The 64586-nt window shown below is 49.2% G+C and overlaps 3 protein-coding genes across 4 annotated transcripts; 1 reads left to right on the top strand and 2 right to left on the bottom strand.

The window, feature by feature from the left end:
- Nucleotides 1-5898: 5898 nt before the first annotated feature.
- LOC112114686 (mediator of RNA polymerase II transcription subunit 20) lies at nt 5899-17157 on the bottom strand. Its single transcript, XM_024211511.2, has 4 exons — nt 16951-17157; nt 11453-11607; nt 7885-8138; nt 5899-6222 (listed from the first exon to the last, which is right to left on the bottom strand). Exons 1-4 carry the CDS (start codon nt 16962-16964, stop codon nt 6007-6009), a joined length of 639 nt encoding a protein of 212 aa, XP_024067279.1. The 5' UTR covers nt 16965-17157; the 3' UTR covers nt 5899-6006.
- A 1969-nt stretch (nt 17158-19126) lies between these two features.
- LOC112114685 (bystin) lies at nt 19127-27407 on the top strand. Its single transcript, XM_024211509.2, has 7 exons — nt 19127-19478; nt 21151-21316; nt 21972-22110; nt 23481-23614; nt 24633-24793; nt 25604-25706; nt 26654-27407. The coding sequence occupies exons 1-7, from the start codon at nt 19190-19192 to the stop codon at nt 27000-27002; spliced, it is 1341 nt and encodes a 446-aa protein (XP_024067277.1). The 5' UTR covers nt 19127-19189; the 3' UTR covers nt 27003-27407.
- An 11499-nt stretch (nt 27408-38906) lies between these two features.
- Nucleotides 38907-58476, bottom strand: LOC112114684 (G1/S-specific cyclin-D3-like). Of its 2 annotated transcripts, XM_026655272.1 has the most exons (5): nt 58174-58476; nt 55745-55960; nt 45937-46096; nt 44617-44759; nt 38907-39331 (listed from the first exon to the last, which is right to left on the bottom strand). In XM_026655272.1, the coding sequence occupies exons 1-5, from the start codon at nt 58369-58371 to the stop codon at nt 39161-39163; spliced, it is 888 nt and encodes a 295-aa protein (XP_026511057.1). In that variant the 5' UTR covers nt 58372-58476; the 3' UTR covers nt 38907-39160. The 2 variants fall into 2 exon arrangements, with proteins under 2 accessions (XP_026511057.1, XP_029768175.1); XM_029912315.1 differs by lacking the exon at nt 55745-55960.
- Between the last annotated feature and the right edge of the window lie 6110 nt (nt 58477-64586).

Here is a 64586-nt window from a genome sequence, read left to right as displayed (position 1 = left end):
TAAACCCCCCAAACCCCTCCTGTACCCAGCCCTCCACAGGGGGATGAAGCCCCTTCACACCCCACCCCGGGGGGTTAGACGCCCCGTACCCAGCCCCTGCGGGGAGGTGAAGCCCTCCAGACCTCCACCTATATGGGGGGCTCACCCCCAGTTTGGGGTTGAACCCCTTATTTCCAGCCCCCCTCGGGGGGGTGAAGCCCCCTCCCCCGGGGGGGTCAGAGCCCCCCTCCCCCACCAACCCCTTTATTTACCGCCATCATCAGCACGCGCGAGCTGTCACCGAGCGCGAGACACCCCAACCGGGGCCGGCCCCGCCCCCTCCCCGCCCATTGGCCGCCGGCCCCGCCCCGCCCCCCGAAGCCATTGGCCGGAAAGCACGCCACACACTCCATGCTCCCCGCCTTTCGCTAGCGCTGTACGCCCCATTCACCGACACCACTTACGCCATCTCCGCAAGGCTCTTGTGAGCGGCCCTGCGGGGTTCTTCGGCGCTTTACGCCCATGACCGAGCACAGCGGAAACTTTCCTTTATTTTACGCCATTTACGCTGCCCAGACGGCGAACTTTTTACTAGTGTACGTGAATTGCGCAGGCTTTGCCGATGAATTCTCCGCGGCTTTACGTTGCTTGCGTTGCTCGAGATTTCGAACGCGGGACTAGCTTACGGCGCTTGCGTAGCCGGCCAGGGGCAGGCTCTTCAGTGGCTTAGGGCAATTGCGCTGCAGAATGGGAGGGGGAGAAGGGGGGAGGGGCGGGGACTCCATAGCCCCACCCCGGGACGGTGACGTTGCCGGGCTTTGTGAATCGCAGGCTGAAGTTTGGTTGAGTCACACGAGGGTAAATAAGGATGTTTCAGAGACAAAGAGACTCTTAAAGGGGCAGGAGCGCCTTGTGCGGCGCCCCCCGTGCTCAGAGGGGCCCAGGCTGCAGGGAGCTGAGCTCCCCTCCCCCTCACTGCAGCAGCACAGGGTCCAAGCTGGGGCCATGGCCACCTCAGGCATGCCACCATGCATGGGCCACGTCCCACACCACCATTGCACGGGGACACATCACATCCAACACCACCAGTGCACGGGGACACATCACATCCAACACCACCAGTGCACGGGGCCACAGCCATGGGGCCGGCTCAGGTGGTGCCGATTGCACGGGGCCACAGCAGGCACCACCATTGCATGGGGACATGGCCATGTCAGGCAGGGCCACTGCTACAGGGCCACATCTGGCCCCATCATTGCACAGGAACATTGCCATGGGGCCACATAATCCGCTGCCACACCACACAGGCCACCACCGCTGCCCCGGTCACTGCCGTGGGGCATGGGAGCTGTGTGGTACAGTGCAGTGGCGAGTGAGACAGGGACATTTTCTATCAGTAGCACCTACCTAGGTAGCCTCAGCCTTGAAGAAGGCAGAACCATTCCAACAGAAATCCAGACTCTCCTGGCACTGTGGATCCCAAACAATCACAGAGCACTTCACAAACACACACAAAAACCGAAGGAGAGGTCATCTAAATTGCCTTTGGAAATTAACGGCCAAGGAGCACTGAGCCTCTTTGTCTACTAACAACCTCCCTTTACTCATTAAAATCTCCCCTTAACACTCACTTCTTCCAGGAATCTTTCAAACTTTCTTCATACCATCACCTTTGGCTCATCTCTGGTCTATTTTAGGCCCTGGTCCTAAACAGAGAACCACCCTGGTACTTGGACTTCAATTGGATTTTCCCCATAGAGTGCACCCTTAGACTGTGAACTCCTGCAGCCAAATTCAGCCTTGGTGTAATTCCTTTAACATCAAAAGAAGTTAAACCAAGGGTTATTTTGGCCCTTTATATACTTACTCACTTTGTAAAGCGCCGCATCAACATGCAGGCACTGTATAAGTATGGAGAATAATGGTACGTGGTAAGAATATAAGAATGGCCATACTGGGTCAGACCAAAGGTCCATCTAGCTCAGGTTTCAGAGTATCTCAGTATCTTGTCTTCTGACAGTGGCCAATGTCAGGTGCCCCAGAGGGAATGAACAGAACAGGGAATCATCAAGTGATCCATTCCCTGTCGCCCATTCCCAGATTCTGGCAAAGAGAGGCTAGGGATACCATCCCTGCCCATCCTGGCTAATAGCCATTGATAGACCTGTCCTCCATGAATGTATCTAGTTCTTTTTTGAACTCTGTTAGTGTCTTGGCCTTCACAATATCCTCTGGCAGAGTTCCACAGGTTGGCTGTGAGTTGTGTGAAGAAATACTTCCTTTTGTTTTAAGCCTGCTGCTGATTAATTGCATTTGGTGATGCTTAGATCATGTGTTATGAGGAGTAAATAAAACTTCCTTATTTACTTTTTCCACACCAGTCATGATTTTGTAGACCTCTATCATATCCCCCCTTAGTCGTCTCTTTTCCAAGCTAAAAAGTTCCAGACTTGTTAATCTCTCCTCATACGGAAGCCATTCCATACCCCTAATCATTTTTGTTGCCCTTTTCTAAACCTTTTCCAATTCCAATATATCTTTTTTGAGATGGGGCAACCTCATCTGCATGCAGTATTCCACATGTGGGCATACCATGGATTTATATATATTTTCTGTTTTATTATCTATCCCTTTCTTAAGGATTCACAACATTCAGTTTGCTTTTTTGACTGCCGCTGCACAGTGAGTGGATGTTTTCAGAGAACTATCTACAATGACTCCAAGATCTCTTTCTTGAGTGGTAACAGCTAATTTAGACCCCATCATTTTATATGTATAATTGGGATTATATTTCCCAATGTGCATTATTTTACATTTATCCACATTGAATTTCATCTGCCATTTTATTGTGCAGTCACCCAGCTTTGAGAGATCCTTGTGTAGCTCTTTGCAGTCTGCCTGGGATTTAACTATCTTGAGTAGTTTTGTATCAGTAGGAATAGGCTCAGTGTGCTTTTGGCTCCCTACCTGAAGCCACAATTGAGTCAGGAGACAGATTCTGTTCCTGTCTCTGCCACTGAATTACAGTATGACCCTACGTAAAGTCATTTAACCTCTTTATGTTTCAGTTTCCTCAGTGGTAAAAGCAGGATAATAATACATATCTCCATTCAAAAAGCACTGAAATCTGCAGCTGATCATTGTTATGTAGAGCCCAATCCTGCTCCCCTTGAAATCAGTGGCAAAGACTCCCAATGACTTCCAGAGGAGCCGAGGCAAGCCCCAAGTTGGTGCACAGGAGAGCCTCCGTCTCAAAATTGTATGTGCACTCTGAAAATGCTGCAAAGTCGCAGGGAAATCTAACCTCCCAGGCCCTGTACTGACAGGCAAAAATGGTGCAATTTTCAACTGTGTTGGCTCAATAAAGTTAACATGACATGACCAAAAACTTAACACTCAGTCAGAGGCAGACTACTGCTGTTTGAAGCCAAGTCAGCTGGCCCTAGTATAGCCTTGGTGGGAGGGGAGAAGGGATAATAATTTTGCCCATCAAAACAGGGGTCCCAGAGAGCAAAAGAAATGCCTTTTGCATGAAGCAGTCAGTCAATCCCCTACTTTAGAGAAGGCAGTCACATCAATGGATGCCTTTACTAAGAGATAATGGGCCTAGATCCTATCCTCACACCCATGCAACCCCACTGACGTCACTGGAGTGGTACAGATGTGATTGAGAACAGAATTTAGCCCAAGGGGTCCAGGGCTGTGACTGCAGAACAGTAACCGGCCTTCAGAAGAGAACAAACACCAATGAGATCCAGCACACACATTATACTCTTTAAAGACATGTGACTTTGGTTACAAAAGGCATCTGAGATACCAAAACCTTTTTTGGATTAAGAGAGACATTTGCAACATTTGATGTGCCTAATCTTCCAGTCACAATTCCACAGCACTTAAAAAAAAAAAAAAAAAAAAGCAGGATGGAGAAGATGATCTGTCCAAAGAGCAGAATTTTTTGGTTAAAGATCCTAGCCACACTTAATTACACAGAGTAATAATGAGCTAAGGGCCACACTCTGAAAGCTTTACTCACAAGACTCTCCCCAGAAGTCAGTGTGAGAGTCAGGATTTAGTGAGTAACATGCCTTTGAGTTGCAAGACTGGACCCCAAACTAGTTCCGCGGGCTTCCAATATGTTCAAATTGCAAGTTTATTTAAATACTGGTTGTTGCAAATCATTTAACCAGGGCTTATGAGACCTACTGCCATGTTATTTAATGTATTCAGAGTTAAATAATAATAAAAAATGCCCATACAACAAGCTCTAGGTGCCGTAACAATTAATTACACTTACAGGCATAAATGATGGCCCCCCTTCAGCAGGAAAAAACAAACAAACAAAACCATCATATATAAATAATAAATTAATCAACTCAGTCAACCAGTAAATCAAAGCAACAAAACAGCTCGTCTCTCTCCAATCCTCCAGAAACATCTCTTCAACCTTCTTCCCCAGACCCTGTCCGATTGCAGCTTGCCTGGAAGATCAGGTTTATTTAGGTCCAAGACTTCTGTTTTGCCCAGTTTACTTTTTAGACACAGGGCTGCAGTGCAAGTTCCGTCTATGGGCTGGGGATGCAGAACATGTTTTTTAAGGAAGCCATGCACTGGTCCCTCAGGTTACTTGCTCAAACTGATGTGACATAAGGCATGAGTTAAGGACTGACAACCCTGCAAAGCCTCTGGGCATGGAACTCCCACTGACTTCAATGGGAGTTCAGCAGGAGGTGTGGCTGCAGGGCCAGGATAGTTCTGCTCATTTGAAAGATGCAGAACTCTGAAATTAAGCAGAGAAGATCCTTGCCTAGCAGCTATTTACTTGTGAAGTTCCTTGGGAAGGCGTTTCAGGGGAAGCGACACAAAGGTCTTGCAGCTGCAGAACCAAGGTAAACAGCCAGGCTGCTATCTATTTAGCAAACAACACAAAACCACAGAAAAATATAAAGAGGAGAGAGGAAATTTACATTCCCCAGCCAGGCAGCTCCTCAGTGTTTAGAGCCAAGGGCACAGATGGCTTAAAGGGAGGGAATTTCTCTAGCTTTCCATCCAGATAAGTAAATCATTGCTGTATGATATTCAAGCCCTGCAGTAAATCTACAGTCTCCCGCTTGCAAACCCTTACTCACCTTAATAGTCCCACTGAAATCAATGGGACTTCGCAGGTGAGTAGAGATTTAAAGCAAAGAGACCTCTATCAGTTTTATCAGTTCCCTTTCTAACCATGAGATAGGGTGGCAGATACTTTGTTTCAACAGATGAGAAGAATCCTTCAGGAAGACCAGACTCCATTTGTATCATTGGAGAGCCAGAAGGTTTTAACCCGCTCATCAGCTATCAAAGATGATGGCAAGTTAAGAACATAACCACAAGGGGACAGCAAAGAATTGAGAGAGAGATTTTTGGTCACAAAAGGAAATTATTTTCCATCGAGGGTGTAAAGCCCCTCAACAAAATCAAAGATAAACGTGACTAAGAAATAACTTCTGCACCAGAGAAAAATTAAAGAAATTTGTTACAAAACACACACACACACGCCCCTTGCTGGATAAAAAGACTCCACATCTTTATATGAAAATAAGCCTTTTTTTAATTATTATTAAAGTGGTACCAAAATGCTTCCATATGAATATCCCCAAAACCCACATTCACCAGCCTGCCACTAAGGAAAATGAGGGACAATAAAACCCTGCCTGTGTGCGCACACAGCTGCATTTTCTACTTTATCCTTCTGCAGAAGAACATTTATCACCAGAATCAAGCACTGATGTTGCATTGAGACACATCAGCGCCAATGGGCTAACCACTGAATAAGGGATGAAACACACACTATATTTGAGACCAAGCTTGGAGGTAGGAAAAACTGATTTTACCCCTGCTATATGGAGATGAATGATGTTTTTCTTTAGGGGGAAAGACATCTTCAGGACATTACTGAGGAAAGGGCTGGTATTCCTGATCCATGAGGACAATCAGAAAAAAGAGGATATTGTCACTTTAAAAAGAAAAAAAAGTCTCCTGGAGTCTTCTTCATCTGATCCCAGCTACAGGCACCTGCTGCTGTTTGCGGATCTTGTTGAACAGTTCCATGTACTGAGCCATTGTGTCACCTGGGCTGTAGATGTTGTCGTGCTTGTTGCCAAACACGGATGGGTTTCCAGGAGTGTGATTCCCCATGAAGCTTTGCATGAACTCCATGAGCAGGTTCCAGCAGTCGTTGGCTACCACACATGGGCAGTATTCCACCTGGCAACAGAAACAGGAGCACTGAAGCACGGAGCAGGGGACGGTAACCACACAGGAGACAATTAACTTTGAACCCTGATACAGAACACGTCAATCCTTTGGAGACAAAGGAATATACAATCCTCCTCATATATGCAAACTAAAAGGAGGTGTTTAATTTTTTTCCTCCTTCATTATTTGATAAACAATGAGCCAACAGCCTGGAAAACATTCAAGGAACTCACCTGAATTTTACTTACAAAAGCAATGGGGACCTGGGAAGTAAAAAGTTATCAGAAAACTGCAGATGCATCATTATTATTAAGTGACCTAAGTACTCCAGGGGCTAGATGGCACAGCGGAGGTTAATGCACTAGCCTTTCACCTCTGCAGACCTTGGTTCAAATACCACTTTGCCCAGGAGGGACTTGGGTCTGGAACAACTAGGATGTTGCGTGTCAGAAATGAGGTGGATTGTTAGATTGTGTGCGTGTGTAAGAAAGAATCAGACAGGTAGCTGTGGAAATGTGCTCAGAACCTGCTATCAACTTCTTCACTGTCACAGGCGTTAAATTTGCTTATTTAAGAAAAAGCAAAACCATCCCTGCAAGCTGACAAGAATGATGAACCACAAATGGGGATCTGATCATTATATCCTCTTATGCATGCTGCTGAACCTCAGGATTCACCAAACCCAGCTTGCCTTACTCGACAGGGGTGAGGGTGAGGGTGTTTATAAGCAGGATTAAGATCAGACATGTTTTTAATTAAACCAGTTTTCCAAAGTACAAGACAGGCAGCTCAAATTGGGTTCCAAACTCAAGTTTGGTATAAAACAAGCTTCTGCTAAACCCAAGATCAATAGAAATAAATAAATTAAATTTAAATAAATAAATAAATTTAATGAAGATATCCTATCTCCTAGAACTGGAAGGGACCTTGAAAGATCATTGAGTCCAGCCCCCTGCCTTCACTAGCAGGACCAAGTACTGATTTTTGCCCCAGATCCCTAAGTGGCCCCCTCAAGGATTGAACTGCTGCTATCATTATGGCAACTGTGTTTATTCTACTGAAATATAATAATGCTATTACTTGAGCTCTGGTTCTATTGACTAGGAATGTTGAAATGCACGTTTAAAGATGTCCAATGAGATGATTAATCAAATATTTGTAAAATAGGATTTAAAAAAAAGTGTTTAGAAAGAGACACAAAAATCTGGCTCCCCTTTTCCATTGCATCCAAAACAAAACTACTCATCTTCACTTTCAGAGGCACTTCCTAGCTTAGCACAGCCCCACCTATCCTCTCACACACTACTGAACCTTCAGCATATGCCTCTACTCTGCTAATGATGCCAGTTGTTGTTACCCATTAGTCTTATTTTTCCCCTCAACACCTTTGCACTTTTCCCCATGTCATCTCATACACACTGGAAGATCTCCCCTTGAAAGTCGGCAAAGCCAGGGCATCGTCCTTCAAACTCACCTCTGTCGTGATACCTACAAAGTACTTGACCATATTTTAGGCAGCTGGTGTGCTAGGACTGATGCTCATGACTCTAATCGCAATACTCTCACTGTTAGACAGGAGGAGCACAAGGTCCTTCTGATCCTACGATTCTGTGATTCTATGTTTCACTGAAGTCAATGAGACTAGCCACCTCAAGGAACAAACAGCCTTACCTCCACAGATATTCCCCGGGCACTGGGCCCCATGGTAACAGTGCCAACCTTCACCAAGAAGTCACAGTACTGGTACCGCGTACCCCGGCTCTCTATCTTGTTTGCCTTGGCGTTTTGGAAAAAGCCTTTCAGTTTCACCATCAGGACATCAAAGTTGGCATCTGCTATGAGGCAGGGGCCGTTTTCAAAGAGAGCGAAACAGCTGAGGGGATATTCAGAGTTATGCATCACGTACATCAGCTTGCCAGCCTGCCCTGGAACAAGAGCAACGGTATTTTAACTGTAGAAATTATGCTTCTTCCCTATTGCGTGCTTTCAAGAAGAAACATCTGTTAGAATCAACAAAGACAAGGACAAAAGAAACGCTATTTCAGGATTTCTGTATTCCTCATGAATGTTTAATCTGATTCTGGACACTGGGTGTTTGGGTTTGTTTTATGATCTAAAAACAAAACAAAAAAACCTCAGGCAGGTACATTAACGTTTCTGCCATTCCAGAGCACATCCTGATCTCTGTATTTCCTGTGCCCGCTGAGATGTATGAGCCCCAAACTCAAATTTCTAAACATGTTTTGCATCAATTACTCAAGAGAGCCATCTGACTGCTAACTTTACTGCTGGGTTTCCATTTACCAATTCACTCACTCATACATACATATGTCAGCTTGGGAAATGGGATATTTTACTGGGGAAGGGAGGTGGGAACTGTCTACTGAACTGAAGATACTTAATGTCTAATAAAGAGAGCACATACTGGATGCCCTCCACTCTTTGTAAAAAGAGAGCTCAACTCGAACAAATTCAATATTTGGAGCCAGGTTTCCTTTAACATTCCATATGAACGGATCCAAACACTGACCCACCACGATGAATTCTCAGCAACTTTACTCCTGAGGGGCACCGTCAACTCATGTTTGGGCCAAAATTTAAGCACTGGGGAAAAACTAAGAATCCTTCCAACACTTCTACAAAACTGAACACAAATAGGAATTTTATTTTTTTTTTAAATCCCAGTGGAAACATTTTTTAGACAAATAACCCCTGCTCCACTCCTGCAGTACACACAACTCAAAACCTGTGGCGCTGAGACAGAAACTGACTAGAGACAAAAGCGACCTTGATTTACACTGCCCAAGATGAGAGAAGGGCAAAATGTAAATAAAGAGCATGAACAGGGATGAGTACATTAGATTTCTAATATTCTTTCTGCTTTAACAATCTAAGGGCCAGACTGCGAAAGAGCAGTTATACAAACAGCCCCAATGAACTCAACGAGTAATTCCTCGTGCACAAAAGGGGGTTCCAATGGGGCTTGAAGGCATTATAAATAACACAGGGCTAGATTGTGACTTGCATTGTACATCCCTGCAAGGGATGTTAGGGGAAATAAAGAATCCCCCTTGCCCATGTAGATCCTGGGTCTGGGCACCTGCTTACTGTCCTTGTCTATCTCTGGAGCAGGCGTACAGGCGGATAGGTGGAGTCTAGTCTTAACTCTCATTCACTCACCAGTGCAGCGGAGTGGGGAGATTACGTGGTGTGGTATCATACTTTGTGCTAGCACAAGCCAGCAGCAAATCACTACCACCACCGCCCAGAGTGAGAAGGCACCACCAGAGGAACTGAGACACAGATGTGAGAGTGACTCTGTGCATGTGAATCCCTGCACCCATGCGGAGTTCACTGAAGGCCATCTGGGTGCAGGGGTATGTCCATGTGTGGCTAATTGCTGATTGGGGCCTATCATGCTTTCTGGAAAAAAAAACATCCTGAAGATTTAGGGATCCGACAAATGAGAATTTACACACACAGCTGTTGCTATTATAGAGCCATACAGTTTAAGGCTAGAAGGGACCACCAAATCATCCTGTCTGACCGCCTGTATTTCACAGGCCACCACACCACCCAGCCACCCACACACCAAGCCCAACAACCAGAATTAGACTCTTAATGAGAGCTTAACGCCAGAAATGCCATACCACATAGCCTTTACTTAAAAAAGAACTTCCTTTCACAGCTAAGTATGTTACATAGGAAAAATACCCAGAACTATATTTTTGATCACTGTTGATTCATTAGCCAATGGGGCATGCCATCAGCAGAAAGCTGTTTTGGGTATTCAAGGAAAAGTGGACGCTTTATAACTGGTTCACATGGGGCTTTAGCACCAAGAACTATGATACCGTGCAGCTGCCTATATAAAGAACTAGCCCTTTGGCAGATTTCTGCAGACAAGACTTCCCTCCGTGTAAATCACAAAAAAATCAAACTTCTGTTACATTTCTTACAGGCAAACAGCTTGGAAGTGATCAGCAAAATCCAACAGCAGCGCAAGGTTGCAAGAAATACCTTTAGCCAGAGAGCCTAGTGTTCACAGAGCACTCTGCATAGGCAACAGTGAAGCCATGCACATTCCCAGACCAGACAGAAACGCGGTGGCACAGGCTCACTGCTGACCTCTAGAGACACTTATAGTGAAGAAGTGGGGTTTTTTACCAGCGAAAGCTTATGCCCAAATAAATCAGTTAGTCTTTAAGGTGCCACCGGACTCCTTGTTGTTTTTGTAGCGAAGCTGTAACACCATGACAGTTGAAGGTGAGACTAGTTGCTTGAGTCGCTTTTTTTAAAGCACTCTGTAGTCCACATGCTCACTCAGATTGTCTTGAAAAAGTGCCGTGCATCATGAGGAACCAGGGTAGGGCTGGGGGGCTATATTTGAAGTTGTTTAAGAAAGGGTGTCCTGAGATACAGCCCCATTTAAAAAGAGAGTCATGACACCATTCTATGGTCTCCCTAGGAAAACTGTCCCCCCAGTCATGCCCCCCTCAGTACCACCACTTCCTCAAAGAACAAAGGAAATTCCCTACTTAAAATCCTTGTTAACAGTTAAGGTTGACCAGCATTTCCTTGTACCCTTGCAGAATGACAAGTGGAAGGACAGATTATTACTGTCTGTAACAGCAGGTTTGGGGCGTCACTCAAAGAGGGCAGCATGAAGGTTGCAGGACTGGCGAGTACCGTAACTCTGTACTTCCTGGTTTTCAGCAGTTTAAGTACAGATGCACTCAGAAGGTACGAGGCATCGCAGGTCAGTCTTAACTCGGTGTTAATGAAGCTTTTGCGGAGTGAATCATAATCTTTATTGATGTAACATCTTTCATCCAAAGATCACCAAGCATTTTATTATCAGCAGTCAAGCCATCCAACCCCATGTGAGGTAGGTCAGTATTGTTATGTACATTTTAAACATAGGGAGAATAGAATGCATGGATTCTGAGAACAGAATCCATGCATCTGGTCTCTATTTTACTCTTCTTCCCTACAGCTACCACCAAGTTATTGCAGTAGTGACACCCTGAATAACTGGAGAAAAGAAGGGGGGGGGGGAAAGCATTAGTGGGATTGAGACTCAACCTCAGAGCTGGCATTAGATGTCCTTGTCAGAAAATAAGAGAACAATTACTTCCCTGAACATTACTCGAATTGCGTTATACCAACCCCAGCGATCAGCCTTAATGATCGCCACAGGGCGCTTTGATCACTCCATGAAAGGAAGTGAAATGCAGACCTTGGTTGCCCATGGTGGAGGCAGCGGTGTGGTAGGTCTCACAGTCCACACAAAATGTTCCTTGTTTCTCTGCTCCCAGCAGCTCCAATTTCCTTGTTAGGATTTCAACTGTTTGCTGGACGCTCTTCCCCTCTGCCACGGGCATCTGAGACACACTGTCATAGAAGACAAGGAAGCAAAAGAAAAGATTCAGTAATCGCATACATAGAGATATGATAACCAACTCAGAATCAATTTCAGCCAGTCAATGTACTTATAAAGTCTAGAATAGAGATTAAAAGCCAACATACATGATAGTTATCTGATCTGTAGAGCACTTGCATACTTGACTCATTCACTTAAAGGCCAGAAGAGAGCATTGTGATAGTCCCGTCTGACCTCTTGACTAACACAGGGCAGGGAACCTCACCCAGTAAATTTTTCTATCAAACCCATACGCTTCTTTTTGAGCTATAGCATTTAGCTAAGACATCCAGCCATTAAAGCAGGGGTGGGCCAACTCTTTGGCCCGAGGGCCACATCTGGGAATAGAAACTGTACAGCGGGCCATGAATGCTCACAAAATGGGGGTTAGGGTATGAGAGGGGCTGAGGGCTCTGGTTGGGGGTGCAGGCTCTAGGGTGGGGCTGGGGATGAGGAGTTTGGGGTGTAGGAAGGTGCTCTGGGCTGGGATCAAGAGGTTCGGAGGGCAGAAGGGGGATCAGGGCTGGGGTAGGGGCGCAGGGGTGGCGGCTCAGGGGTGCAGGCTCCGGGCGGCGCTTACCTCAAGCAGTGGCATGTTCCTTCTCCGGCTCCTACATGGAGGCACAGCCAGGCGGCGCTGCACGTGGCCCCATAATGGCCGGGAACTGCGGCCAATGGAAGCTGCAGGGGCGGTGCCTGGGGACGGGGCAGCGTGCAGAGCTGGGCCCCCTGGCAGCTCCTACACATAGGAGCCGGAGGCAGGCCATGCTGCTGCTTCCAGGAGCTGCGTGGAGCGGCCCCATACCTTGCTGGAGCGGGGCAAGCCCCAGACCCCACTCCCCAGCGAGAGCTCAAGGGCCAGATTAAAATGGCTGGCAGGCCGGATGCAGCCCGCGGGCCGTAGTTTGCCCACCCCTGCATTGAAGAGATGGGTCAGGAGCAGGATTTGAACCCACAGCTCTACAGGGAAGCTAGAACACCAAGGAAAGGATAAGACAAAGCTTTGAATGTGGCCTGTTAGACCATTCAGCCATCCCAATCCAGCTGTGACAGGCATTTAAGAAAACCCTAAGGCAGGCAGAGCAAACATAACAGGCATTGGCACCATACTAAGTACCACTGCAATGGGTGCTGGCCAAGTGCCAGGACAGATGGGACACTGTAGAGATAAATTTTCCTCGTCACCTTATAAACATATAAAATAAGCATCATACAGAAGGTTTTACACAAGGTTTTTGCTCTGTTACACTGGTAACTCCAGATAGCCTGTGGTCAAACGTGCTCTTGATGTCCTTCGAGCTCTCCTATTTCCCTCTTGAGCAGTATAAAGCCTTGATTTCCGGTTTTTAAATACATGTCCTCCATACCCTTATTGCCCATTGCAATATTTTCCCATTATGTTATATTACCAGCTGCAATATTGACATAGCTTGTTGAAGCCTAACGAAGAGAGGGAAGAGTATCTTCGCAGGCAGGCTTGCTCACCTAGTGAGGAGGGCTTTAAACTAGGTTTGCCGGGGGACGGTGACCTAAGCCCTGAGGTAAGTGGGATACCGGGAGGAAACACAAGGAGGAGGGTGCAACGGGGGGGCCTCCTGATTCATACTGAGAAAGCAGGGCAATCGGCTAGTTATCTTAGGTGCCCGTACACGAACGCAAGAAGCCTGGGAAACAAGCAGGAAGAATTGGAAGTCCTGGCACAATCAAGGAACTACGATGTGATTGGAATAACAGAGACTTGGTGGGGTAGCTTACATGACTGGAGCACTGTCATGGATGGGTATAAACTGTTCAGGAAGGACAGGCAGGGGGGAAAGGTGGAGGAGTTGCACTGTATGATTGCTCAGAGCTCCAGTATGAAACTGGAGAAAAGTCTGTGGAGAGATTTTGGGTTAAGTTTAGAAGCGAGAGCAAAAAGGGTGATTTTGTGGTGGGCGTGTGTTATAGACCACCGGACCAGGAGGATGAGGTAGACAAGGCTTTCTTTGAACAGTTAACTGAAGTTTCCAGAACACAGGCCCTGGTTCTAATGGGGGGACTGCAATCACCCTGACATCTGCTGGGGGAGCAATACAGCAGTACACAGACAATCCAGGAAGTTTTTGGAGAGTGTTGGGGACAACTTCTTGGTGCAACTAATGGAGGACCCAACCAGGGGCCTCTCTCCTCTTGACCTGCTGCTTACAAACAGGGAAGAATTGGTAGAGGAAGTAGAAGTGGGTGGCAACCTGGGCAGAAGTGACCATGGGATGGTTGAGTTCACGAGCCTCACAAAAGGAAGAAAGGAAAGTAGCAAAATACGGACCCTGGACTTCAGAAAAGCAGACTTTGACTGCCTTAGGGAACTGATGGGCAGGATCCCCTGGAAGGCTAATATGAGAGGGAAAGGAGTCCAGTAAAGCTGGCTGTATTTTAAAGAAGCCTTACTGAGAGCGCAGGAACAAACCACCCCGATGTGCAGAAGGAATAGCAAATATGGCAGGCAACCAGCTTGGCTGAAGAGTGAAATCTTTAGTGAGCTTAAACACAAAAAGGAAGCTTACAAGAAGTGGAAACTTGGACAGATGACTAGGAAGGAGTATAAAAATATTGCTCGAGCATGCAGGGGTGTAATCAGGAAGGCCAAGGCACAACTGGAGTTGCAGCTAGCAAGGGATGTGAAGGGTAACAGAAGGGTTTCTACAGGTATGTTAGCAACAAGAAAAAGGTCAGGGAAGGTGTGGGACTTTAATGAATGGGGGAGGCAACCTAGTGACAGATGATGTGGAAAAAGCTGATGTACTCAATGCTTTTTTTGCCTCAGTCTTCACAAACAAGGTCACCTCCCAGACTGCTGTCCTGGGCAATACAGTATGGGGAGGAGGTGAGCAGCCCTCTGTGGTGAAAGAACAGGTTAAGGACTATTTAGAAAAGCTGGACATGCACAAGTCCATGGGTCCAGATCTAATGCATCCGAGGGTGCTGAGGGAGTTGGCTGATGTGACTGCAGAGCCATTGGCCATGATCTTTGAAAACTCGTAGTGATCAGGGGAGGTCCCGGACAATTGGAAAAAGGCAAATATAGTGCCCATCTTTAAAAAAGGGAAGAAGGAGAACCCGGGGAACTACAGACCGGTCAGCCTCACCTCAGTCCCTGGAAAAATCATGGAGCAGGTCCTCAAGGAATCCATTTTGAAGCATTTGGAGGAGAGGAAGGTGATCAGGAACAGTCAACATAGATTCACAAAGGGCAAGTCATGTCTGACCAACATGATTGCCTTCTATGATGAGATAACTGGCTCTGTGGATACGGGGAAAGCAGTGGACGTGATATATCTTGACTTTAGCAAAGCTTCTGATACAGTCTCCCACAGTATTCTTGCCAGCAAGTTAAAAAAGTATGGATTGCATGAATGGACTATAAGGTGGATAGAAAGCTGGCTAGATTGTCAGGCTCAACGGGTAGTGATCAACGGCTCAATGTCTAGTTGGCAGCCGCTATCAAGCGGAGTGCCCCAGGGGTCAGTCCTGGGGCTGGTTTTGTTCAACATCTTTATTAATGATCTGGATGATGGGATGGATTGTACCCTCAGCAAGTTCACAGATGACACTAAGATGCAGGGAGAGGTAGATATGCTGGAGTGTGGGGATAGGGTCCAGAGTGACCTAGACAAATTGGAAGATTGGACCAAAAGAAATCTGATGAGGTTCAACAACGACAAGTGCAGAGTCTTGCACTTAGGACGGAAGAATCCCATGCACTGCTACAGGCTGGGGACTGACTGGCTAAGCGGCAGTTCTGCAGAAAAGGACCTGGGGGATTACAGTGGATGAGAAGCTGGATATGAGTCAGCAGTGTGCCCTTATTGCCAAGAAGGCTAATGGCATATTGGGCTGCATTAGTAGGAGCATTGCCAGCAGATCGAGGGAAGTTATTATTCCCCTCTATTCGGCATTGGCGAGGCCACATCCGGAGTATTGCATCCAGTTTTGGGCCCCCCACTACAGAAAGGTGTGGACAAATTGGAGAGAGTCTGGCGGAGGGCAACGAAAATGATCAGGGGGCTGGGGCACATGACTTACGGGGAGAGGCTCAGGGAACTGGGCTTGTTTAGTCTGCAGAAGAGTGAGGGGAGATCTGATAGCAGCCTTCAACTACCTGAAGGGGGGTTCCAAAGAGGATGGAGCTCGGCTGTTCTCAGTGGTGGCAGATGACAGAACAAGGAGCAATGATCTCAAGTTGCAGTGGGGGAGGTCTAGGTTGGATATTAGGAAACACTATTTCACTAGGAGGGTGGTGAAGCACTGGAATGGGTTACCTAGGGAGATGGTGGAATCTCCATCCTTAGAGGTTTTTAAGGCCTGGCTTGACAAAGCCCTGGCTGGGATGATTTAGTTGGTGTTGGTCCTGCTTTGAGCAGGGGGTTGGACTAGATGACCTCCTGAGGTCTCTTCCAACCCTAATCTTCTATGATTCTACGATTACAAGCCCAACTAGATCCCTGACCGAACATAACCCAGCTCCCTCTTTGCAGTCCCTGAGCAGCAGCATCTCTTCACACAACGCACAGTCAACCTGTGGAACTCTTTGCCTGAGGATGTTGTGAAGACCAAGACTATAACAGGTTCAAAAAAGAACTAGATAAGTTGATACAAAATAAGTCCATCAATGGCTATTAGCCAGGATGGGCAGGGATGCAAAACCATGCTCTGAAGTGTTCCTAGCCTCTGCTTGCCAGAAGCTGAGAATGGGCGACAGGGGATGGATCACTTGATGATTCCCTGTTCTGTTCATTCCCTCTGGGGCACCTGGCACTGGCCACTGTTGGAAGACAGGATACTGAGCTGGATGGACTATTGGTTTGATCCAGTATGGCTGCTCTTATGCTCCACACCCTCCTGAACAAGGATCCTGCCTCACCCGTGTTCCTCTCTGCTGGGTGCCTTCTCCCATTATCCCCACCGGGCCTCATGTGACGATGACCAAGCGGGTGCAACATGGTGACGCTAGCTCGAACAGTCAGGCAGCCCCAACAGCTCGAACAGCAACGAGGAACACAGGCTGAAGAAGCTGCCACAGTACACTCCCAGCAAGAATCAATGCAGTCTGAATAGGCACCCGTGAGCTCATCCTGCAACAGAGCACCTCCTAAGGAACTAACCTTTCAGGGCTCGGTGCAAGGAGCCCCCCCCGCAATGATGGAACCTAACCTGCTGTAGCAGAGCTGCTCCTGGCAGGCACCAGTCTACAACCATCATGCAGTCACATTCATTGCAAGTAAATAAAGACCCAACCACTGGCATGCTTTTTAACCACGCAACATAGAAAGTCCTACCAGGTGACTCCCATGCTTCTTGAAGTCTTCACGTAGGGCTGCACTGGTCCCTATGGAGGAGAAGGAGGCTCAGCTGATACTATGCAGTCTTTCAAATATAGTTGCAGCAGAGACTTATATATAGATGTGTGTGTGTGTCTGTCTGTCTCTCTCTCCTGGGCAGGAAGCACATTTGCTAGCCCAGCAGCCCCTCCCTGTCCTCTACTATCCCAGTGAAACGCAACAAACAGGAAATGATGTCATCAAGAGGGGAGGATACGAGTCTCAGGCCAGGCCCCCTGCCTCTCTGTAGGTCACGGTGCTACTTACCGCCTCCTGGACGCAGATCAGTTACCAAAGATTGTGTCAGGTTTCAGAGTGGGAGTAGAGACTGCTTGGCACGGGACTGCAGAACCAGGGGACACAGAAGAACAGGAGGAAAGAATTCTTGTGTCAGTGCTCCCCAGTGTCTCAGGAGGAAATTGACAAAGGCCTGAGGGAAACACATTGCAAACTCCCAAATACATCTGTTAGTCTTTAAGGTGCCACCAGACTCCTTGTTGTTTTTGTAGATACAGACTAACACGGCTACCCCCTGATACTTGACACATTGCAAACTCCTTCATCATAAAGAAGGCAACATTTAGGAGGGGCAGCGCTTTAAAAGAGTTATTGAGCCCCTTCGTTTTCAGTTTAAACCGTTTATTTACCGAATAAATCCTGGGTTTTACAAAAAGTATTATTCATTTTTTTCTGATTTTCACCCTACCTGTGTACCAGTCAAATATATATTAAAAAGTTGTTTTATTAGGAAGTACAATACATGGCATGAGATATATGTGTTGTGATAATACATTAGTCTGTGTGTATATGCAAAGCTGCCTGTTGAAGTAAGGCTATGTATTAGTCTAGAACAGGGGTCGGCAACCTTTCAGAAGTGGCGTGCCGAGTCTTCATTTATTCACTGTAATGTAAGGTTTCGCGTGCCAGTCATATATTTTAACGTTTTTAGAAGGTCTCTTTTCATAAGTTTATAATATATAACTGAACTATTGTTGTATGTAAAGTAAATAAGGTTTTTAAAATGTTTAAGAAGCTTCATTTAAAATTAAATTAAAATGCAGAACCCCCAGACCGGTGGCCAGGACCTGGGCAGTGTGAGTGCCACTGAAAATCAACTCGCGTGCCGCCTTCGGCACGCGTGCCATAGGTTGCCTACCCCTGGTCTAGAAGATACACACAATAAACAAACAGGCACCCACGCAAGCTCTGAAGTGCGTGCGCATCTGAACGTACTGATGAATCTCAGTCCCACCAAGTACACATTTCAAGCTGTTAGCAGGTTTAAAGATCTGACACACTTTAAACTAAAATGTTAAGAAAAAGAAAATCTGTCTTAGAATATGTTTCAGAACACAAGTATTCAGAAGTTTTAATAAAAAGAGGAGAAAAGGATGGTGTGGTCTCAGTATTAAATGTAAATATTTATAGGCTACTAGTTCTAAATCTACAACAGTAAACTGTTTATTCAAATGAAAAGTTTTATTTGGGGATTAGAGAGCTATTGTTTTCTTAAACTCAGAGGTGGCATTGTGTTTTGAGTTCTGTTTTAGTTCTGCAGCAAACCACATTGAATTCCATTCATCAAAGCATTTATCTATTGAATATCTTTTCCCCGTCCTTCCGTCCACCAAAATAAACCCAGATATTTACCCAGAAAATTTATTGTTTTTTTCCACTGATTTCCACCTGTTTTTGTTGCTGTAGTAATAAACACCAATAAATTCCTGAGAAAAAATAAAAAAACAAAAATGAAAGGCCCTAAGAATTATTTAGACAAGTAACCAATATCCCCTGTCCCTCCACCAATTTCTTCCAGCCTAATATATCTCAATGGAGTTAATAGGTGGGTCCAGCCCTTGTCTCAATACAGTAAATCCACCTTCTCTCTCTGCTGCTTTGAAAGCTGAACTCGCTCTGAATGATGAAGGACTCTGTAGGATGAAAGACTCTGCCTTAGGAGAGGTTCCTAGAAGGCACTGTAAAATAGGACGGCTGCACCTTTAAGAGCCGAGCCTTGCGACAGGGCTGATTAGGCTGTTGCCAGTTTTGGAACGGAAGGAGTCGCAACGTTCCAGGAGCGCATGCGCTTTGGTGGCACCTCTCCAGCCGCCCCCCCTTCCCTTGCTTACGCAACGCACACACAGGCCGCACACGTGCGCTTTCTCGCAGGCCAGGGAGCGCGAGCTGGGGGATCAACATGCCTAAGGTCAAGCGGCGGAGGGGCACTGGGGGCCCAGGGGAGGCGGCCAGGAACGTGTCCCTGGCCGAGCAGATCATACAAGGGGACTCGGTGAAGCCCACCACGCGGGTGAAGAGGCGAGGCAGAGGCGGGCAGCATGGCGGTGGGGAACAGGAGGACCAGTACGTGGATGAGAAATTGTCCCGGAGGATCCTGGAGCAGGCTCGGATCCAGCAGGAGGAGCTGGAGGCTGAGCACTGTCCTGGCAAAGGAACCGAACCGAAGAAGGAGAAGACCACGGTGCTGGGTGAGTGGGGACAGAGCCGGGGACTGAGCACGTAAGAGGGGTGGGGCTGGGAGTGGGTGGGGTGAGCTGGGCTGGTTTTCTAGCCGTTGCTTGGGGTGAACGCTGCTCCTTATTGAAGCGCAGAGCCAACTTTAAGCACACCAGCAAAGCGAGCACACGGGTGGGCTCTGTCACTTATTAACGAGCCTGATCTCTGCTTGTCAGTTTCGGCTGGGTGGGGACAACCCCCCACCCACCCTCTGTTTCCCTTTGATATAGCAGGTTTGATGGGGCAGAGAAGAACCCCCTGCTAAATGCTCATGGGATTTCTCTCTCCACCCTCCCAGTTCCTGAGAGTCCGAGTATTAAAAGTTAGGCCTGGGTAGATATGCTATGGTATTGTGTTAAGGTCTTTCCCACTTTTCCCAAGAACGTCCCAGACGGCTTCAGGAAGTGGTGTTGGCAGTTCAGTAGGTGGCAGTGCTCACCATAAATCAGTTTGCAACAAAAGTCCCCGCATAGTGGAAGGGGGCATTGTGCTGCCTTTCAGATGAGATGTAAAACAGCATTCTGGCTCCTGATGGTGCAGCAAAAGTTATAGGTGTGTTCACCTGGGTGCCTCGGCTGAGTTGTGTCACGGGAAGGCATTCTGTCTCCCCGTGTTTCTCCTCCTCCACTTTTATCCACCTGTCTGTATGCTTAAACAGCCCTCATCGCTATAGTTATCTGACATCTCACAATCACGAAGGGATCTGATCCTGTCAGCACCTCTCAGACAAAGGGAAGTATCGTTCCCATTCAACAGCTGCTCAGAGAGATCTAGGGACGTGCCCGAAGTCACACAAGAAATCCGTGGCTGACTCAGGAACTGAACCCAGGTTTCTTGAGTTTTAGTCCAGTGGTCTATTCAATAGACCATCCTTTCCCTTGGGTATGAGGTTCTTCCTCATTTCCTGTCCCAAATCATATATTGTTTTTTACGGTACATTTGACAGCACATAGTGTTGAGTCCGTTTAATGGTCACTTAGGGCCAGCTTTTTAGAGGTAGTGGAGTTGGGCACCTTAATACCTTTTACAATGTGAGCCTTAGTCTGTGATCCTGCAAATACTTACACATGCGAGTAGTTGCATTAAAGCGTGAGTATAAAGTTCAGTATGTGGGATCAGGGCCTCAAGTAGGCTTTCTCTGGGCTTGTGTGATTTCTTCCTACGACAACAGGAGAGAGAAAAATAATAATAATAAAACAAGCCATGGTTAGAATCCCACAAAAACGAGCAGGAGGGACTTAGGCACATGTGTAGGACCTGAAACTGCTTTTAACTCTTTAGTTGATGAAGCTTCAAGTTAGCAGAATAATTTTTAATTGCACGGCTGTTCTCCAACCTTATTGGTTGATCCTGGTAGTTAATTAGGCAATTGGCAGAGGATAAGCAATTCTTGGGCTTGGATGGAAATTCTGACTGTCCCTTCAAATGGACTGCCCCGGGAAGTCTCTGGTGCCCCTTCCCATAGTGGGTGTTTGACTACTGTTAGAAAAGGGCTTCTGCAAATTCACCTCACTAGCCACATGAGAGAGTTGGAGATCAGAGTGTGGAGAGCTGAGTGGAATGCACTTGTTCAGCTGTATCTTTGCAGGCAAGTTGCTCTGCCCCCTGACTTGTCCAACCTTAACTGTGTCTGGTTTATTTCAGGGTCTGGATCACACGACAGGGACTCTGACGCAGAGGATGATGAGTGGCCCACACTGGAGAAGGCTGCTGCATCCATGGGAAAGGGGGAGTACTGTGAGGAGGTGACGGTGGACCCTGAGGATGAGAGAGCCATTGAAATGTTCATGAACAAGAATCCGCCGCTAAGGTAAGAAACAAACCCCTGAGCCATGGGATATAAGTGTTTCCGTACTGTGGGCTGTGCCTCCTGCAGCCACACAGCATTCAAATAGCGTTAAAGTTCAGAACAGCACTTCGAAGAGGTTAACTGATCTCTGGGAGGTGGGTTTGGTTAAAGCTCTGTCATTCTTCTATAGCTGGAGAGATTGAAGCATAGGGGAGAATTGTCTTGCTCAAGCTCATGAGGCAAGTCTGAGGCAGAACTGGGAATTAGAACCCAGGAGTCCTGACCCCCTGTGATCCAAGCAGTAGATAATGCTTCATTTCCTCTAAAATGACGCATGCACCGTAGTAACTCCTATTACTGTAACGCCTAGAGAGAGGCCCAGCTGAGATCAGGGTTCCCTTTGTGCTTGGCGCTGTACCCACAGTCATTAAGACAGTCTCTACCCCAAAGAGATAAACACCCTACATAGACGAGAGATAAAGGATAGGGGCGGAAACAGAGGCACAAGGAGAAGTGTCACCAAGCAGGCCACTGGCAGAGCGGTCTTCAAGTCCTCTGATTCCTATTGCAGGGCTCAGTCCCCTAGGCCCTGCAACCTGGTTTGCCAAGGAACACGCTGATGCTCTTCTATGCGAGATACAAACTCTACATAGTTTCCTTCCCCTGTGTCTGCCAGGCTCACGCTAGCCGATATCATCATGGAGAAGATCACGGAGAAGCAGACAGAGGTGGAGACAATGATGTCGGAAATATCGGGCCACCCCATGCCTCAGCTGGACCCCCGCGTACTGGAGGTCTACAAGGGTGTCCGAGAAGTAAGAGCAATAGTATTTATATAGCAGCATCTACCTTCAAAACGCTGTCCCTCTGTGAGGAGCTAGGTCGAACTGAGCCCAGCTGCTCCAGCAGCCAGTATTCGTAAGCATTGTGGCTTGTGTCTTTATCCTCATGGCTTGTGCTGAAAAATATCATCTCCCACTGCTGACGTGCAGCCATCTCTGGGGCAGCACATGACAGCTGTCACTGTACAGCAGTGCTGTGTAGCACTTCAGGGTAATTAAGGAGATTGCAAACTCTGCAGGGTCGGAGGTTTCCATCCTATCGTTATATCCGCAACAGGCAAAAAAAACCGTGGGGCTGTTAATTATACTCTTATGTTGAGAGACTTCTTACTGCTCAGCTGGCGGTGAGTGAGTGCATTCGAGAGCTGACTTTAAAATTCTCTTACGTCCAGGAGCCCTGAGAAGCATGTGAGGCTGTGAATGGAGGGGAATTTCAGTATGATTAGTTAGTGTTCACTAGGAATAGACTCCCTCTCTGCAGGCTTCCAAATAATATAACTGCATCTTTCATTCAAGGATCCCAAGCGCTTTACGAATAATTATGCCTCCCAACCACCAGAGTTTTGAGGAAGGCGCGTTGCTATATCCATCCTACGGATGGAGAAAATGGATCCGGTGACTTTCTCAAGGTCACTAATGGGGTGGCTTCCCCCTTAAGGGCTGGAGGCCTGGCGCCATTCAAGCCTGATGACTGAAAGAACTGCTCCAGACCACCCCATCCATGTTAGCAGCTCTGGGGCCTGATGGAGGACAGCTGGTTCCGCTGTAAAGGGCAGCAGGAGGATGCAGAGAAGGGGGGAAATTAGGAAACTACAATAAAGGAGAGAGGCTCCTGCAGAGAAGACCCTGACACCAGGGGAGTTGAGAAGTGAGAACTAGAAGGCTGAACTGTAGCCAGGTAAACCTGGGAGTGCCTGTTGAATTAGAACCCAGCACCGGGAAGGAGGGATGGGGACTTTCTAACTAAGGGGAAGAGACACTGAATGGGGATTGGGGTCTAGAAGGCCAAATTCCTGCTTGACGAGAGAGAGGCTTTGAATTGGGACCCAGCTCTAGGAAAAATGGCTGGGTATTTCCTACCTAAGGGGAGAGACACTGAACTGGGGCCTGGGATAAATTGGACCACAGAAGGCCAATGTTTCAGTTCGCTTTGGATTGAGTGAGGTATTAAGGGGCCTTGAAGAGGGGAACAGAGGCAGGGTGCCGAAGAGTGACTTCCAGCCATGAGGAGGCAGCTGTCCCTGTTAGTCACACATTGAGTTAGTAACGGTACTCAGCAGTCCTGGCTCTCAGGTCCCTGTTCTGACCACTAGGCCACATTCCACATACTTTTTGTTTTAAAGGTGCTGTCCAAATACAGGAGTGGCAAACTCCCCAAGGCATTTAAAATCATCCCAGCACTGTCAAATTGGGAGCAGATCCTTTACATCACAGAGCCAGAAACATGGACTGCAGCTGCCATGTATCAAGCAACCAGGTATGAGATAATTGCCGGGGTTTTACTGATTGTGGGTTTTACTGTGGGCTTTCCACGAACACCCGCCATGTCACTGAAATCCTAACCAACCTCTGGCTTTCAGCTTAGCTGAAGGAGAGGAAGCAAGCCGCTTGCCACCTCAGGAAACCCGTGCTAGTGCTGTGGATCTGGCACTGTTAGAGGGAGAGGAGATTGACTCCATCCTGATCCAGGGCACGGTTGTTCCCGTCAGTGTGTTCTCCATAGCTGTAACCACTCCTAAGTAACCTGCCCTTTAACTTGGCGCTCGTCCTGCCTGCAGCCAGGGTGAGAACTGCAGTGTGTGACACTTGAAGCTGGAAGCGTGTCCGATTTCGATATTACAGGTTCAGATCACAAACTATAAAATGTTACGTAACACTGGTTGTTTTACTCTGGGCTCTGACACGGATGAGGTGCACAATCAGGCAAGGCAGTACAGGACTGTAGTCTCTGAAGCTGTAGCTGGAGTCTAATTGAGGAGCCGGAGTACCAGTCTTTAAAAAGAAGCTGTTTAGTCACTTCATTGATTCCCCTGGACTCTGCTACTAAGCCCAGCAGGTAACGCAGAGTGTCATACACTTCTAAGCACTTCTTACCCTAGCTCTCCAAGGCCCTTAACTGAGCCTCAGGGCCTTCCCCCTCTTGGGAGGGTAGGGCGTATTGTTCCTGCTCTAAATGAGGCACAGAGGATCAGTTCACCATGCGAGTCAGTGGCAGAACCCAGGAGTCCTGACTCCTCATCCTCTGTTAGGCCACCCCAACCCAGCCTGGATTTCAGCAGAAAGCGTGCACACACTGAAACGCTTGTTGGGCTTTTCCTACAGAAGCTTCAAACATGGGGTAACAAACCCACCACCAGCAAAGTAGGATGTGCGCAATGGGAAAGGGAGATCCTCAGGTGGGAGTATTAGACACTGCTTCCTGCTTGACTTCATTGGTGTTGCTGGGATGGGGGCTGAAATTTTAGTTCAATTTCCCATTCCCTCGTTCCTGCCAGGATCTTTTCCTCCAACCTGAAGGAGAGGATGGCCCAGCGCTTCTATAACTTGGTGCTGCTCCCGCGAGTGAGGGATGACATCGCCGAGTACAAGCGCCTCAATTTCCACCTCTACATGGCTTTGAAGAAGGCTTTGTTCAAGCCAGGAGCCTGGTTCAAAGGTGAAAAGAAACCAGGTGGCAGTAAGAGGAGGGCGGGTCTGGCTTGCAGTGCAGTGACCTAGCAGGAAAGGGGCAGGCTGGGTTGTGTAAGCGTTCCTTGTGTCACAGCTATGTTAGGAGTTGTTTTCTGGGAGGAGGGCGGTGGAGGACTCAGTTACTTGTTTTCTTTAGCCTTCCAGCAGCGGCACCTTTAACCTTTTATTTTGCACAGTGAACTTCTTTTGTGTACGCAGCACCCCCTAAACGCTCTCCAGAGTTGAACAGCAGCACCAAAGATAGGGAGGGATGCTGAAACCATGAGAGCAAAAGCAAGCGAGGTGCAGAAACCTGCTTGGTTCTTCAGCTGCGGACAAGCAGCCTGTTGAACCAGCAGTGGCTAGATCAGAATATTCAGTTCACTGATATTGGCACCATCAGCTGTATAAGTGTTGCCAAAAAGAGACAGCCCCCTTCGTTACCTGTCAGAGATGGGCGAGATCCATTTGTGGCAGGGCAACCATCGTTGGGAGTTGATCCCCCGTGTCCATTTGTACTGTCCATTGATGAGGTTGGCAGGGACAAAGAGAGAGTGCAGCCCGTCCTGTGCCTCCTGCAACATTCTGCGCCCGGGTCAGGAGTGGGGTTCCCAGGGATGCGGCATCGATGCCCCTCTGGAGAGTTCATTCTCTCAGGCTGGACGTGCACGGAGACTGGAATGCACGGGGCAGGGGTCAGTCAGCTGGGGTAGGCTTCAGGCTCTGAGCCCCGTAGGTCCAGCCATCTTGTGTTAAGAGCACTGTTGTCCAACTCTTCCTCCTCCCTCCCTTCCAGGGATCCTGATCCCCCTGTGTGAGTCGGGGACCTGCACACTACGGGAAGCCATCATCATAGGGAGCATTCTTGCTAAGTGCTCGATCCCCGTCCTTCACTCCAGGTAACGTGGGGAGGACTGGGGCCCCAGGGGGAGGATTGGGAGGCAGTAGTTCTCCCATTTCCTCAGGGAGTCCCACAGCAATGTCATGGCTCTGCCAGAAAACCTCTCTGGCATTTCACAGAGCTAGGAAAGATCTAGGAGGTCCCACCTACTCCAGCCCAAGGCTGGTCCGTTCAGCGCATCCAGAGCTGTGTCCAGTCCCAAACAATGGGCTTCCGTCACTTCCCTGGGCAGACTGTTCCCATTCTAATGGCTCTCCCCCTTGGCAAGCTTCTGGGCCAAGAGATACCAGTTCAGCCACAGCTCCTCGTTGCTGGTAGCTGAGAGTTTCCTAGCTCAGCAGCACAGGAATAGCCCAGAGGCCGTGTCCCTGCTGGGTTATCCCACCTGTTCCAGTGGCAGAAGAGGGGATTTGGTGCCATGCGGGACCAGACCCTTACTGCCACTCTTGATTCTGTCTCTCCAGGGTAGCGAAGCGGGGAGAGCGCTCGGGTCATGCCTGGGCACATAGCAAGATGGCCAGATGCCAGAGATCCGTCTTTGGGTGGGGACTTGACGTCCCTCCGGCTCTGGGAACGCATTTACGCCTGCAGGGACGGGTGGGAGGAGGGTGCGGCCCGCTCTGGTAGCTGATGTGCCATGGGCGCGCCAGCCTTCAATCCCTGGCCCTAGAATAGAGGCGGTGGGGAAGTTTAAAGGCTGCCAGGGGGAAGAGCGATGGTCACAGACTCCAGAAATAAATGTGCTCTGAACTGGGAGAAGGGGAGGCCTTGGCAAAGCCTGTCCTCTTGAAGATGCTACAGGGGCAAGGTGCTTCTTAGTGTTGGAAGGTGCCCAGACCCAGTCGCGGGTGCGGAGTGTGACCGACAAGCACCTGCCCCAAGTCCGTCCGTCGTCCCCCCCATGTGCACACTTCAACCTTGCTCTTCCCCCCCCCCCCCCCGCAGTGCTGCCATGCTGAAGCTCGCCGAGATGGAGTACAGCGGTGCCAACAGCATCTTCCTGCGCCTGCTTATCGACAAGAAATACGCCCTGCCCTTCCGCGTGGTAGACGCCCTGGTCTTTCACTTCCTGGCCTTCCAGACGGACCGGCGCACCTTGCCCGTGCTGTGGCACCAGTGCCTCCTGACCTTCGCCCAGCGCTACAAGGAGGACCTCTCCTCGGAGCAGAAGGAATCCCTGCTGGAGCTTCTCAAGTTCCACTGCCACCCGCAGATCTCGGCCGAGATCAGGAGGGAGCTGGTGAACTCCAAATCTCGGGACGTGGAAGGGCTGCAGCCGGTGGCGATGGAGTGAGGCTGGGGGAGAGAGGTGGGGACTGCAGGGAGCTGGGGACTCTTTCTGTCAGGGAGAAACTGCAGCCCAGAACTTGCCTTATTGCTCATGGCTTGCTGGGGATGCTGTCCCATGGCTGCCTTCTTCACTGGACGAGGATGAGGGGCTCAGCTGGCGAGCTAGATCTTTGGCTGGAACAAGCGAGCGTGTGTCAGCCACTGGGATCCCCCTAGACTCCTTCCCCGTAGCCCAGGGGGTGGATGCAGGCTGTGCTCTTCACCTGGACCTTCCCTGGGAGTTAAACTCTCCAGTGGTGGAAGCTGCCTCAGATCAGAAGATGTCCTTACTGGCCTGACACCAACCGGTGTCTCTGGGAGGGTGAAAGAGCTCTGGGCTGCTCCTGTGTCTGAGAATAAAACCTTTCCCGGGGACATTCAGCGCGTGCTCTAGTGTCGTGTGGAATTGAAAAGATTCAGTTGCAGCTACTTTAAAGGGACAGTCAGGTGGCAGGGAGCCAGCTCCTTCCTCCTCCTGGAAGAGGTGGTGCATTCGGGGGCAGTCACTGAGGGCACGTGCAATCTACTCCAGTCCCTGCTCCGCCAGCACCGCTGTCCCCTTAATGCATGCTGAAGAACTCTTCCCTTCCTCTCGATGCACTGAGCCTGCCTTCTGTCTTCTGTAACTTGTCCCTCGTTTCACTGAGGATAAATTTGAAAGGCAGCCCCGGGTTCCCCTGCACAGCAGGGAACGAGATTGCGCTCTCCCGCATACATCTTGGTTGCTGGCGGGCGATGCCCTGCGGAAGGATTGGTGTCTGGGTTGGCAGCTGGAGATGTTTCTGTTCGGTGAGCAAAATCAGTCATTCCCCCGCCTGAGGTGCAGTCGGCACCAGGCTGCGTCTGTAGGCAAGGGAAGAGTAATGCATTCGACGGGGGTTTAGCTCCAGGGGAGACGGATGGAGCAGTGGGTTTGTTTGCAGAGAGCTGGCTCCCTCAGGACAGCCACTCACTAGCACGGAGATGACTGAACAATTTGCACAGCTCCCATCAATCCGCTCCGTAGCGTTTAGCAGGAACGGTCACAGGGGAAGGCAGCTACTCTGTAATTACCCAGCTGCACATTGAAAGGAACGCTCTCGGAGTAAGTGATTGATAGCCGCCCGTAAGCCAGGAGGGATGGGGGACAGAAAGGGAAGCCAAAAGCAAAGCTGGGTGTTGGTAGCAGCTCTGCACATTGGTGAGGAGGCAGCTGGGAAGAAGCCACAGACAGGAGGTGACAGAGCCAGGAGTCCTGGGTACTGTCTCTAGGTGCAACCTTGGGGACGTCACTTGGCCACACAGGGCGTAATAAAGGGGGAGCGATTATCTCACCGTGTCCTTGGATCACCACCCCACGTAAGCACTAACCATGTCCCTTCGAGTAGATGCGCTGATGCAGGAGAGCCCAGAAAGCCTGTTTGAACTTTTCCTCTCTCCAATTGGAAGTTACTTCCCTCCCTGCCACCCATGCAGGGGCAGACCGTGGGACTCACTCCAAGGCTAAAGACGAGGCCCGTAACTGATCTGACCCAGCCATTCAGGGCTCAATTGTGATGTGCACTGAACACCGCCACACCCCCCCTCCCCCCCCGAAATTCTCATTGATTTCAATTGGCTCCTGAGCCACTGTTTCTCCTTTAGAGGAGGGACCTATTCTCTTTTACTGCTGGAGGCAGCTGAGAGGATGTGGAAGGAGACAGGAAGTTTGGGCTTGGCGACTGCCTTTGTCTGGCTCTGTACAGCACCTAGCACATTGAGGCCCTGGCCTGATCTGCAATGGGAGCCTCTGGGTGGTCCTGCACTGGAAATGATTAACAGCAGTTGAACTCGCTCCTAGGTCTGAGCAAGAGAAGGGGACTGGTTATTTGAAGAGGTGGTAAGAGGAGCTCTCCTGGGGCCTGTCCCCTACTCAGTTGATCCAGAAGATCAGCCAGGATGAGATTGGCACCTATGCAGGTGTGAGTCTGGCCGCCCTTTCCACGCCCACCCGTTCTGCTGGAGACAGCCACAACCTGGAGCTTTAAGAGTGGTGGAGCCATTGTCCTCCGGCTGCTCAGCCTAACTCCTCTGAGCCCTGCAGTTCAGGGTCCAGTCCCCATGCAGGCAAAGCTGAGGCCTTGAAGTCAGTGGAGGCCTTAGTCCTTCCAGGGCAATGGCCTTTATGGCAATTGTCCCCCCAGCAACACAGGAGGCTTAGAGTCTGTGCCCTCGCCTGCTAAGCCAGCTCCTTGTCTAGTTCTCTCTTTGCTCACAGCTGCTCAGAGGCTTTGACACCGCGTTGAACTAAAGGAAGTTGGGGTTGATCTATCTCAGTCCCCCACGAGGTGGCGAAACAGCAGGCAAACAAAGGGGGCAGGCAGAGCGGCTGTCAGAATGGGCCCGATGTAACCCCTGCTCCAGACAGCAAAGGGCAGTTCCTTCCGTGCGGGGAGAGGAGCAATCCTCCCGCTGCTGCTCCTGACTGCAAGAGGACACGCTGCAAAATCATCAGGACGCCTGGGTTTGATTACTCACTCCCTCTCACCCCGCAAGCACGCTGAGCCATGCTTGTGACCGGCAGGGATACGTTCTACCCTGCAGGGAGCGGGAAGGCATAAAAGTGCTTTGAGCTCCAGGCTAAAGCCCTGGAGACTGCGGAGTTGGAGTCGGCAGCTGCGCTGCCAGGCATGGCTTGTCCTGGTGGAATCACCTGCTGTGGGGACCCCCTCCCAAGAACAGGGATCCTGTGCTTACTCAGCAGATCACCAGGGGCTGGCACAAGAGGGAAGGAAAGGCCCTCTCTCACAGGGCAGATGCCAGGCTCCCCAGGCCCTGACCTTAGGGGAAGAGCGTGGTGGCTCCGCTGTGTTTAATACCCTAAAGGGGTTTAAAAAAAAAAAAAAGTTTCTCTTGCTGCTGGAGGGTGTGCTATAGGCTTGGCTGTTACCAGGCAGACTGGCAGGGAGGAAGCAAGGTGCTAAGCTGGCTTTCACGGCAGCCCCACATCATCCTCTGCTCAGGCAGCTAGAGCCCAAACCCTGCTGCTGTCGCCACGCATCCCCGCAGCGCTCTGTGGAAAGTACACGCAACAGCCGCCAGCAGAGCTGAGGAGGGGAGGGTGAGAAAGCAACGTGGCGAGGTGGTGGCTTTGAAGGGGGAAATCCCCAAATGCAAAGAGCTGAGACAGGGGGAAACCTCCACTTGTCAGCTTGTGGTACCCACTGCTAAACAGTCACTCCAGGGAGCAGCTCGGTGCCTCGCTGCAATGCGCCAGTCCCAGCTCCCCAGCGCACCTACTCTGCACCCCCATGCTCTGGCGTGCTCCCCTACCACACTGCAGTGTAGTCCTGCCCTGCCACTCCAACAACCCCACCTCCCACGCCAGGGCACCCCTCCTGTCCAGTGCTCTCTAGTGCATGCTTCTGTGCAGTCACTTCACAGTCCCCCTGATTCAGTCAAGGGGCACAAGCTTTGCAGAGCCGCAATCGCTAGTTAGCTCACCTTCCCCGTGTCACCCAAGCCATGTGCGTTCGTGTTCTGCTCGGCTTTGTAACCCAAAGACTTTCTACCTTGTACCCAGATTTCATGTGGCCCTGACTCCACGTAAAACTGGGACTCTGCTAGCTTTACTTCTTCCTTTGGAGCTGCTCAGTCACGCTAGCATAGCAGGATGATCATACTCGTGCAAAATGCTCCCTGCGAGAATTGCTCTCTGCCAGTGATTCTCAGCATTTTCCAGGGAGGCCCCCATTCCCATGCGGCTGGGTTTTCCCCCCTAACATTTAGCAACAGTTGAATGGCGGGGTGGTCATGACCCTCCAGACGCCTTGTTTGCAACCCTCAGGGAGCTCTGTAAGCTCTGAAAAGTGACTTCCATCATGGGGTTCCCATGTTTGTCCAGATCAAGAGTTCACCATTTACATGTAAAAAGCTCCTTTCCCTCCCTCTGTAATAAAACAGGACAACCTGCAAACTCAGCCTGGGAACTGAGAGTCAAGCTGGGTTTCCTCCGTATGCGTTGCCACCAGTCAGAGGTTCTGCACACCACATCCTGCCCTCAGGCCTGGATATTGTCCTTATCTATCACTTAGGCCCGCGGTGACATCTATGCAACCTTTCACACATGCATGAGGGATTGGCCCCATCATTGAAAGGTAGCAGAATATTCTGCCTGGGATGCACAGGGAGGCGCAGACTCCAGCTCGCTCTCCTGGGGCACTGCAGTATTCACAGCACTAACACCTGCAGCTCACCTCTGCACTACAGCAGGAGCAGGGCTGTTGAGGACAAAAGGGCCATTTTTGAATCATGCTGAAATTAGGTAATTTGCCTGGAGCCCATCCACCTGGGGCTGCCCCTTTTCCTACCCTCCCTGATTTTATCTCCTGCCTTGAGTCATAACAAGTAGATAAGGTGGAGAGAGACTCTAGACTCTTAGGGTATGTCTACACTACGAGGGTAATTCGATTTTACTTAAATCGAATATGTGGAATCGATATTGCAAAGTCGAACGTGTGTGTCCACACTAAGGACACACTAAGGACAGTAATTCGACTTTGTGAGTCCACACTAACGGGGCGAGCGTCGATATTGGAAGCGGTGCACTGTGGGCAGCTATCCCACAGTTCCCGCAGTCCCCGCTGCCCATCGGAATTCTGGGTCGAGCCGCCAATGCCTTCTGGGTAAAAAAAATTTGTCGTCATCCGTCCGTCACTAACGCCCTCCCTCCCTCCATGAAAGCGCCGGCGGGAAATCAGTTCGCGCACTTTTCTGGTCAGTGACAGCGCGGACGCCACAGCACTGCGATCATGGATCACGCTGCGACCATCGCTGCACTTGTGGCCGTTCTCAACACCTCGCAGCTTATCATACACCTTTCCCTGAGGCAGATGCAGAGAAATCGGGCGAGGAGGCTACGGCACCGCCGTGAGAGCCTGAAGTCGGAGAGTGGCACAGAGCTGTCAGAAACCACGAGCCCCAGCGCCCAGGACATGACGTTGGCAATGGGGCATGTGGATTTTGTTGAACGGCGATTCTGGGCCCGGGAAACAAGCACGGACTGGTGGGACCCTATAGTGCTTCAGGTCTGGGATGAATCCCAGTGGCTGCGAAACTTTCGCATGCGGAAGGGGACTTTCCTCGAACTTTGTGAGTTGCTGTCCCCTGCCCTGAAGCGCAAGGACACCCGCATGCGAGCAGCCCTCACTGTCCAGAAGCGAGTGGCCATAGCCCTCTGGAAGCTTGCAACGCCGGACAGCTACCGGTCAGTCGCGAACCACTTTGGTGTGGGCAAATCTACCGTGGGGGTTGTTGTCATGCAAGTAGCCAAGGCAATCGTGAAGGTACTGCTCCCAAAGGTAGTGACCCTGGGAAACGCGCAGGTCATCATAGATGGCTTTGCCGCGATGGGATTTCCAAACTGCGGAGGGGCTATCAATGGGACTCACATCCCTATCCTGGGACCGGACCACCAGGCCAGCCAGTACATCAATAGAAAGGGCTACTTTTCAATGGTGCTGCAAGCACTGGTGGACCATCGGGGACGGTTTACAAACATCTACGTCGGATGGCCGGGCAAGGTTCATGACGCTCGTGTGTTCAGGAACTCTGGTCTGTTTAGACGGCTGCAGGAAGGTATTTACTTCCCAGACCACAAAATAACTTTTGGGGATGTGGAGATGCCTACAGTCATCCTCGGGGACCCAGCCTACCCGCTAATGCCCTGGCTCATGAAGCCCTATACTGGCGCCCTGGACACAGAAAAAGAACTGTTCAACTACCGTCTGAGCAAGTGCAGAATGGTGGTGGAGTGTGCTTTTGGCCGTCTCAAAGGGAGATGGAGAAGCTTACTCACTCGCTGTGATCTCAGCGAAACCAATATCCCCATCGTTATTGCAGCTTGCTGTGTGCTCCACAACCTGTGTGAGAGCAAGGGGGAGACCTTTATGGCGGGGTGGGAGCTAGAGGCAAATAGCCTGGCTGCTGATTACGTCCAGCCAGACAGCCGGGCCATTAGAAGATCCCAGCGGGACGCCCTGTGCATCCGGGAGGCTTTGAAAGCTAGGTTCCTGAGTGAGCAGGGCAACCAGTGACTTTTCAGTTTGTGGACAGAGAAGCTGAACCTGCCCCCGTTTCTTTACCCAGTTCATTTTGACTATCCTCTCCAGTTACATACCCCCTTCACCCCCTTCCCCTTCCCAAAAAATAAAATCATTTCGATTTTGTTAATGAACAGCGTTGTCTGTATTGCTGTTTTCGCGGGAATATTTTAAACCGGGGACGCAGACTGTGGCGGGGGGCGGGTTCAGTGTTCTGATGCAAATGATGCTTCTAAACTCCCGGAATGACAGGCTCCGCACTGGTGGACTGGTTATTTCAATGGAGAACATGAAAAACACCTCCCAGACTGACCAGGGTAACCAGTGACTGCACTGTGTATGTGTCCTGATGCTGGACCTGACACCGCCTCTGTACCCTGCTAAAGGTCACTGTCCTGCCCAATTACCAAGCCCCTTGCCCCCCTCCAGACAGACTCTCCCTCAAAAGAACCTGACTGAAACAGTAATGGAGAGAAACAAACATTTTATTGCGAACCAGACATGAAACGTGGGGTGTGAAACTTGGACGGGGGCTTCTGTGAGGTGGGTGGGAAAGGACTTATGAAATTTTGGGGAATGTCAGCCTTCTAGTGCTAGAGCAGTCTGCAGGGGTTGACTGAAAGTTTTAACGGCCCTTGCCGCCCCTCCTTCTTTGGAGTTTGGGTGAGGGTGGTGTGGGACTTGGTGGCGGGTGAGGGCGGTTACAGATAGACTGCAGCGGGGCTCTGTCCTCCTGCCTCCGGTCTTGCAGAACATCCACAAGGCGCCGGAGCGTGTCCGTTTGCTCCCTCATTAGTCCAAGCAGCTTTTCAGTAGCCTGTTGGTCCTCCTGACGCCACCTCTCCTCCCGTTCCATGACTGCTCGGTGCATTTGTGACAAGTTCTCCCTCCACTGTGTCTGCTGGGCTGCCTGGGCTCGGGAGCAGTCCATTAGTTCTGAGAACATGTCTTCACGCGTCTTCTTCTTCCTCCGCCTAATCTGCGCTAGCCTCTGGGAGTGTGCTGAGAGGCTGGGTTGGGAGACAGTCGCAGATGTGTCTGTGTGAATTGTGAAAAGGGAGTGAATTCCTGAGACAGATAAATGAAATTGTATACAAAGAACCTAGTCTTTCTCTGTGAACAAGACCATGCACTGCACCTCTCACATGCGCACTCAGGACAAGGTCGAATTTTCGGCCGTCGCCTTCAGTGCCTGTGGACTTGCGGAGGTCTTGGAGTGTTCAGAGAACTGTGGCTGGAGACCTGAACTTCTGGAGCGGGCAATAATGGTAAGCCGCAGACTTGTGGCTGCTTAAAACTCCAGCAGTAGCACTGGCCTCCTTTCACATTGAAAGCAATGCCAGTCTCTGCTGCCAGCAATCAGGACAGCATCAACTCTGCCCCTGTCCCACCCCCTCGCGGCTGTCCCAGGGAAAGATCCCTGTATGCTGCCCCTCTCCCTCCACCGCGTGGCTGTAAAGCAGTCCCAATACTAACATTCCCCTCCCTAATTCAAAGCAGGGCGTCATGAGCGACATCACCCTCCTGAGGATCCCGGACACCCAGAGAGAACGCATGCTGCGGGAAAGCATGCAGAAACCGGGGCAGTATGCCGCCATGCTATGTCGGGCCATGATCCCGGAGTATTTGATTGTAGTGTGGAGGGGGCATGTCTGCTACCACGGAGGGCCCACTAAGATCGCCCTACCCCGGAACCTGATCAACAGGCTTGAGCTCTACCTCCACGAGACCTACGAGGAGTTCTCCTACGAGGATTTCTCGTCGATCCCCGGCCACATTGACCGGATTTTCGCGTAGGTGCACTGGGACTATGGAGTGGAGCGTCTTGGGCCTGGGAATCATGGAGTAACGGACATTGTGAAAATTTTTTAAAACACTTGGGACTAAATTGAGAAGAGCCCAAGACAGAGAAATCATGAAAACCCATTTGTTACCTTTGTAAATATTCCTGTTTTGTACCTGATTATTTTTTTACTAGTTTACAGAACTTTTATAAATGTACATTGTTAATAGTATAAATATTACCGTTCTGTTTTAAATAAATGTTTACATGTTTACAGCACTTACTGCTTGATCCTTCCCCTGATTCTGTGTCCGGGGTAAGGGATGGGGACGGTTGGTACGGGATCTCGGTAAGGGTGATGAAGAGCTCCTGGCTGTCGGGGAAATCAGCGGTGCCAGCGCTGTCGACTGCCTCGTCCTCCTCATCTCCTTCTTCATCTTCCCCGTCCGCTGTCATGTCCGACGAGGAACCGGCCGCGGACATGATCCCATCCTCGGAGTCCACGGTCAGGGGTGGGGTAGTGGTGGCGGCCGCTCCCAGGATGGAATGCAGTGCCTCGTAGAAACGGGATGTGTGGGGCTGGGATCCGGAGCGTCCGTTAGCCTCTTTTGTTTTTTGGTAGCCTTGTCTCAGCTCCTTGATTTTCACGCGGCACTGCGTTGCATCCCGGCTGTAGCCTCTCTCTGCCATGGCTTTGGAGATCTTCTCGTAGATCTTAGCATTCCTTCTTTTGGAGCGCAGCTCTGAAAGCACGGACTCATCGCCCCACACTGCGATGAGATCCAAGACTTCCCGATCAGTCCATGCTGGGGCCCTCTTTCTATTAGATTGCACGGCCATCTCTGCTGGAGAGCTCTGCATAGTTGCCACTGCTGCTGAGCTCCCCTCGATGTCCAAAGAGGAACTGAGATTCAAACTGCCCAGACAGGAAAATGAAAATGAATTCAAATTTTCCCGGGGGTGTGGCTGGTCAGAGCATCCGAGCTCGGACTGCTGTCCAGAGCGTCAACAGAGTGGTGCACTGTGGGATAGCTCCCGGAGCTATTACCGTCGATTTCCATCCACACCTAGCCTAATTCGATATGGCCATGTCGAATTTAGCGCTAATCCTCTCGTTGGGGAGGATTACAGAAATCGATTTAAAGAGAGCTTTATGTCGAACTAAATGGCTTCCTGGTGTGGACGGGTGCAGGGTTAATTCGATATAACGGCGCTAAAGTCGACATAAAAGCCTAGTGTAGACCAGGCCTTAGTGTAGTTCGCATTCACTCTCCTTGGCGAACGCTAAGTTGTATCTGCTGTACTGAAAACCATTTGGCAAAGATACTTCAGAGAGTCAGTAGATGGTTATAAAGTCACAGTCTTCTACCGTGTGCCCCTCACCAGGCCTTGTTGTCCTGATCCAGGCTTCCTTCCCCCCCTCTCTCCCCCCCCAAAAAAAGCTTTTAAATATATATTTCTACCTTGAGCTCTGTCCCACTTTCAAGCTGGAGCACTGTGTTCATCCAACGACCTCCACGCCGTTACACTGGAGGGGGTCACGTAGCCTCTGACAGGTGCATCAACAAAGCAAGTAAGGTACAGCGCAAAATTTGCCCCAGGGGTGGAAGCCTGCATGTTATTAAGGACCCGAGTTACTGGAGTGCCCAAGTCCTGGGTTCTCCCACGTACTCCCGCTAGGGCCTATTGCTGGGGTTCTGATCGTGGGGTAGGGGAGTGTCTTTCTCTAATATACACTTCTGGTTTAGTTGAGCCGCTTCTCAAGTGAGTTTAAGGCCGGTTGATTTTTCACCTCGCCACCATACAAGCTGCTGCTACCGTCCAGGATACCCCCACTGAAATCTCCCCCCACCCCAGGTTCCCTCTCACCTGCATTAGAGTCTCAGCTTCAAGACCTTGCCCACTTCCACCCCATCCTCCAGCTTTTCTCTTAATCCAATATATGCTTATCCCTTCGCCATCCTCTTTGGCTCCTCCCCACCTCTTCTTTATACCTTCTCCCATATAAGCCCTACTGACACTTCGCACTCCCTCCTTCAAACTCGCTTCCTCCCCAGTGTCCTTCAGGAACAATGCACTTCCTGGACAATGGCATGGCAAATTAGCCCACAGCTGAGGAATCAGTCAAACTGTGGATCCCTCAGCTGTGAGCCATGTCTGTCTGAACAAGGTCACTTGCATTTGGTTGGGTTGTAAATTCTGGGCTAGGGATTAGAAAGGAAGAGACAGCTATTGTTTTTGTTGCTGTCAGGAGTAGAAGAACCTGGCTCCAGAGATCTCTTTGTATACAGGGCCGGGCCCCGCTCAGGCACTCAAAAAAGAGACATAATCTGACTCAGTCTTTCAAAGGGGAAACTTTAGATGCTTCACTTTTTTTTAAAAAGTCTTTTATTGCAACATCATATGCTTTCATCTGGTTTCCTAGCCCTGGAATTTCTGCATATGGATAGTTCAAACAATTTCATTTTTAAATTAACTCATTAATATATATATATATTTTTTCCTTTTATACAAACAGCCCCCAAACATCATGTAATTTCTATCCCCTCCTAACTTTAACAGCTAGCAGAAGTCAGTGGCAGACAGCTTTCCTTTTTGGCAAATCAGGCTAGGCACGGTGGGAGGATGGGTGGAAGGAAAAAGCAGCCTGACAAACAAGACTCTGTTTCTGGTGGCAGCCTAGGAGGGAGTTTTTCCCCCTCTCCTCCCTGGAGGGCGACATAGTCACAGGGTAAGACACCATCAGTGCCCAGAAATCTACGTAAGCAGCAGTGTTCTACCTCCCATCTTAGCAGACAAGAGTCCAGCTGGCTTCTGCCCTTGAATAAAATAGTAATATGTAAGAGTCTCTCTTATCAAAGCAGCATTTTTTTAAAAACTTTTTAAAAACTAAAACAGGAACAACAACAACAACAACAAAAATCTTTTCTCTGTCCATAAGTGCTTGGAAGTATTTATGGCCTATTTTTTTTTTGTGTGTGTGTATATATCACCTATAAAAACACTCTATATTTGCCCCCTCTCTTGCCCTCACCCTCCTGCTTTTTATTTTTCCAGTTGGATTTGAGACCTTCTGGAGGAGTTCATCGAAATTTAAGACTATAGCAGCACATTCAGTATATACTTAAAAATAAGAGTGGTGTCTGAACTAACTAACTCATCTCCACGTGAGAGCCCTGGTGGCACAGCGGATTGATGGAGGTAGGTGGAAGGATGCTTAAGGCACTGTTTGGAAAGGGAGAGGGGAAGTAGCACCCAGTTTCCCACCAAGAAGTTGCAAATCTTCCATTTCTTCTTCCCTTGTCTGAGCAGTTGGTTAATGCCTCTTGGAGAATGGCAGAAAGCAAAGGCAATTTAAGGTAGTTCAGGTGCAGTGAGTCCAATTCCAACCCTACACCCAGTGAGCCTCACACTAAAGGTCTCCTTCTTCCCAGGGCTTTTACCTTTCGGTACCAGCTCTTAAGACTTATCCCCAAAACAGAGCACTTGCACAAAGCAAGCACAAAAAAACAAGAAGCCAGACCCTTGTTCTCCCTGTTAACAATGACACAAGCAATCCTGCTATTCCCTCCCAGTAGGAGAAACCCAACCAGCCTGGTGTTGAGCAGTGAGGAGATGGATTCACCCGCTCCTCTTATTTTCCTCCAGCTGGCTCCCCATCAACCCGTCTTCTCGGCCCCAAACCAAGCCAACCTGTTGTACTAGGGACTGAGGGCTGCTCCAATGCAGGAGGCATTGGGTGAATGTTTCTTCATCCCAGAAGCCAAGATAATAGAGCTTAATGTGCATGAAGTGCGCACACGGAAGGGTTGGCTGTGCTTGAGGCCAAGGTTCCCTAGGAGACAGCAAACGGCAACGGTGCACCAACTATGTTTCAGACAAACAACCCGAAAAACTCTTTAAAACTGAAGTTAAGCTCTTTCACCCCCTCCCCCGATGTATTTTAACCCCCGCCCACCACAAAACGTTCCCCCCGCCACCATCTGGTGAGGCAGGTTAAGAGTAGGGCCAGCAAAGTACTGCCAGATGCCAACCCATCTAGACCTGCTTGAGCCTCCTCTTGCGAGGTCATCACAGCCTATCTTCCCACCTCCCCTCTGATGTTACTGGGCTGTTGGGTGGACAGCTGATGGGTCCTTGCCACCTCAGGTGAGTGGACTGAGTCCCCGGTGCGTTTCAGACGGACGGAATTAATGGGCAGCAGGTTCCACAAGGCCTCTCCCTCTCCAGTGCGAGGTCCCGTTCTCCTGGGGCTGGGGGACTATGGGGAAGGGGGGTTCATCACAGGTTGACGTCTGTGACGTCTGTAGGCGTGCTGGTCATGCTGCCGTTCTGGCTGGCCGGGTAGTCGGGAGTCTTCCTGGAGCTGTATTCCTGCTGGGATTGGGAAGCCTGTTTCAGGCTCTCAGCTAAGGCTGCCTCAATCTGCTCTTGACACGCTTTCAGGCAGTCCTGTGAGAGAGGAAAGAAAGAAGACCAGAGGCATCAATTCCACTCTGCCTCTCGGAAATCAGAGAGCCCTGCTGATGTCTCTAAACAGGTGCGGGGCTATATTTCAGGCCTGAGCATCTAAATGGATGGACGAGGCTTAGTCCTAGACAGAGCGTCTCCAACTTGTTTATCTGAGTTTATTCTTTAAGCCCCTTCTATGAAAATGCTCTGCAGTGACTCCACCTCTTCTCCCTACTCTACTGGATTCCCACAAAGGTCACTTTTATGGCCCGCTACGGCGGGGTGCAGGTTGTTCTGGAGCAGTAGGAGAGGTTGGAAAGGTAATTTCCCTAGACAGGACCCCTTCTTCAGCTCCACAATATCATGGCTTTTCCTACTTTTGTTTCCTCTCTCAATGGACGTAAACAGTTCCTGCACTGGTATTTACCTATATTAACACGGAGCAAGGACCTGTGTCAGACTGCACACACGTTAGCCTAAACGCCCGGAGACGTTTTTCAATACTTCAAGAGAGGCTTGTTTCTTTAGTCACCTCGACTTCCCAGCAACTGCCCACATACTCGCTCTCTCTCCCACTTCTCCTTCAGAGTGCTCAGTGTCTGACTGGGCTGCCTAAGCTCTGGTAGGGCCCCAAATCACCATGGAGTTAAATTAAACCCACCGTTCTTGGTCCTTCATTTCCAACAGAGGACCAAGCTGTGCTGGGGGGGGCGGGGGGGGAATTAGTAAAGTGAGGAACATTTGGGAACAGTTTTCAACTTAACTCCAAGCCTTCCGTGAAAGCTAGACCCAGACTTCTCAGACTCCAGTCAGCTATCCCAATCCAAGGGTCTCATGCGAAGCGATCAGTTTTTGCAGAGGACATTAACACTCTGTTAAGATGCAGGTACGTCTACGTGACGAAGTATGCTCCTCACTAGGCTCTTACACTTTCTATACCATCAGAGAACTTCATCTGATTTTTCCTAGATTCTTCATGCACTGGGAGCACAATACTGCATCTCCTGGCAACACTGCCCAGGATCCTGGCTCCAGTGCAGTACTTGGGGCAAGGGAAATGCCCAGCCTCAAGGAAACATTGAAGCAAGAATGATTTTAATTAGCAGAGCACGGCAAGTATCGAAGACAATCCCCCTAGAGCCTCTGCAGGGTGAGGAAACTCCTCCGGTTTGACACTAGATTGCAGTGACTCACCAGGGTGCTGCACAAGATGCAGCGGAGTCTGGGGCCTCCTGCATCTGTAAAGGGCAGAGGTTGCCCTCTGCCCCCAATTTCTGATGAGGAATGGTGGCATTTTGCACAGGCGAGGGCTGGGGTTCTGGCCAGAGCCAGGCTGGACTCTGGGCCGTCTCTGTTCACAGGATTGTGTCACACATAGAATCTCTTACCAGGAATCCACAACTGGTTCTTAGAAACTGACAGAGGATGTGGCAAACAAAAATAGCAACACCCACCTCCCCTTCCCCAAGTCATTTCCAGTAAGCGTAGCCTCTAGCCTTCTACCCGCAGCAACGAGGCGAAGAGAGCTGTACACGGGGCCCCAGCAACGGCCATTCTAAACCCCCTCTTGGCTAGTTTGCTGCTGTGTTATACCCAGGGCAGGAGAAGGAGAGGGGACAGCTGGCAGGCCATGTCTATGGGCTGCAGGGACGGGGGATAGGCAAGGAGACCCTGGTTCGAGTTCAGCACAGGTCAGCAGTAACCAGAAGCTGCCACTGTTGGATGGCCTCTCTGAATTCGGCGGCTAAGTCTACTAGGAACCGAGACAGAGGTCTGCATCTCATAAAAGCCACCACTGCAATCACCCGCAAAGGGGCTGGTTTCGGCAGAGATGCTACGGACTGTCTAGGGATCAAGAGGGAGCTCTCCTCTGGCTCTCTGGAGGGGCCTTGCATGCTGGCTGAGTATGCTGTGGGACGCTTGCCCTGCCCCCGCAATACCTGTTCTGTAAAGGAGCCCAGAATCTAGGGCTGTCACCTTCCACCAGATGCCTATTTAAAAAATGAGGTATGGTCCCATGCCTTACAGGAAAGGGGGAGGAAGACTCTAACCTGCCCATCTCCCTGTGGATAATGCTGCACACTCAGAATCAAACCTTGTATGGGGCATGTTTACCAGAGAGCAAAGACTTGTTAAGTAGTAAGCGGGCAGCACCTAACCCCTCGGTGATCACACGCTTAAGATAAAACCTTAATACAACCAGGAGTAATGAACCTATTAGATGCTTGAGGTCCCGAGTCCTTATGGCCCAGATACCCATGGCAGGAATTTATCAGCCTGGTAGCAGAGGCAGAACAGAGCAAAGCAGCACAGTCTGCATAACGGTAAGTCATTGCATGTCCTTAATGCCCCTGCAGCACCGCCAGCATTCATGAATTAAGCCTCAGTGGCCATTGGAAGGAGGTTATCATCCTCCTCTATTTAAGCAGTGGAGAAACTGAGTCGCCGGAAGGGGAAGAGACCTGTCCAAGCTCATGGACTGAATCAATGGGGCCCAGGAATCCGAGCTTGGAATCCCACCCCCATCCTCACCTCTCCCTCCGCCCCATCCATTAGAACGCCAGTGGAAGTAGTCCAAAGAAAGGTTACTCCAGCTAGAGAGGACATGGCTGTCCCTTGGGATAGAGACCATCTTTTTGCAATGTGGCTGTACAGCACCTAGCACAATGGGGTCTTAGGCCAGGAAGGGGGCTCCTAGGTGCTACCGTAATACAAAGAATAAATAACAGCCGCCGAAGCTCAGGAGATGGGCCCTGAAGACAGGATTGGCACGGAGAAGTCGGAAGGAAACCGGGAGGGGGTTGGGAGAAAAGGCTGCGTTGAGCGCACACACCGATGGGGTTACATAAGGGAAGGCAGCCTAGTAACAGCTTTGGGCCTCGGCGACTCCAGTGCCCTCTAATCTTTCCTTTGTGTTCCCCCTCGCCGGCCTTTGAAATCTTCCCTGCTTCCCACCTGTTCTCCTTCGCGGGCTTCAATTAACTCTGCTCACAGGGCAGCATTCAGCCTCTGCCCCATTCACAGCAGCAGCTTGAGAGCAGCTGGCTGCAGGCAATTCAAAGTTACTTTTTAAAGGCTCAAACAAAAACCACTGAGCAAATAAAGTGAGCCCCCCCGCCCGGCCCCCCTCTGACAATGCTAGGCTATGATTATCCCTCTCCTGGCTCCACTACAGCCCCAAACCTCCCAATTCCCCAGAGCTGCTATCGGGGGAGGGTAACTAACTCCACGCCAGAGTTCAAGCATTCTGTGCCTGGGCAGATGCAGAGATCAAAGGGGCTGTGGGGGAACAAGGGCTCCCGAGGTCCAGTGCTCGGAGCAAGGGATGATTGAAGACAGGGACCCTGAACCATCCTAGTTCAAGCCCCTCACCTGCTCCCCAAAGGTGCTGAGGGACCAGTTCCCCATACTCCTGCCTTACGGCTCCATGCACATCCGCCTTTGATCAAGAGTCCTGGAATGGCAAGCTGCTTCTGGCTCCCTTCCCGCCCACGCTTAGAGCGGCAGCAATCGGACACTGGCCGAGGTTAGCAGCTGCCGAGCCTGTTTTCCCGTGAACCCGATCCCGTTAACACCTGTCCGCTCAGGTGAGCGGGTGCCTCCCTTTGTGTCTGCTTTTCAAAGGCTTCCTGCACGCCCCCCATCACGCTGGACAAAAGGAGAAAGTGATCCGGGCCATCGTACGACCGGGCAGTGATGGAACAGACCTTGGCATGCAGCAGCCACGCACCCTGCTGCATGCTATGAGCTGGGGAAGTACCTCGGGCTAGTGTAGTTATGCTCCGGAAAGAGGCAGGAGAGGCGGGGGATCTTTATTGCTTCCTCCCAGGGCATCCCTGCCAGTGACTGCTGGCCAGTGAAGATTCGCAGCCCCTTGCGCCTACCTAGCCATGGCAAGAGCCAGCACTATGTATTACAATTACTAATTATTTGTATTATGGTAGCATCTAGGTGCCCCAGTCACGGCCCCGGCCCCCACTGTGCTAGGCGCTGTACAGACTCGGAACAAAAAGCCAGTCTCTGCCTAGCTTCAGCCACAGCTTTCTGAGCCAACATGGTGTGTAGAGAAGAGGCGTTCAGTCTAAGGTCAGCAGCTGGGGAGGAGAGGATGGTGCTGACGAGACGGGAGCCATATACAGCAGTCTGCAGGAGGCCACACAGCAGCCCCTCCTGGCATTGTAATTCCAGCAGCAAGGAGAGAAGGAGCAGACCGTGGGAGGCTGAAGCAGCCCTGGGGGCGGGCAAACCAGACGCTGTAGTACCGCGCTCAGGGAGAGACTGGGGACTCCAATAACAAAAACACTCAGAGGGTTACCACAGTCTGGACATTTGGGTGGTATAATGTAGTCAGCATCCCTTCCATGACTGCTTAGTCCAGGCCAGGACCTAGGGAGAGCTTGCGTGAGGACACTAGGCAGGATAGACCAAGTTAGTCTGGGAGCTGGAGAGAACTTACAGGGTCTGCCTGTGTCCAGCAGCCTCAGTGAAGAATCCTGTTTCGTTCCATTACAGCCAAGCCCTGTCCCTTCTCTACTTTGAAGGTCACTTATGGGGGGAGGAGGGTGAGCAACCCCTATATTTGAAGCTGGAGAATAAAGGAGACCTAGACCCCAAACCTGACTGTGAGAAAGAGAAATATCCCTCCCTCCCTGCAGAATGCGACTTGAGACTTCAGGCCTGGGCACTGAAGCCCTGTAACACTTCTTGGCAGGTGCCTGCTTGAGCAGCTACTTCTCCGATCCCTGCCTGGCCATTCCTGAGGACACAAGCTTCTCTCCCCAACGTATGTATGCAGCCTCTCCTCTGCCTTAAGCCCCATCCCATGCACCTCTGCTGGGAGGCTAGGAATAAGCACAAATGCCCTGGGACTCTCTAGATCTAGCTTAATGCAACTACCCAACAGGGTGACAGTGACAGACCTCCCCTGGCATAATCTCTCAGCCCCTGTGCTGCCTTCTCACTTAGATTCCAACTCTATCCCAAAACAGATTCCTGGTGGTCTCCCCATCCCAGAACACCAACATCCAGTGGTCTGATCAGCTTGGCAGTGCCTGGGCAGAGATAGTAAATACTATCTTGCATTATAAAGCACCTTCCAGCTAATGATCCCCAGGCCCTTTACACAGGTAGGTGAGCATCATTCTGGTGTCCATTTTACAGATGAGGAAACTGAGGCACAGAGAGGGGAACTGAAATGCCCAAGGACATGCAGTGAGTCCAGCAACCGAATCCTCAGTCCCGAGTCCCAGACCTCTGTGCCACGCTTCCCCCAAACCAGTACTTACCACCTCTGTGCCAGTAATGCTGGCCAGCAGCTCCGTGAGTGCTTCGCCGGAGAAAGAGTTAGCCGAGACAGACAGGCCGTGAATCGCTGCGCCAATGCTGCCCGTTGCAATCATGGACGGAGGGTACATAGCAAAGGTGTAATCTACAAGGCAGGCAGGGAATGGAGTAAGGAATGTTAGCAAGGATCCTTGTGAACGTGGCTGCGTCCTGCAGCAACCTTGTAAAGCTAACGAGTGTCTGCAGTCCAAGGCAGGAAGAGACATAGAATATAAAGGTTGGAAGGGACCACATCTAGTCCAACCCGCTGCTCAAAGCAGGACCAATCCCCAGACAGATTTTTGCCCCAGATCCCTAAATGGCCCCCTCAAGGATTGAACTCACAACCCTGGGTTTAGCTGGCCAATACTCAAACCACTGAGCTATCCCTCCCCCCCCAAATGGCTTAGAGTGGTGCAGTAGATAGGACTAGGAAAAAGGGGTAAAACTAGAGGCTTGTCTACACAGGGAAGTTATTCCGCAATAAGGCAGGGTGTGAATTTAAAGCGCTATAGCTATTCTGGAGTAAGTCTCCGCGTAGACAAGCCCTAAGCAAAGGCAAGCGTAGGCTGAATGTCAGGAATGCACGGAGATCTCAGCCCATGGAACAGTCTCTGCCGGGGAAGTGCTGGAAACTGCATTGCTTGGGTGGTTAGATCTAGACTGGAGAGCACCCAGCAGGGAGTGATGCTGCACTGGCCTGGGAAGCCCCAACAAGCCTTTGCCATCTCTAACTTTTGGAATCTGACATTAGAATTCTGGCCTAGAGCCAAGGGGCCAGGTGGTGGGGCACGCTCAGGAGTGGTGGGTTTGTGCCGTTCTCGCCACTTAAGAGGCCCGGCTGCGCGGTAAGAGCTGACGCTGACCATGGACAGCTGACTGCACCATGCCAGGCTTTAGCCATTGTAATAATATTCTTACTGGGGCTTTGCGCTTCTGTAGCGGCTTCCAGCCGAGGATCTCAAGGCAATTTACAAACATTAGTGTGCTCAGCCTCGCAACCCCGTGCATTATCATCCCCAGTTTTTCAGACAGGGAGATGAACTCACTGAGAGGTTAAGGGCCTTGATTTCCCCAGCAAATGTAGGTGCGGAGCCTCTCTAGAAATCAGACCCCAAGTGACTTGCCCAGCAAGCCAGAATGGCAGAGCCAGGAATCAGAACCAGGTTACCCAGCTCCCAGTCCTGTGATGTAACCACCAGCCCGCCCTTGCTGCTTGCTCTAGCCTGGCCAGTCCTAATGAGACAGCTCTGCTGCCCCCAGTGCAACAAGCAGCCCCTTACCTGTGGCACACAAGGCGATGAAGGTCTGTGCGTGCTTCTTCACCAGCTCTACCTTGTCTGTGGGCAGCGGGAGCCGATAGAGGATGTGAGCCAAGAAGTCGTTCGCTATCACTGACACCAGGTCCCACTTTAGCTTCTCAAGGACAAGGACCTCACAGTCCTGAGTAGGGGACAGAGAGCGAGTGTTACACAAACAGGTCAGACCTTTCTGTACAGAAAGTGCTTTGCCACGGAGAGAGTTAGCGAGAGCCGAGAGCGTGTAAGCACGGTGCTTGGGGAGGAGCCAGCCCTGCGGCACAGCGTCCAGGCTGCAATGCTATGAGGCAGGACAGAAAGAGGGGAAGCAAAGTTCCTGCCAGGGGACTCATCTCCCCGCAGTCTGTGACTGTGGGACAAATCCATGCCTGCACTGATGCACGGCCTTGTGTAGGGATCAAGAGAGGAAGCCACAGGCCTCTCCTCTATTGGTGCAGGTTAACTAGCACTTTCCTTAACTTGCAAACCTGCACCAATAGAGGAGTAACCCCTATGGGACAGTGCAGAATAACCAGGGAGTAGGCACCCCCTGGCCACTCCCCCTCTCCGCTCCCAGAATGTCTCCTTGAAGTAGGGGAACAGAAATGGGTACACCTCCTCTGTGCTTGCTGGAGATGCCCCTGGCTCATGGCTGTGCAGCACAAAGGGGCTATAGGGCATGGAGAAGTTCTGCACCTAAGAAAGCTCACAGCAGTTTACAAGGGACAGCCCTGAATATTCCGGCAGTGGATGCAGTTTAAATGCTCACAATAGAGAGGGACAAAATAAGTGTGCAGCTAAACCAAGCCAACCTACGGGCAAAATTGCACTGTCCTCACTCAGCCTAACCTCCCATTGATGGTAATGGGCATCTGCCAGAGTAAGAATCACAGAATTCACCCAGGAGCATTGACCTTAATGCCCTCCATCTCTAACCACTTTATGGCTGGACCGTCTATACTGACTGCTTCACTGCCTAATGAAATGCAGCCACCTCTAGGTTGGAGCACAGAAGCCATTCTACAACCGCGACACTATGCAGTTTTAGAAAAGGAAGAGTAACTTTTCCAGCGGCATCTATAGGGATGTTTAACTGAGGGATTACGTTAGAATTTGGTTACAATGCCAAGCTTAGTATCCAGTTTTACTGGGGAACAAGGCACTGGGTCTTTAGTGACAACAAACGATCAGGATGTCTACTTAAGGCACCTCCAACAGTACCATGCCCCCTAGCGCCAGGCTGGGTCACTGGCTCACTACCAACTCGTAAAGAAGAGCACAACCCAGTCACCACACCACTTCCTTCGACACCTTTCCGGAAGGGTCTCTTGTCCAACAAACTTGACCCAACTTGGCTCAAAAGACCTGGTGAGACCCCAGCCTGAGGCAGGATGACAGAGTCTGCTGCAAGAACAACTTTTAAACATGGAAGGACTAGAAAGCAGACAGAATGACATAGACCCTTTCGAACACTGGCCTGTATAGCTCCTTCCACAAGGTGATCTCAAAGCACTTTACAGACTCTGGGCTTGATCCCTAGAGGCGCTGTGCCCTCGCACGCCCATTGATTTCAGCTGGAGTGGCGGCTGCTCGCTCCCTCTCAGGATCATGCCCACTGAGCTTCCAAAGAGCCCTCTGAGCATTATTGCCACTTCAGAGTGGGAAAATGAGGCAGAGAGAGGTCAAGCGGCTTGCTCACGATCACACAGCAAGTCTGTGGCAGAGCCAGGAATACAGTCCAGGATCTCCTGTAGCCAATAGGTGTCACTTCCTCCTTTTGTTAAAAAAACAAAAACAAAAACAAACCAGCCCTTTCATTCCATAGCCACCTCAACAGGAAAGATGACCTCTACAATGGGGAGAACAGCACTGCCCTGCCTCACAGGGGAGTTGTGAAGATAGGGATATTAAAGCTTGTGTGAAGCGCTCGGATATTATTGGGATGGAGGCCACGTAAGAGCAACAAATAAAGTGGTGTCTCTACCTCTTGACATCACTTGGCCTTAACTAGGTCACTTGATTTCAGAGTGTAGTTCCTATTACCAGAAGTCCCATTATCTTTAAATGGCAATAGATTATGAGGTTGATTTTGCCCCCAGAGAAGCCAACCGGGCAGCCAATTCTGCCAGGATAAGCAGTTTTGAAGAAGCGAGATTGATTTTTCAGACGGTTCTGGCTTAGCTCATTTAAAAACAAAAACCCCACCTTTTCCCCTTACACAACAGTACCAGTTCTGAGTTGTTAAACAACAGCATTGCTCAACCTATTTCAAATCGCACGCTGGGCAAAACGCACAGTATCATCACTGTGCGGCTGCAAGGCCATTTCCTGCCAGTGGATGGTATTTTGCTAGAATCAGGGTTGTTTTAGGGGGTTGGGTCCCCTCCCCCCCCCCCCCCCAAGCTCCCCAGATGGATTGCCTGGTCTTTTATACTGACCAGCCTACTTTCTACCTTCACAGCACATAAGAACAGCACATACTCAACAACCTATACTCTCTTCAATTAAATGCAGTGAGGAAAAGCAAGGAGCAAGGAGAAGACTGATTGTAAACCACAGGTCTTGAAGATCACAGGAAAAGGTCATTTGGGATGCACCGTATTACAGGAGAATATAGAACGGACATCAGGCTTGGCTACAGAAAGGGGGTCTGAGCTGCTGAAGAAGACTAGCAAGAGGACCCAGAAAAAGGCCTCTGCTGCAGAGCCCAGGAATCGGGAATGGGATACAGAGCTCTTCCTCTCTCGATCGCTAATTAGAACACAGCCTCGGGCAGTCGTGACTGAAAGTTGTTATCACCTGCTGGCTGGCTGCCTGCCTGCCTATGTGAAATGAGCTTACTGGGGTTCAATCCAAGTCTTTGGGAATCAGGGTTCAAATCCCTTTGTTGCCAATGTCGCTGGGAAGGCTGATGTGCCGAAGCTAACACTCCCTCTTGCCCCGATACGCAGACTGTCCAGGTCAGGCCCAAGGCCTCTTTCTGGGGTTGGAGCACTGATGGGAAAGCAAGCATGGCCACTGCTCAGACTTGCTCTGTGGATAAGATATGCTTTAGTCAAACAAGTTATTGGGCTTACCACAAGAGTTACTGGATGAAATTCTCTGGCCTGTGTTACACAGGAGATCAGACTAGATGATCTAATGGTCCCTTCTGGCCATAAACTCTATGACTCTATTAACAGGAGACTGAAGCCTCAAAGGTTGTCAGTCTGGGACCTCCCACCCAGCACCGAAGAGACACAAGACATACCAACCGCAAACAAGAGACAGAGGGAGCCTGTCCCAACTGCAGGAAATGTTTGGCAGAAGGAGATCATCCCCTTCCACCCACCAGGAAAAACTGTAGCTCAGCTGAGAAAGTTGGGTGGCCCATGGGAGCTCACCCTAGACTCACCAGGCTTAACGCGTGTGAGGGGTTATTTCCCCCCTGCAGCACTGACACTGATCTGGTTTTATTACCTGTCTGGGTGACTCAATCTGTCCTTTCAAGAAGGACAAAGAAGCAGCTCTTCCCAGGGTATGCAGGGAGGCTCAAAACAATCTTGGAGCTGCAGATTCTCAGCACCTCAAAGGATCAGACTCACGGAAGCTTTGCGCCACCCTGCCTAATAAAAACTTCTCGCTGCTCTCTCTGCCCCCCGCCCTCCGTCCCTGGCTTCCAGCTTTGAACTGCGTGTCAGAATGTCTTAATCATTAGAAGAAGCACAACAAAAGGCTGCTACAGAGAGGAGAGCAGCACACCAAAGCGACAATGTTCTCAAGATCACAAACATCCTTTTCCTGGAGTTTCCTTGGCATCTAATTGACTTGCTCTGAGTGGTTAAAAAAAATTAAACATAGGAAATTATCCTTTGTTTCTTTAGACTGCAGAATTTATCATCACTCTGGAGAGCCAGCAACACTTCCCCGCTAGCTCTGCATTTTTTCTGTACTGGGAGAAAGTCAGGTCCCAATCCTGTAGGATACTCAGTGTGCAGAACACCCCTCCACTTGGCTGGGATTTCTATGCATGGAGAGCACACACAATCAGGTTCTTCACCAGCAAATCTGCTCTCTTGATCTCTCCTCACTGCATCCAGTACTGGTTTTAGTAATGCAGCTTCCACTGTACATTACCTCCTCTTCTCCTGCCAAGATGACACCAAATTGTGGTTCTACTCTGACACGTAGCCTCATGGGACCCTGTGTTTAACATATCTCAGTGATTTCTAGCTCAAGTGCTTACATGTATAAAGATGTTTTTTTTCTGATTTGCAGCCCTGCAAACTCAACCTGGATCTGACAGTCAAGCTGGGTCCTTTCCTTCTTGTAGATCTTCATCCACAATAAGGATGCTGCAGGTCAAATTCTACCCTCAGAAATACCTGTGCAACCTCACTGCCTTCAATGAGTTTGCATAAGTTGAAATGACTGGACTTTAGGAAGCAATTCTGTTCAAGACGCCCAATCCGGCTCGCTTTCCCATCACTGTGCTGGCTCTGCAGGAGTAATGGGAGATGAAGTTCATGCTAATTTTTGTCACTGAAGTCAGCAGAGCTGATGAGCAGCAAGGTGCCGTTGTAAATTCGCTTTTCACAGCAGACCCACACTTTACATTAGAAACAGCAGATCTGAGCAGCTCTGACCTCCTTCATCTCCGTTCGTTCGGTTGACTCAAAAAGTGGGTGGGAAGAGACTCCAAAGCTGCAGTTGGCCACCCGGCCTACTTAGCAACAGATGCAGAATTACTGAAATGAGCAGAATGTGAAAGTCCATTTGCAAATAGGAAACGTTGGTTAAATGTTTGTGTCTGTCTCCTGTGAAGGATCAGAGCTCAGGCTGCAGTCTATAGCAAAGGCTGGAACAATTTCTGCCCCCCTCCAGCTCCCCAGACATAGAACAGTCACATCCATTGCACCCAAGAATTAAGCAAAAGCAAAACTTGCCTGATCTGCTTTCCTTGGAAATGCTCTGCCAAGAGCAGTCATCACTTCCCATAGTCTACTGCTATCTCTCTTTCCCTATCTCTACCTACCATGAGCTGCTGGCACGATTCATTGCGTTATCTGTCTAAGGGCACACTCCTGCTTGGGAGCTTAAGTAGAGGATGCTTGGCACCCTGCAGGACTGGACCCTTCGATCTAAGCTCCTCTAAGAGAGGAATCTGCCTTTCTATGGGTCTCTACACATCACTAGTGCTATATAAAATAACTCTCTCCCAGCAATGGCCATATTTTCAAGGGCTTAGCCCTGAGAACAGATTTTTAGAAGAGCTCTGCACGCAACGTGCGGGGCTCTTCTGAAAATCTGGCCACTTATTTTGATGCCTAAATGGGTACTGAGCCTGTTTGAATTCTGACCACAAATGCCTTGCAGTCAGGAAGTCAGACTTACTAAGGTCAAAGCCCAGGAGTGTACCGTACCAGATGACAGGTCCTGAGCTGTCTTTGAAGATGGCAGCTGGAGAAAAGCATCAGTGAATGGGACTCTGGGAAGAGGGAAGGAGGAAGAAAAGTTACTGCTGCCACCTACGTTGGAGAATCAGCAGAGATGCCGGTAAGTTCTTTTGCTTGAGACACTTGAATGGATTTTGCAAGGCTGGAGCAGCAAGAGCTGGGATGGCCAGGACAAAAGCAAGACTCCTGCTTTATGGCAAAGACATTGGCAACCAGATTGTTTTCTTCCCTCCCACCCCACAAGTTTCAGGCTAACAGCCCAAGTGAAACTGCCTTGGGTTGCAATAGCACAAGTCATCTTCATTCTCATCTCCCTTCTCCTGCCCTGCAAAGAGCACATGGGTTATGCACAAACCGTTAACACCTCTGAAACCTCAGGGCAACCAAGATGCCAGGAAGCACCATTGCTATTTTGGAAGCTAAAACTATCATCTCTTTATAACCATGGTCTCCAATATCTAGGGAGAGGACGAGACAACAGTACAGCTAATACATGAACCAGGTCCTACCAAGCCAAGGGACGGTATGACCTGCTGACAATAGCTGCTCCCTCCAACCATCTTGTGGCTAAGTACCATCCTGCACAGGCAAGAAAAGCCTCTAGCCAGTGGTTTAATGAAAAAAAGAAAGATGGTTAGATAACGCCCTTTGACGGAAACCCAACTTCCTCCAAGTGGACAAGTCCTTCATTTGCATCATTTCCTTCTGCCAAGAATAACTTCATCAAGATTTTGTTTTAATTTATCCTTTTTAGAATGCCGAGCTTGTGCCAGGCATCCTCTCCAAGAGGAGGAAGTGAACCTGCTGGGAAAGTGAGCCAGCTTCCCTTAGAAGGGCCCAGGAGAGTGCGCCGGAAGCACAGATTTGTGCTAAAAGTCCAGGATGTATCCATTGTCCAAACTGTGATGAAGAAGCTCTCCTTCCCCTCCCCACCCACTCTCACTGCACTGTTGTGAAAGAAGAGAAGTCGATAGCATTATTAGCACATAGGAGGAAAGCAGCAGCTTTCTCTGGTTTTGTAAGCAGAGCATTAACTCTGTCACATCCCAACACAAATGCAAACCTCACCAGTTCCATCCAAGGTTATCCTGGAGAGTTTGTAATCCTTCTCAGGTCGTGGAGCCTATGACCCAGCAAGAGGAGATCAGAGTGGGAAGTCATACTACCGTCTGTTCCCAGCTGGGCTACAGAGTTTACCAAGAGCAGGACTGGTGTGACTTTCAGATCACAGCCTTACAGGTGTCTTCTTTCCCAATGACCTTCAAAGACAAAGTCCTTCTCCAGGCCCCCAACTGCTCTGACCCACTTGCTGCCTCTAACCACAGGGCAGCTCACCTTCTGCTCAATCCTCCCCCCACCCCCCCAAAAAAACAACAAAAAAAACAAAACAAGTGAACCCCAATTACTAAAGAGACAACTGCCCCTGGAGCTCCACGCTAGTGCATGGGAGGCTCCACTCTTTTGGCTGTGGACACATGCACGAGAAGCCCATCATTAGCACCATAAGGCAGGATGCTTGGCACCAAGGATGAAACCGTTCTTGCTCATCTCAGCTGGGCATTGCCGCAGAAGCCTATTGGTGAAAATGTAAATGTCAGCACTGTTAACTATTTCACTGCTGAGCAAAGCACAAAAGGAAGTACTCTGATACTATGGTGATGGGTGCTAATATAAGACCCTAGATGGACAGACAGAAAGGAGGGGTACAGCCATATGAAGAGCCACCCAATTTACTGAGCGTGGCATCTCATTTTGGTGTCACGAGTAGGCAGAGCTTGGGTTGTGGAAGGCACCTGGCAGAGTACCACTGCTTCTTCTCCCCCGACACTATAACTGTGTGCGTGTGTGTGTGTGTGTGTGTGTGTGTGTGTGTGTGTGTGTGTGTGTGTGTGTGTGTGTGTGTGTGTGTGTGTATTTAGGCACATCTTACCCAAGGCTCCTTGCTTACAAACCCTTGAAATGGCTCCAGGTGTGCAGCCCAGAGCATTTCAGTTTAAGAAGAAAGGAAAACTTCAAACTTGGTGCCTCTTTCACAGCCCAAGCAAACACAGAACTCCCTGCCATTTTTGAAAGATCAATTAGGGAGGGCCAAAAGAAATGCCTGTTATACACTAAGCCTGAAAAATTTAATTTAAAAAACCCAAACCCACAGCAAAATAAAATCATGTTGATTTTTGGCACTTTAAGGTAGTTGAACCAACCTGAACTTTGTTCAACACCTGTGCCTGGTGGCGATCAGTCAAAATTTCTCTGTGATCACAGAAATAACTGCAATAGACACGACCTAGCTTCCACTACTTGGTGGGCTCAGTAGAGAGGCGAAGGATTGCCTGGGCCATGAAGACTGCACCCCCATCTCAGCTCTAGTGATCAGGTCAGAAATGGAGACGAGGCAACATGTGGCGAAAGCTTGCCTTGCTGCAGTCCAAGCACCTGTTCAGTGGACAGCAACCTTCGGTCTCCAGGACTGGCAATCAGGCACCTTTCCCCAGCATTAAATCCAGCCACACAAACAGTCCATTGAATCGGAGCATTTTGACCTATCCGTCTCATTCTCTCCCGTGGGCATGGGGAAAAAAACACCCTTCCCATCTCGTCTGTTAAATGCACCCACCCTCCCAGAAGATAACTGGTCCCCCCCCCACCCCCCCGCTCAGGTGCTTGGCCTGCTGCCCCTGCAGCCTCCCCAACCTTTGCCAAGCACCGGAGCAGGAGGGGGTGAATGGAGACTGAATCTGTCTCTCTGCCAGATGGCAATCCCCATCATTACCACACACACATACCAGCCTCTAATTTGGAGCCTGATCCAGAAATGAACTCTATGCACATAATTCCCACTATAATCCATGGGATTTACATGCATGGAATATATTCAAGAATCAGGAAGTGCTGCAAGGGATGAAGTTTTATTTACAGAAGAGTGAAACCCCTGGATATAGAGTTTTCGTGCCCAACAGGACCCTCCTCTACAGCAGCAAGGAGCTGCATTCCAACCATGGGGACAACTCCACAGACACAATGAGCCCCTGCAACTCCTGTGGACACCCGTACCTGGCTATCACATGTGGCACAATCCACCTACTCTGGTTGTGAGCATCCTCCACCCGTGTTACCGAAGCAATAGCAATCCTCCATATATCTCAGGGGAAGTCGCAGGGAGGTGAAGGGAACTCCCCCCAATCCTCATTTGCATGATCATAAAAAAAGTTCTCCAATAACCAGAAATGTCTATCAGCTCCCACCTGAAAGTTTAGTGGGTCCACTCCCCACCCCGGGGACGAATCATTATTACATCATCTCACCACCCCCACTTCTCAAAAATAACCTAACCAGCAGATGACTAACCCTAGGAAATTCTGTTAGACAAACCGTCCTAAGGGATGTTTGTTACACTGAAGTCAGGTGGTGGTTTCCTCTTGAAGGGCACATGTTCTAACACCGTTGAAGCCCTTTCACGTTCCTCCACCATTGACTGAGCTCCACCAAGAAGACTCCACCCCGTGGGACACCTGGGCAGCAATGGAATTAAGTAAATAAGTCCTAGTGTCACTTGAGACCTTGTAAAAATGGCTTCACTTCATTCCCATTGGACTAGTCCTGTCCTCCCCCACACAATCCCAAATGGCAGCAAGTCCATGACCTTTTCCTACATTATTCCCAGCCCCTCTCTACCGCACTTACCACCTTGGTCTCTGAGCACCAAGGACCGTGGTCTCCCAGTGGGCAGGCATCTAGGTCACAAAAGTCCCTCATCACAACTGGCCCCCTTGTGAGCAGTCTCAGAAGAAAGACCAAGGGTGAGAGGACATGGAAACTCAGCTCCCCTCTCATCCCCAGAGATGAAGTCCCTCCTGGTTTGGGCAGATATGCACATTGACAGTGCCTTCCCCATCCACTGCCTTTTGCAGTACCTGTTCTGTGAATAAGGGCCTTTGGTCTCTCCAGGGCTGTTGATCCAGAGCTATTTACCATATTAAAGCCCCAACATGGGACACAGTGAATTTCAGTGATGGGGATGTGTGTTTAACACATGTAATGTTTTCTATAACCTCAGTGTCATGATTCTGCCTACCAGAGCAATCAATGGAGAATAACACCAGGGTTGCATGGAACCGAGGCAGAGGTGGTGGCTCTAAGTGAGGGGTGCAGTTCTACCTCTCCGAAAGGTTGTGTGTCCACTTGGGCAAGGAAGCAGAGAGGCTATTTGCAGAACATGGGGGAAGGTGCTTGGGGAAACAGGGGAAGGAAGACAGAAGGAGCCACAGGGCAGGTATGTCGCCAAGCAGTAGCAGCATGTAGAGGATAAGAGAGTTGGGGAATAGGGAGAAAGGCTCTATTAGGCAGAGTGGGGAGGTTACCAAGAGTTGTTGTGGTGTGATGGAATTGTCTGTGTAAATGCAGAGTTTCTCCACAGTCAGGGGCATGGTCTCTCGCAGCTTGGAAGCCAGGAGCATGCAGACGGCCCCCAGAAGCTGCAAGTGATTTTTTCGAGTAGGGACCGAAGAAAGGTAGCGATCCACGTAGTTCATGGCCAAGGGGAAGACCTCCTCTTCGCACTTCTGCTCCTCACACACCTGATGAAACCCAACAGAAGAAAGGAAGTGTTTTAAATGCAGGACTCCTCAGCTCCTGTCCGCATCAGGACTTCAAAACTACTAGTTATTGTAGTGTTTGGCATTTCTGTGGAACCTTTCGTCTGGTGCTCTCAAAGCACTTTTGGCCTTAAGAGCCAAATTCTCTGCTGGTTTAACTCCAACACATCACCAGCAGGGAATTTGGCCCAATGTCCTAGAACTCGCCTCACCTTCCCCTGGGAGGTAGGGAAAATAGTAAACTGGGTATAATGGAGGCACAGAGAGGTTAAAGACCAAAATCTTCTAAAGTGTCCACTGATTTTGAGTGCCTCTGTTTCTGATTCCCCAACTTCAAGCATCTAGGTCTTAATGATCAGATGTGCTGATTACTTCCTGCTCTCCTTGAATGGGGGTGCTCAGCACCTCTGAAAAAATCAGTCCCAGTGTGGCTACAGCTGGCCACCCAAAAACTGAGGCACCAAGAATCAGTGGCCACTTTTGAAATCTCTGGGCTAAGTGACTTGCCCAACATCACAAAAAGAGTCACTCTCAGGGCCAGGGATAGAACCCGAGTTCAAACTCCTGGCTCCCCTCCTCTATCTACACCACACTTATGACAGGCATAAACAGAATCCGGGAATCCTAAATTTAAGTCCCTTGTTCTATTCCCTCAACTATGCTATTAATACACCGGCCATATTTATTTCCTTGTTTTAACAGAACTACAAAAATATTGAGGTTTCCCCCTGTGCTATAGCAAAGATCATCCTTCTCTTTCAAACTGTAACTTTGACTCCCTGTGTACTCTCTACCCACATAAAACCGCATGCCAGAGACTTTCTCCTTTAAAAAAAAAAATAGACTCACTTCTCATTTCACAGATTTAATTTTGGCTGCATTCCCCCTCACCCTTATTTAAAATAAAAAATGAAAGATTAGCATTTAGAACTAAATCCTGCTGCCACTGAAGTCAATGGAAGTTGTGCCACCGACTTCAATATGACCTACATTTGGTCTTAATAGCTCAAATCCTATTAAATCGCACCCTTAGGAAATCCCAGCCTCTAAGTTTACTTTGGGCTCCTTCAACTCCTACTGAGTTCAGTGTCTTGCAGAATCAGGCCCCAAAGCAGCTTTTAGCCAAGTAACTATCTCAGAAAGTGCACTTAAGACAGAGGATAATTTAAAAAGTTGGAATCGGCATGTGCTTAAAAATGGAAACGCGCAGTTTGTCACGACAGCCAGTGGGGTGGAGAGATTGACAGCCTGAATTCAATCTGGATTCTGTTTCTTCCTCATGTAATTTCATTTTCCTCTGAGTCTAGACTATTCACTGCTTGATCATTTATGAAAAGAGACGGAGACATCTCCGATATTTTCCTCATTAAGTTGTTTAATGCTGAGGATCGCATTCCTTTTAATTTAGCGGAGTGGGAGGTTGTGATGTTTTTCTACCCAGGCTCTCTCTTACAGCTGCATTGAAACTCCAGCTCTCTAAACTGCCAGACATAGGGCAGACAGTTTAAGCTGTTTAAGCTGACAGTTTGGGGGCCTGGGGTAAGGCGGGTGGGACCCCCTAGAGGCAAAAGCACACACTGCCAGGGCGTGGAAGAGAGCATGCTGTCTGGGTGGGGGTGGCCCTCTCGGTGCAGAAGGAAATGCTGCAATTCCCCATATGCAGAGGTGGAAATCATGCTCCCAAGCACCCCGGGTCTATCACCACTACAAAACCCCGGGGGGGGCTCTTTTAAATGCCCTCTTACCCCACTAGTCCCCCTGCCTAACCATCCCCCCAAAAGATTGACCACCAGAGCCCTCCAACCACAGACTGAACCCCCACAAACCAGAGGCCTCTCCCCACCCCATCAGACTGTCTCCTTTGGAACTCATCCTGCAGCAAGTGACACACCAGACCCTCTCCCAAGCGTCCCCCCTACCAACTGATACAGATCCCACAAACCGAATGCCTTCCCCACCCAAAAAAATCTCCCCCCCCCAATTGCCCCCACCACTAGGTGACCCCACTACATCCATTCACACTCCAGTGCGATTGGGGTGGGTCTCTCTCTCCCACACCCAGCAGGCACAGCCTCTCTCTCTGCCGGTGTCTGCGGTGGGGACAAAGGGGTAAGGAAAAGCGTTGTTGCTGGACTCCAGGATGGATTTGGGGGGACTGGGGGTAGGACCCGGGTTAGGGGAGGGGGGTCCCGTACCTCCAGCATCCAAAAAGCCAGCATCTTCCGCATGAACGGCTTGATCTCCTTCTGCACGCAATGGAAGTAGGAGACCCGGGGGCTATAGCGCTCCTCCTGGCTCAGCAGGTTCTGCAGCACCCGCCGGTCCCCCAGCAGCTGGGGGTCCCGCTCCGCCCTGGGCACACGGGGGCCCCCCTCCACGCACAGCAGCTCCATGTGCCTGGATCCTGGGGAATGGTGGGAGAACGGGGGCAGCAGGGACAAGGATCTCAGGGCCGGAGCAGGGGGAAGGGGGAGCTGGCGGCAAGGAGGGGGCCCTCCCAGCCGGGGAGCGGGGCGAGCAGGCAACACCGACCCCAGCGAGCTGCCTCCCGGCCGCTCTGCCCCGCACTCCCGGCCGCACTGACAGCGCCGGCTCCACTGTTACAGTTTTTAGAACGTCGGGAAGTGAAGGGGCGGGGCCCCGGGTGGGCCCCGCCTCGCCGGAGGGAGGGGGAAAGGAGCCCCCTGGGTCCCATGGTGGGCTAGGCGGCTGCCCTGCTGCAGGAGGGGGCTGTTTCCCCGCCCATGCGCTCTAGACTGAAAACAAAAAAAGATATCCCCCCCTCCAATTTTCTTTTTTGCCACCACTGCACTGGAAAGCCATGTCCACCCCTGCCCCCCGAAATCCCCTCCACTCTCTGATGTCATGGTCTCTTGCTACTTGCTACTCCACAGCCAGTGGGAAGGGACACTGACTTTTCACTCCACCCAGTGGACCCAAGCTCACCCATTGCAGCCTTGCGAAGACCTAGGGTGACCAGATAGCAAGTGTGAACAATCAGGTTTGGTGGGGGGTAATAGGCACCTATATCATAGAATCATAGAATATCAGGGTTGGAAGATACCTCAGGAGGTCATCTAGTCCAACCCCCTGCTCAAAGTAGGACCAATCCCTAACTAAATCATCCCAGCCAGGGCTTTGTCAAGCCTGATCTTAAAAACCTCTAAGGAAGGAGATTCCACCACCTCCGTAGATAACCCATTCCAGTGCTTCACCACCCTCCTAGTGAAAAAGTTTTTCCTAATATCCAACCTAAACCTCCCACACTGCAACTTGAGACCATTACTCCTTGTTCTGTCATCTGGTACCACAGAGAACAGTCTAGATCCATCCTCTTTGGAACCCCCCTTCAGATAAAAAGCAACAGAGGGTCCTGTGGCACCTTTAAGACTAACAGAAGTATTGGGAGCATAAGCTTTCGTGGGTAAGAACCTCACTTCTTCAGATGCAAGGGTAGTTGAAAGCAGCTATCAAATCCCCCCTCATTCTTCTCTTCTGCAGACTAATATATATAATACAAAGCCCCAGATATTGGGACTGTCCCTATAAAATCAGGACATCTGGTCACTCTATGAAGATCCTGTATCAAGACATCAATCGCTTCGAAACATCATCATGCTGCAGTGATGCTGGGTGACAAAACATCACACGGAATCCATCAGCGTCATGCTGCCTCAGATAACGTACTGGGCGCTGTACATAAGGCACAACTGAATATTGCCCTGAGTCAAAGAGTTTACAGTCCAAATAACAAAGTAAGAAGAAAGATTGTACTGCGGAAGCCCAGATGAGGGAATCACTTGCAGGGGGGTTGTTTGTTGTTATTATTTATTATTAGCATTAGTAATACTTTACTACAGTATCTGTCTATCATCAGCGCAACCACCAATGTTATCCAGTTGTGTCGAAACCACATCAAGTTTCAAGATCCGTGAGCACATTATGAGTATTCCTCATGGGGCATGGGTTCACCTGGGTCAAAACAGGACAATCTGGAACTCGCAGAACGGTTGCCAGCTCTGTTAATCGATTATTTCAGTCTCTTCAATATTTAATTTTGCAGCTATTTTTATCTAGGACTCCTGGAAGCTATGAGAATAATCAGATGTGAGTCTGTTGAAAGGATGTCAGTACTGGGCTTTTTTCCTCCAAAACCTATCCCAGTATTGCTAATACTAGGGCAGCTCCCCTGGAGATAGCAACTTGGGAGCTTGTGTAGACAAGGCTTCCACAGCTACTGGTGTTTTTAACAGCATGTAATAATGGTTTTGAAATAACACATTCTGAACTTTCGAAAACTATCCTGAGCTCTTGCCTTTTTAGACTAAAGACTCTTTAGGGCATGAGCTATCTCTCATTGTGTTTGTAAAAGTGACTAGCATGATGGGGTCCTCCCCGATCTCTGTTGGGACCTCTAGACGCTACTATAATACAAATAATTAAAATAATAATAATAAATACTTGGCTTATCTACATTAGTGTTCCTGATGTTGCTAACACTGTTGGAGCCGCACCAGTGTTAGCAATGATGGGGGAGATTTTTTTTTAAAGCTTTTATTACATGTCTCTGCATACTCAAAGCACTGCGTATGCTCAGCACATGGTTTCTTCACATGGTTTTCAAAAGTTCATAAACTTCTTCTTTCAAAACCATTTTTTTTTTCAAATTTAGCACAGATTAGCCCGCTTTCCAGGTTACTTATATGTCAAGTGTGAAGACTTAACTCTGGTTTTGAGTTTTCCGAGCTCAAAAGAAAGTCAAAATGCATCATTTAAAATGAAAAACATTTTCCCTTCGCAGGTATAGAATTAGAAAAAGAGCTGAATGGAATTTCTTCAAGCTTTCAAATTAAAAAAATAAAATCTTCATCAGATTGAGAGTGAGCATGAGAAATTTCAGCCCAAAAGGTCAAATTTTGAGAAAATTCTGAATATGAGAGGGAAAGGATTAGAATGAAATGGCCAGCTCATATGAACTTTGTAACTACCACAATGCTGTAATATGGCAACTGTAGGAACAGTTGGAAGCTGGGTGATTAATCATATAATCATAGAGGTTAGTGGTGGAAAATACTTTCTAGATCATCTACTCCATTCATTTGTTCCTTACTCTATTTTCTAGTGCTTTATCCAGGCTGGGATTAAATGTCTCAGAAGGCGCTTTGCAAAGGGCCACATGTAGCAATTTATGCTGCAGCGTTACTGTGCTAAAACCACATTAGGTGTGCTGAGGAGTGGTAGCTGACCCATGGATTCAAACTGGGGTGGCCAAAGTTCAGTTTATCTGCAGCAATCCCTAAGAGGAGGCTTGGAAAAAAGATGTGTAAGTCACCAAGTTCAGGAGAAATTGAATACACAGATATCATGGCCATGTTGAATGAAGTGTCATGTACCTAAGATGGAGAATTGTAATCAGTAGTACAGGTACTAGATTAGTATAAGGCATTCCAGGAGCATTCTCCTGGAAATATGTTTGTAATGTATAACATTTCATCTTAAAAGAACGCAGGATCAAAGAAGTTAGAGATTGAACGACCAACCAGATCTTTGAGTTTATTCTTTCTCTCTCTTCCCAAGTTGTATTCACTACCACTTTGAGGCATCTAATATTTTTGCTTGACCTTCTAAAAATCTATGTTCAATCATTATAAAAAACAGTAACCAAGAAAGAACACATTTTATAAACTTGTTTATTTTTGAGCATAAGCAAAACAAGACAAAAGTCTTTATCTGCCCTGTTCAGGAACATTGACACTCAAGAAAAAAAATTATTTTTTGATCAGAGGCTTCAGCGTTCAAAATGCTGCTCATTTTGTATCTCCATAAACATGAAGATCATGTACATACCAGATTTGATATAAATCACACCCTAGCACTTAAAACTTCCATTTACTTCAAGGAATATGGGACCAGGCATTAGTTCTATCTATCTATCTATCTATCTATCTATCTATCTATCTATGCCATTTCTAATGATCCCATCATCATAACTATCACAGTATCTTGGTACTGATTGCATGGTGTGCTACACAACGCTCACATAAAATCTTACAGCAACGTAGCACAGAAGAGGAGTAAAGTGGCGAGGGTATGTGGAATTATATTGATTCTATCCCAGTCCTAAAATGAAAAAGGGGAATTTCAGTAGGTGATATTAGAGAGACAAGGTGGGTGAGGTAATATCTTTTATTGGACCAACTTCTGCTGGTGAGAGAGACAAACTTTCAAGTCACACAGAGCTCTATCCTGGGACGGACACGGCTACAACTACATTGCATACAGTAGGTGATATGACATTCCAAAAATCCACCTCCCATTACAACTTTCTTCCACCTTCCTTCACTTCCTGCTGTGTGGGCACGAAATATTTGAAGAATCCCTGAGAGCATTTCTGTAGACCAGTCAGATGGATTTAAACCACGGTGACCCCCACCCCATTCCTTTATTGTTGGCGGCGTCTTTTGTTTTGTACACAGAGTGAGGAGGGCCTCAAATACCACATTTTCAGTAAAAATAGACAGCAGCTATTTTCTTTAGCCAAGCAAAGGGAAACCACAGCCCTGGGTTCTTGGTCCCTACATTTTCTGGACTATGTCCTTTGAAATTGAAAGTTTCAGGTCATACACCAGACATAATGGTCTCACTCACGTTTGCTTAGTGTCCCATGGGTGGGTCTAACTTAGCCTGATTGAAATATGTTGAAGCTGGAGTCAATGGATTTGGGGGGCAGGGGGGGGGGGAAGGGAGAGAGAGAAGCAGCGGGGAAGTGAAGACTGTTGCATAAGAGAGAAAGTGTTCCTTCCAGATGATGACTTGGCAAAATTGATGCATCTGCCAGCCACATTATCAGGCTAGAAAGGCAAATTACAGACTTCAAGAGTTTGTGTGGAGGGAAGGGAGTACATTCCCGGAAAACCAAATTTTGGTCACTGTTGATCATGGATAGACAACTTCCTGGCTTCAGTGGTAGAAAAGTCAGAAATGTAAAAAAAGGGAAATTCCTTCAGAGAAAAAAAGAATTGAGGGTTTCTAGACCTCCAGGATGTCAAACCAGCAATGCTTTCCTTTGCTGAATCACAAGGGGGATCATTCTTTTGGAATGTAGATGATGTACAAACAGTCACCAGCACTAGGAGCTTTTAAAGGGGCACTGAAGCTACAGGTCCAGAATCTCTGTGGATGGGCAGCTGCTATCAAATTCACATTCAGACCACCATTAGGAAGAAGGCTGGAGAAATATGTCAGGCTGTTCATTAAAGAAACAGATCCAGTTTGGCAGTTGGTGTAAATCAACATAGTGCCATTGACTTTGATGGAGCTACACTGATTTGCACCACCATGATGTTCGTTCATAGACATGAGGGGGTACATCTTCCATACTTCTGTCTTTGCCTTTTGCAGACACTATTCATTCAACTTTGAACTGTCCAGGACTTGACTATCTTCTTTCTTCTCTGTCAGACCTGACTAAAGCAATATCAATGATGTCATAGTGAAACTGATTAACGTACATGAAGGTCCCGAAAACCAAACCCACATGAATGAGCAAATAACTATAAAATTTACTGTAGGAAATACCCAAAATGAGACTAAAAAACAGACACCATTTCATGTGAGAGTTTAATAATAATACTGCATACTTTTCATCTTAGGATCTCAGGGCACTTTACAAATCTTAATTAGCTAAACTTCATGACGCACTTCACCCCTTGAGGCAGGCACATATGATGCCCATTCTACAGAGGGGAAAATTAAGGTACAGAGAGGTTAAGTCACTTGCCCAAGGTTACACAGAAATTCATTGGTACAGAGGGAAATACGAACCAGAAGTCCTGGCTCCTGGTCCCATGCTTTAAACACAACCCTTAAAGGGTCCTTGATGTCCTTTCTCATAATTTAATCATTCTGTTCTTAGGAAAAACTCCCACAGACTTCAAGGAGAGTTTGGCCTAGTATTGCAGGATTTGACCCATGGGACGTATGTCCTAATGCTATTTCCTAATAATGGCAACCATAATCTCCATTTCCTCAGACCTTGTCAAACTTTTGAGTACAAGTAACTATTTCATTGTGATATCATCAGGCTGAGCAGTAGACCACTGAATGTCAGCAATCCTTAACTGCATCATGTTGTAGAACAAGCCCTCTGAAGAAGAAAGCTCTCTCTTTGATCTGGTCGACACACAGCTGATTTAACTATTTCTGTCAGGGATGTGATTTTACACCCATTATAATTATATTGGTACAGATTCCAGTGTGGATGTAGTTATATCAGTATACAAATGCTAATACCATAATAGTCTGGGAATAATCTATATCGGTATAACACCTTTATACTGGTTTAGCTGTGTCCACACAAGCAATATCAGTTTCTAAATCAATATAGTGAAAGCAGTACAAAAGCTGTCTGTATACAAACACATAGTTTGGGATGCTTGCAGAACAGACCTAAACAGCGATAGGAAGTAGCCACTCTTATGAAGAGGGAAGTCATATGTCTTGTATTTTTACCCTGTAATGGGGCTTTGCAACTGACTGGCTGTATGACCTTGCGCAAATCACTTGGGTCAAAATTTCCAAAAATGGCTACTGATTTTGGGTGTCTCAA

Source organism: Terrapene carolina, unplaced genomic scaffold, assembly GCF_002925995.2.
Source record: "Terrapene carolina triunguis isolate 2854851 unplaced genomic scaffold, T_m_triunguis-2.0 Scaffold199, whole genome shotgun sequence".
Lineage (NCBI taxonomy): Eukaryota > Metazoa > Chordata > Testudines > Emydidae > Terrapene > Terrapene triunguis.
This window is presented reverse-complemented; position numbering and strand designations above follow the sequence as displayed.

What these genes read in the sequence shown, in the direction of transcription:
- LOC112114685 (XM_024211509.2), top strand. Translation starts at nt 19,190, where the DNA reads ATGCCTAAGGTCAAGCGGCGGAGGGGCACTGGGGGCCCAGGGGAGGCG. An exon ending in GGAGAAGACCACGGTGCTGG is followed by an intron (nt 19,479 to 21,150) that starts GTGAGTGGGGAC and finishes GGTTTATTTCAG; the next exon opens with GGTCTGGATCACACGACAGG. An exon ending in GCCATGTATCAAGCAACCAG is followed by an intron (nt 23,615 to 24,632) that starts GTATGAGATAAT and finishes CGTTCCTGCCAG; the next exon opens with GATCTTTTCCTCCAACCTGA.
- LOC112114684 (XM_026655272.1), bottom strand. Translation starts at nt 58,371, where the DNA reads ATGGAGCTGCTGTGCGTGGAGGGGGGCCCCCGTGTGCCCAGGGCGGAG. An exon ending in CATCGCCTTGTGTGCCACAG is followed by an intron (nt 44,760 to 45,936) that starts GTAAGGGGCTGC and finishes CCTGCCTTGTAG; the next exon opens with ATTACACCTTTGCTATGTAC. An exon ending in GCATTACTGGCACAGAGGTG is followed by an intron (nt 39,332 to 44,616) that starts GTAAGTACTGGT and finishes CCTCTCTCACAG; the next exon opens with GACTGCCTGAAAGCGTGTCA.
- LOC112114686 (XM_024211511.2), bottom strand. An exon ending in CTCCACCATGGGCAACCAAG is followed by an intron (nt 8,139 to 11,452) that starts GTCTGCATTTCA and finishes CTCTTGTTCCAG; the next exon opens with GGCAGGCTGGCAAGCTGATG. An exon ending in CCCGGGGAATATCTGTGGAG is followed by an intron (nt 6,223 to 7,884) that starts GTAAGGCTGTTT and finishes TTCTGTTGCCAG; the next exon opens with GTGGAATACTGCCCATGTGT.